This window comes from Passer domesticus, unplaced genomic scaffold, assembly GCF_036417665.1.
Source record: "Passer domesticus isolate bPasDom1 unplaced genomic scaffold, bPasDom1.hap1 HAP1_SCAFFOLD_98, whole genome shotgun sequence".
Taxonomy (NCBI): domain Eukaryota; kingdom Metazoa; phylum Chordata; class Aves; order Passeriformes; family Passeridae; genus Passer; species Passer domesticus.
This window is the reverse complement of record NW_026990192.1, coordinates 109,378-179,264: the sequence shown is the minus strand read 5'-3', so window position 1 is coordinate 179,264 and position 69,887 is coordinate 109,378. Positions and strand designations below refer to the sequence as shown.

The 69,887-nt window shown below is 51.4% G+C and overlaps 1 protein-coding gene and 5 long non-coding RNA genes across 7 annotated transcripts; 5 read left to right on the top strand and 1 right to left on the bottom strand.

The window, feature by feature from the left end:
* Window positions 1-1,738: 1,738 nt before the first annotated feature.
* On the top strand, window positions 1,739-7,660 carry LOC135293277 (uncharacterized). 2 transcript variants are annotated; one of them, XR_010355371.1, is made up of 4 exons: window positions 1,739-2,528; window positions 2,656-2,734; window positions 7,128-7,182; window positions 7,370-7,660. It is a non-coding gene; the product is annotated as an uncharacterized LOC135293277 (long non-coding RNA). The 2 variants fall into 2 exon arrangements; XR_010355370.1 differs by having other exon boundaries at window positions 1,739-2,734.
* Window positions 7,661-37,473: 29,813 nt separating this feature from the next.
* On the bottom strand, window positions 37,474-41,933 carry LOC135293283 (uncharacterized). The gene is made up of 2 exons (XR_010355377.1): window positions 40,260-41,933; window positions 37,474-40,145 (listed from the first exon to the last, which is right to left on the bottom strand). It is a non-coding gene; the product is annotated as an uncharacterized LOC135293283 (long non-coding RNA).
* Window positions 41,934-42,559: 626 nt separating this feature from the next.
* Window positions 42,560-45,184, top strand: LOC135293272 (maestro heat-like repeat family member 5). Its single transcript, XM_064407265.1, has 7 exons — window positions 42,560-43,008; window positions 43,323-43,387; window positions 43,490-43,822; window positions 44,008-44,156; window positions 44,414-44,561; window positions 44,773-44,956; window positions 45,051-45,184. The coding sequence occupies exons 1-7, from the start codon at window positions 42,891-42,893 to the stop codon at window positions 45,182-45,184; spliced, it is 1,131 nt and encodes a 376-aa protein (XP_064263335.1). The 5' UTR covers window positions 42,560-42,890.
* Window positions 45,185-54,758: 9,574 nt separating this feature from the next.
* On the top strand, window positions 54,759-55,738 carry LOC135293282 (uncharacterized). The gene is made up of 3 exons (XR_010355376.1): window positions 54,759-54,909; window positions 55,020-55,209; window positions 55,483-55,738. It is a non-coding gene; the product is annotated as an uncharacterized LOC135293282 (long non-coding RNA).
* A 3,466-nt stretch (window positions 55,739-59,204) lies between these two features.
* Window positions 59,205-60,146, top strand: LOC135293284 (uncharacterized). The gene is made up of 3 exons (XR_010355378.1): window positions 59,205-59,317; window positions 59,428-59,617; window positions 59,891-60,146. It is a non-coding gene; the product is annotated as an uncharacterized LOC135293284 (long non-coding RNA).
* A 7,830-nt stretch (window positions 60,147-67,976) lies between these two features.
* Window positions 67,977-68,960, top strand: LOC135293285 (uncharacterized). The gene is made up of 3 exons (XR_010355379.1): window positions 67,977-68,137; window positions 68,248-68,437; window positions 68,711-68,960. It is a non-coding gene; the product is annotated as an uncharacterized LOC135293285 (long non-coding RNA).
* Window positions 68,961-69,887: the final 927 nt, after the last annotated feature.

Below are 69,887 nucleotides of genomic sequence, written 5' to 3'. Positions count from 1 at the left end.
CCACAATGGGATGATGTCATTCTATCAGTCCTGCAGGGACACTCAATGGCCCATTCACAGAAGATAGCCCCTGGAGGGAGTTATCAGGGCTGAGTCATGGAAGAGATAAAGAACACTGCCCCTCCTGTTTATAACAGTTTATGAAGATGGTGATGGAAAACATGCATTTGGTTACATCTTACACTGTAACCTGAAACAGTGGGGTAATACCTGCTGGGGGGGTGAACACCACCCCCCTTACCCAAACTGGCTCAGGTGTAAAACCCGCACCCTGGGAAGGCCACACACACAGGGGACAATGTCACTCTTGCTGCACCCCAGTGAGGCTCTCTTTCCCTGTCTCTTGCTCTACCCCATTTTCTCTTTCTTTTCATCTCTCTCTCTTTACCTCACATTTACTGTTCAATAAAATCTATTTTAAATTTGGTCTCATTAGAACGTTAATTAGGGCAGAGGCATCTCTCTAACAATTTTATTAACCAGATTGTGACATGATTTTGGCACTGTTGTCTGACCCCAAGTGCCTTTGACAACAGCATGGTTCCCTCCTCTGAGGAGCTTGTGGCTCTTTCTTTCTGGAGGAACCCTTGGAAACATGGACACAGCTTCCTCTGAGCATCTTATGGGAAAACTGATGCAGAAAATGGCTGTTGTGGGTGGCCAGTGTAAAGAAAATATTTTGTTATTCCTTGGAAAGTTTGTTCAAATCACTGGAGAAAAGGGAACGAATGTTACCAGTGTGACTGACAAGGTTCATTCACCCCAAGGTGAGGAACACAAGGCTGCTAAAGTGCCACAGGAAGCCCAGCTCAAGGAGCTACATTCCTGAATAACTCCCAAATTCACAGGCTTAGGGGCTTTGCCAAATGTGAGAATCATTATTCTCTTCATCCCTGTCACCTTTGTGATAGTTACACAAAGCTTTCTCTTGCTTTTTATAATCTGTAATGGGCCGAATTTCTACTTTTCTTTCATGGGAACCTGCCAGCAGCTGAGCTGGAACTGTGCAGGAACCGATGGAACTTGGAATTTTCACAGAATTGCTTCTATTGTCAGTTTATTAATGCTTGGGATTGGTTTGCATTTTCATCACATGCGACTTGTGGGAAAATCAAATATTCATCAAAGTGGTTTATGCAGAGTTGAATTTGATTTCTGCCAAGTTTATTTTGTCCAGTGTCCAGGGGATGCTCAAGGGGTCTCTGTTCATGCCTCTCGCCCTGGGGGATGCTTGGGAAGGGCTTGTGGAGGCTGTCCCTGTCCCTCTCCCTGTACCTGTCGCTGTCACCCCAGGCCATTCCCCAGGGGGTCTCCCTGTCCCTGTCACCCCAGGGCATTCCCCAGGGGGTCTCCATCATTCTCACCCCAGGGAATGCCTGGGGGGTCTCCCTCACCCTGTGCCAGGGGGTGCTCGGGCAGTCTCTGTCCCTCTCACCCAGGGGATGCTCGGGGGTCTCTGTCCCCTCACCCCGGGGGATGCTTGGGGGGTCTCCATCCCTCTGGCCTCAGGGAATGCCTGTGCAGGGCTGGGGACCAGGGGCTCTGTGTCCCTCTCACCGCTGAGGGTGCTCGGGGCTGGGGGTGCTCTCCGACCTTCTCATCCCTGGGGAGGCCGGGGGGGTCTCTGTCCCTCTCAGCCCTGATGTGACCCCACCCAAACATCATCGGGCTCAGAGGGACAGAGACACCCCCAAACCTCCAGAAGGGCTGGACCTGGGATCATGCTCATACCCTCTTCATCGATTTAGCCCAGAAATGAGTTCTGCACCTTTAAGGCTGGTTCTGAGACAGAAGGGTGGCAGGAAGTGAGAAGTTTTTTTTAGAAACTGCACTCCTCCATATTCCGGCTGCTGGACAGACAGATTGCAGAACAGGGCTCTCCTTTGGTTTTATTTCGTTCTTAGCTCTCTAAGGCAGATAAGTGCCCTGGACTGTGGTTTTTCTTTTATTTTAGAGCTGTTTAAACCTGCTCTGAACATCCAGAAGAGCACTGGCAGCTCCACCTGTGGCCCATTGGCCCAAGCCTGGTCCACAGCATTTCGAGTGATGGAGAAACTGATAAGAGACTGAGTGAGCAGAGCTACAGCCCACAGAGGGACTTTCTGAGTTTGTCATATCATTTTTTGAGTGGCAAGAGGTGTTATTGTTTAATATTGTTCATTTGCTGTGCTCATGAATGCTTTACCTGTTAAATAAACAGGTTTTTTCCACTTTTCTCCAAAGAAATCTTTTCCCAAACTGATTGGGGGAGAGGCTGCTTGAATTTGCTTTCTAGAGGAAACCCCTTTTGGAGGTTTTCTCCCAAATTTGCCCTAAACCAGGACAGGGCGGTGGGGAGATGAGAGAACCCCAAGTGACTGGATTGGGGGGAGGCTGGAGATAGGGACCCTGGAACCAAAAACCCCCCAGCATCCCTAAGCAGGAGCCTGGAGAGGGGGGATCCCCAGCACCCATGGTATCCTCTGCAGCCATGAGAGAGGGGACCACCAGAATCCCAGAGGGATGAGACTGGAAATGGGACACTCCTGGTGGGTTTTTTTTAATTCACTTTTGCTTTTTGAAGGTTTTTATGGATACCAGGTGACTTCTAGGGATGGACTTGGGCAAAGGACCTTCATACACACTGTGCTCATCTCTTGTTTTTCCCCAAACCAGGATTTCCCATTCCCAAATCTTGGCCCAATGGAGGTGAAGACTGCAAGGAAGAGGAGGATGCCCAGAGACACTCAGGCAGGTGAGGAGGAAGTCAGTGCCCCTTTCCCCCTCTCTCCTGCTCCATCTCCCAGCCCAGCATGGCCCCTGGCTGCAGGACAACCCCACTGCCAACGCCGTCCTGCTGGGGATGCACTGGGGGATCTCCTGCCCCTTTCCTCGGGCACGGAGGCACATTCACAGGCTCTGGGGCAGGAGGGGGAACCGCGGGCGGTTTGGGGTGCGTGGCTCGGCTGCTCCCAGCGCGGTTCCCCCGAGCCCCCGGCGCGGCTCCACCAGGTCCCCCCACCACGGCACTTGTCAGATGTTCTTTAACAGAAATGCTGGTAAATTGACCCTCTGGAATTACACTAAATACAATTTCAAGAAGCTGCTGGTTTTCTGGGCGGTTTGCCGAATGCCACATTGTTGTTTCTTTCAGTAAAACTGCACTTAAAAAGGCATTAGTAAATTCATGCTTGCATAAAATTTGTGGCTACCATGGGCTTCTCTCAAAACTAAATTACATAAAATCACGACACACTTATTCCAACCTTTTAATCCCTCCAGTAAGTCCTTCATGCTGTTATTTCATTCACAGATTGTTCGACTTTTCAGTGCCTTACTTCCATTAATAGCAACAGAATAAGTTAAATTTTGTTGTACGTATAACTTTTAAGGATATTGATTTTTGATTCTGTGATGTTTAATGCAAATTCAGGGTTGATAAGATTAAGCAAATTTAAGCTTCATTATTGTTAGATTTGAGCAATGTTAAGTTACATTTCTATTAATTTGAATTCCTGTTGTTCTGGATAGAAAGATAGTATGTGCATTCTATTTGCCATCTGTCACAGATAGGGCAGTTATCTTCTGTTAATTGGGCAGTAAATTGGACCCCCAATGGCTCCCACCGATCCCCAAACACCCACAAGGACCTCCAAGCTTTCTAAACTCCTTCTTGTGAGAGGAGCTTTGGAGCAGATGATTCCAATCCCAGTCCCAGACTTTCAAGATTTTGTATGTATAAATTATAAAGGTGGAATTAAACTTTTATAGAATTTGTCCCACAGGATTAAGGATGGCAAACCAGAGATATATAACCTATATATTATCTATATTATCTATCTATCTATCTATCTATCTATCTATCATCTACCTATCCATATTTATTTATTTTTATATATTTTATATATTATACATATATTATATATATATTATGACCAATATATAGGATTAAGGATGGCAAACATATAGATTTCTGTAGATATATATTATCTATTATGGTAATGATTAGACAATATTATCTTAATCAGAAAAATTTACTCCAAGGTATAACAGCTGCAACATATTATATATCATATATAATATATCATATCATATTATATCATATACTAGGAAGTGATTTCAACGTAACTGCATTAAAGCAAAACCAGTTATTAAGCAGAGATTGATGTCACTCCATCTTGTTTTGGAAAGACAGGTATCTGCTAAGGAAGGCAGAAGCCTCTCCTAAAAGCAAAATGTGAACCCCCTCCCCCTGAATTGTTATAAATTTGAAATTAAGGGGCTCTCAGGAAAAAATATGGGAGCAGGAATAACAGCTCTTTATTAGGGAAACAATAAAAATATAAAATAAACAATGCAGTAAACCAAGACAACACTGACAGAGTCAGAACACAACCTGACACCCTGTTGGTCAGGGTGTTGGTAGCAATCCAATTGGAATGGTGGCTGCAGTCCTCCTGGAGTGTCAGGAGTGGTTCTGCTGGAGCAGGGATCCTGTAGAAAGGTGTAGTCTTCCTCCGAAGATCCAGTGGAAGAGGCAGCTGCTGTTCCTCTGGGAAATCCAGTGGAGAAAGCCATGCTGGTGTTCCAGAATTTCAAGATTATATCTGGGTAGGAATGCTTGGCTCTCCCCTCTGGGTGGAGCATCTCCCAATGGGATGCTGTAGTTCTTATCAGTCATGCAGTGCCATTCAATAGCCTTTATCAGCAGATGTCTGCCCAGAAGGAGGATTGGGTGTTGAAGAGATAAGGAAAACTGCCCACTTAACAGAAGACAACTGCCATACAGAAGGCAAAGAGAATACAATCTGTTTGGCAATCCAGGACAGTGGGTTAGTGGGCCACCCTCAGGGAATGCTCGCCTGGTATTGAAGGGCAGGGGGGGGAGCACCTGGATCTTGGAGCACCCAGCTGCCTCCCATGTTTGGAGGTGCCTGAGGAGGACTGGGACAATGCCAGGGACATCCTGCAGTGACATCCCCCCTGTCCCGCTCGGGGTGAGCTCAGTCCCAAACCTGGCCCTGATCCTCGTCTCAATCTCGCTCCATGTTTAGACACACTCACAGTTCTGTATTTAATCTCATCCCAGTGCCAGACTCGTCTAGCCTCAGACCCATTCCCAATCCCAGCCCTAAAGCCAATCCCATGTCTAGCCTTAACCCCAATGCCAGCTCTAATCCAAATCTCAGCTCTAACTCCAACCCCACCCCCAAATCCAGCCCTATCCTAAATCCTCAGCCCCAAACCAAATCCCAGGTCCAGCCCTTCTGGGGGTTTGGGGGTGTCTCTGTCCCTCTGAGCCCGATGATGTTTGGGTGGGGTCACATCAGGGCTGAGAGGGACAGAGACCCCCCCAGCCTCCCCAGGGATGAGAAGATCGGAGAGCCCCCCCAGCCCTGAGCACCCTCAGTGGTGAGAGGGACACAGAGCCCCTGGCCCCCAGCCCTGCACAAGCATTCCCTGAGGCCAGAGGGATGGAGACCCCTGAGCATCCCTCAGGGCAAGGGGACAGAGACTCCCAAGCATCCCCTGGGCTGAGAGGTACAGAGGCTGGGCTGAGCACCCCCTGGCACAGGGATGAGAGGGAGGGAGAGCCCCCAGGCATTCCCTGGGGTGAGAATGATGGAGACCCCCTGGGGAATGCCCTGGGGTGACAGGGACAGGGACAGCCCCCACAAGCCCCTCCCAAGCATCCCCCAGGGTGAGGCAGAGACCCCTTGAGCATCCCCTGGGCACTGGACAAAATAAACTTGGCAGAAATTAAATATAACTCTGCATTAATCATTTTGATGAATATTTGATTTTCCCAAAAGTAACATGTGATGAAAATGCAAATAAATCCCAAACATGAATAAACCGATAATAGAAGCAATGATGTGGCAATTCCAAGTTTCATTGGTTCCTGCACAGCTCCAGCTCAGCTGCTGGCAGGTTCCCATAAAAGTGGAAATTCGGCCCAATACATATTAAAAGGAAGAGAAAGCACTGTGGGGCTTTCACAAGGGTGACAGGGACGAAGAGAATAATGATTCTCATATGTGGCAAAGCCCCTAAGCCTGTGAATTTGGCATTTATGCAGAAATTTAGCTACTTGAGCTGGGCTTCTTGTGTGACTTTTAGCAGCCTTGTGTTCCTCACCTTGGGGTGAGTGAACTTTGTCAGTCTCACTGGTATCATTTGCTCCTTTTCCTCCAGTGTTTTTAATGAAGTTTTCAAGGAAGGAGAAGAAAACATTTTCTTTACACTGGCCACCTAGCCACCTACAGCCTTTTTCCTCATCAGTTCTCCTATAAGTTGCTCAGATGAAGCTGCATCCAAGTTTCCAAGAGTTCCTCCAGAGAGGACCACAACCTCTTCAGAGGAGGGAACCACGCTGTTATAAAAGGCACTTGGAGTCAGAGAACAGTGCCTAAACTCACTGTGCCAAAATAATGTTGCAATCTGGTTAAGAAAATTGTTAGAGAAATGCCTCTGCCCCAATTAAGGTGCTACCAAGACCAAATTCAAAGTGGATTGTATTGATCAGGAAATGTGAGGTAGAGAGAGACATGGAAAGAAAGAGAAAAGGGGGGACAACAAGGGAGTGACAGGGACAGAGACCTCCCCTGGGGCGGGGCAAGCGTTCTTTATGTCTTCCATGACTCAGCCCTGATAACACCCTCCAGGGGCTCTCTTCTGTGAATGGGCCATTGAGTGTCCCTGCAGGACTGATAGAATTACATCATCCCATTGTGGGATGCTCTGCCCAGGGGGAGGAGCCAAGCATTCCTACCTGCATATAAACTGAGGTTTGCAACACCAGGAGCACCTTGCGTACTGGGTTCCCAGAGGACAAGAGCTCCATAAGTACCACCGACCCTTCTACAGTATCACTGCTTCGACAGAATCACTTCATCACTGCAACAGGACTGCAGCCACCATTTAATGGGACTGCTACCAGCACCGTGAGCAACGGGTGCCAGGTTATATCCTGACTGTGTCAGTTTATGGCAGTGTTTCTGTATCATTGCCTTGATCTGAATTTTCTTATGAAATTGTAATTCTGGCTTAGACTCTCCCCCTGCTTTGCCTTCAAAGCAGTACAAAACTTAATGTTCTCATCCCTTGTTTTCGTCCCTAAACAGAATTTCTCATTCTCAAACTTTCAGGAGATGGAGGACGAGGCTGTGAGGAAGAGGAAGATGCCCCGGGACACCCAGGCTGGTGAGGAGGAAGTCAGTGCCCCCTTTCCCCCTCTCTCCTGCTCCATCTCCCAGCACAGCATGGCCCCCAGCTGCAGAACAAAACCGCTGCCAACGCCGTCCTGCTGGGGATGCACTGGGGGCAACTCCTTCCCCTTCCCTGTGTCACAGAGGCAAGTCCCATCTTCTCCTTGTCCTTCCTCCCCCAGACAAGAATCTGAGGATGGAGACCAGGGAGGACAAATCCCCGTGGCAGAACCTCGAGGAGGAGGCTGTGTTGCGCAGCTCCATGGAGAAGGAATCCAATGGGGAAGAAAAGACACAGAGATCCTACAGGAGGAGAGGCTCTAAATGCACCCCCGGGTGCTCTGAGGGGGAAAGACCCACCCTGAGCCAGGAAGGTGGACAGAGATACAGCCAGGGATCAGAGCTGGTGGTCCATGAGCAGCTTCATGATGGGGAGAAGCCCTACAAGTGCTTGGAGTGTGGGAAGAGCTTCAGGAGGAGCAACACCCTGATCAGCCACCAGATGATCCACACTGGGGAGTGGGCCTATGATTGTGGGAAGTGTGGGAAGGGCTTCAGCTGCAGCTCAGAACTTGTCAGACACCAACGCATCCACAGTAGTGAGAGGCCCTGTGAGTGTCCCCAGTATTGGAAGAGGTTTCAGAGCAGCTCCAATCTCCTCCTGCATGAGCGGACTCACACAGAGGAGAGGCCCTTCCGCTGCCCGGACTGTGGGAAGGGCTTCAACCGCAACTCCAATCTCATCACCCACCAGCGCATCCACACTGGGGAGAGGCCCTACCAGTGTCCCCAGTGTGGGAAGAGCTTCACCCAGAGCTCTCATTTGACCAAACACCAACAGAGTCACCAGTGAGGGAAGCTCTGCAATTGCCTCAACTGCAGGAAGACCTTCTTGCACTGCTCCAACTTTGTCCCCCATGGGAGAACCCATGTTGGGAAGAACCCTGGTGATCCATGTCCATGTGATCCATGCTGGGAAGACACCTGTCCCTTTTCCTGCTTCTGCCAATGACATGATGGGAGACGGAAGATCATGAGGGTCTGGCCAGGGCTGTGTCATTACAATTTCTCCCACCTCAGGTCATTCCATGGGCATGAAAGGGAATCTCCCTCTCCCCTGAGGAGGAGGGTGTTCTTTCCAGGCAGGAGGAAATACATGGCCAGGGAGAGCCAGTTGCTCTTCTTGTAATTTTCCCTATTAATTTTTTTCTTATCCCTTCTGTTACCAGTATTGTTTCTGCTCCTGTTTCTTCTTTATTTCATTGCTGTTCCCAATAAATTGTTCTTACACAATCCGAGGATCTTTACCTTTCATGTTTTCCTTGGGAGGTGGGAGGGCAGCGAGCGGCAGCGCGTTTTTAGTGGGAGCAGGAAATTGGGGAATCCCATTCCTGAACCCCAGCCTGTGGAAACCGAGCATCCCAGCTGGGCCCAGCCCTGGTGGCCATGGCAACAGCCTTGGGAGCGGGTCCCTGGCTGGGGCTGTGGGAACCTCTTCCCTCTGGTGCCCAGGGACAGGACTGGAGGGAACGGCTGCAGCTGAGTCGGGGCAGGCTGAGGTTGGATCTCAGGAAAAGGTTTTTCCCCAGAGGCTGCTGGGGCAGTGCCCAGGCTCCCCAGGGAAGGCTCCCAGCTCCAGGGCCCTCTGAGCTCCAGCAGCGTTTGGCCAGCGCTGCCAGGCCCAGGCTGGCATTGTTGGGGTGTCCTGTGCAGGGCCAGCAGTTGGACTCCAGGATCCTGATGGGTCCCTCCCAGCTCAGCCAATTCTGTGGATCTGGGATCCCATGACCCATAGCAACAGGGTCCTGGTGATGGTTGCCTGCTAAGGATCAGATCTGTCTCAGGCCCTGTGAGTGTCTGTCCGAAACTTCCCTCATTTTTTGCCTCTCAATCGTCATGAAAGCCAAGACCACTGGGGAAAGGGAAAGATCCTGTTCTGAAAATCCAGGTCTGCCTGGTCCACCAAGCCAGATTATTGCCCACGGGTGTGTTTGCTCAACTCATGGAACACTGCACCCAAGAAGGGACAGTGTGCTCTCCTTCGCCTGCATCATCTAGCAACGCTAGTGCTGGAATTTCTCCACCCCTCTGACTTGACTGGACTTTCTCTCTGGAATGACCTTCCCAGAGATCACCACTAAAAGACCCTCCATTCCCCGTACATCATCCACCATGACAGATGGACTGAGATGGGAGAGGGTTCTTCCCTCAAGGACTGAGACATGCGACCCCTACATGGAAAAGCTCCCCTCTTCTTCCCAGAAGGACTGAGACTGAAATCCCCACCGTAGGGTGAGGGAAGGTATGCGTGGGGACCAGAGCAAGTTTTGCCAGCAACCACTGGACCGAGAAGACAATGGTTCCTGCCTACGACTTCTGCTGCTGACGACACCTGCTCCTGATGGACTACTGATGGACTCCTTGTACCCTTTATCAACAGACTATTTTGAAATGGGTCCTCTCCCCCCATTTCAAAAGGACTATAAAAAAGGTTAGAGCTGACTGATACCTTGGAGATCTCCCCTGACGTGAAGACAACAGGCCTCTTCGTCGACCGGACTTCAAGGGACTTTGTCATCTGCACGTCTGGTAGCTATATACCTCCTTGCCCTCCCTCTCTTCTTTTTCTTTTCCTTATTCTTTCCCTTTCTTCATTCCCCTCTCTCTAACGCATCTTCTCTATGGCTATTTAATAAAAGAACATGTATTTTGATTTTACTGCAAATCCCCTTGTTGTGTCAGTTTTTGCACCCTGAGATCAGTGAAAAAGAATATTCACGAATCACGTCCTTAGGACGGATCGTGTCATAAATTGGTGTCACGGATCTTGGGTTCTGGGGACAGAGGAGTCTGCAGGTTACGTGTAGTTTGTAACAGGGGAAGGACGTTTCACGGCAGCTGCACCTAAACCGTCCATCTTCCCGAAAGGGGTTGAACGGATTTAGAAAGCAAGGGCTGTGATTCGAATTTCCCGCATACTGCATGAACCTAGGTGGAAAAAAGCATTCTCCAAACTCTTTTTGAAGGTTCTGTCTCCAGAATATCACAAAAGATCTCTTGGTGCAAAAAGGGGGAAAACTATTTCTGTTGTAAGAGTATTTAACTGTCTGGGAAGGAAGAGACACCTTGAAGAAACTAAACAGGGCCTCCCAGCTTGATTCTGTCTCTTCAGTTGTGTGTGTGTTTAACTATCTGGGAAGGAAGAGACACCTTGAAGAAACTAAGCAGGGCCTCCCAGACTGACTCTGTCTCTTCAACTGTGTGTGTGTGTTTAACTGTCTGGGAAGGAAGAGACACCTTGAAGAAACTAAGCAGGGCCTCCCAGATTGATTCTGTCTCTTTAGTTGTGTGCGTGTGTTTCGCTGTTCAGGAAGGAAGGAACACTTGAGGAAACTAAGCAAAAACTACTGGACAGATTAGTTCCTTCAAACTGTCTGGGAAGGAAGAGACACCTTGAGGAAACTAAGCAGGGCCTCCCAGATTGATTCTGTCTCTTCAGCCACCCAGGGAAAAAGTGAAGGGAAAACACAGTGTGTGATTGTGTGTTAAACACCTCCCTGTTGTGGTCCCTAGTCCCTTCACAAGGTGAATGAAGATTTTGGTGCCAAGGCAAAAACTGATTTTTACACACTACTTGCTAAACACAATGCAAAACCTTCACCAGGCGGAGAGGCCTGGGCAAAGAGCAATTGGTTTAATTTAGAAAATGTTGTCGGTAGAATATGTTCTCTGCAACATGAAACAAAATTTAAACTTGGTAAAGATAAAACCATCCTCTGCTCAGTTTTGGGAGCCTGCCTCACAGCAGCCATAGACACTCGCTCTAAGCGAAGAAGTGAGGAAAATGCTATAATAGACTCCCTTCAAAACTTAGTTGAAGTTTTGCAAAAACAATTAGATGAAGAAAGAAATGAAAATAATTTATTACGGGCTGCCTTGAGAGAGGTACATGTTAAAAATTCACAGAACTTTGATTCCTCAAAAGAAACAGAGGAGAAGGAAACTTCTCACCTTAATCAAAATTACCCCCAAAAAGAATTAGTTCTGATGAAAAATTTTGGGGAACACTGTTGTTGCAATAGCATGAAACCTCAAATTAAAACAGAATGCAACTATATTAATGATGAGGACTTTGACCCACATATAATCACTAAAGAAATCCCATACACTGTTACTGAATTAACAAAACTTGCAAAGCAGTATGGGCTTCTCTCCCACAAAACTGAAACAAAATCTCTCACTGGGAAAGTTCAAACACATTTGTCAGAACAAGAAGCCGGTGGGTACTGGGGACATGGAGTGTTCTTAACAACGGGAGACAGACGCATCCCATGGTCCCTAATTCAGCATATAGCTTATTGGACAGAGGTGCTTAACCCCTCGGAAAGGGGAAACCTTTTAACCATAGCTGGTACCCCTGACCAACTCCTGGAAAACATTCAAAAAGCCGCCTGCTCGCAAATAATGCATGAAAGAAAACCAACTACAAGCTATGAGTCCCCAGTGCAATCACCTGTAAAGTCTAAAATTATGACCTCTTTAATGCAAAGGTTTTCAGAAACACTTAAACCTATAGCAATTTCCCCTCAAAAAAACCATAGCAGCTATGTCTCCTATAGAAACACCAGATAAACTTCTTAGTAACCAGAATAACCCATTTGTTCCCTCTTATGACTTGCCGAGAAAAGGAATAAAATGGGATTGGAGTCTTTCTCAAGAGAAAGCACTGCAATTGCTGATTTTTGAAGCAACAGCTCACCAAGCACTGGACCCTGTCCATCCTACAGATCCCTTTCAGGTAGAGTGGGGATTTGCCTCCTCAGGGTTGTCAGTACACATTGGGCAGCGGGGTCCCGAGGGTCCAACAAGGCCCATTGGTTTTTATTCCCATGGTTTCAAAGATGCTGAGAGAAGATACTCTACCTGGGAAAGAGGTTTATCTGTGGTTGGCTTAACTCTCACAGGAGTAGATAAAAACTTAGCAATACAAGAAACTGAGAGCTTGAGTAGCAGCCAAAACAAACTTGCCTCTGTGATTAAAGCAACCCCTCCTTTCTTCCCTGCTTCTACTAACAGGGAGGGAGAAGTCACTGCTCAGGTAGAGGAACTGTTAACCATTTGTAGTATTTTCTAGTGTGAGGGACAGAATTATTTTCTTGTCTGTATTAACAGCAAGTCCTATGTTTCACTTGTATTTGTGTTGTTTCAGACCGATGCTTTTAAAAGAGCTACAGGAAATAATACTGTTAAAGCAATACAGGGATGGTTTGGAATTTTCCTAACCCCACAGGAAATTCAATCTGATAATGTTTCTCACTTTACTGTCAAAAGTGCGCAGGATTGGGCAAAAGGTGAAGGGATTGAATGGACTTCTCACACCCCTTACGATAGATGGGGGGCAAATGGGTGTCCTAAAATCACTACTTTTTGCCTGACAGCTCCAAGCATAATTCCTTCACTGCAGGAACCAGATGATTTCAAGAACCCAGCACATTACCCTGGACAACCTGTTTTTGGTGGACCACCCCCTATTGTAGGGGAAGTACCACTGGTGTTAAAAACCTCTCTGACAATCCCATTGTTCTAACTCTTTCTGCCTCTTCGTGGCAGATTCTGTTGTGCTTATTTTTTACAGAAGAACTCCGTGGGACATGAAGACCTGAGAAACCACGATAACACTAGCATTGTACAACAAATATAATGTTTTCCCTTCCCTTTATGGTAACACAAAGTGATAATATTACACTTAACATGTAAATTAAGTAAACTTGAACAAATTGGCCGCTATGAGTGAAAATCTGACCAAATTACAGCAACCACTGCAATCATCCTTAACACATCAGTGGCTGCTATCAAACATACTACCAAATTGGGAAAAGGTAAATGTAAACGACCACAAATTGGTGATTGATGCACTCAATGCCACACAAAATAATGTTTCTTTGGCTCTCAGCTCTATTCAGGCTCAATTGTGAATGCAGTCAGTTGCTGCCTCAATTATAAAAGAAGGTGAAGAAGGCACTTTTCCAACTGAAATTCTAAAAAATAATCTGGGACAGTGTCACTGACTTCAAAAGAGAATTCCAATTCTGGTGGAACTTGGTGAATTTCACTTATGACCCCATTTCAAACACAGCCACAGCTTTTGTGTTAACCATACGCAGTGCTTCAGTACATTTGGTTTTTCCTATCGTTGCATTAGGGTTAAATCATGACGGAGCTGTTCTCTGTCCTTCGGAACATAGGGAATGGTTCAGTCAGATTAACAACAAATGGCAAACTGTCAATTTGGAATCTTGTATTGTCCGTGAACAACAAGGGTTCATCTGTGAAAACAATGCAATCATAGCCCAGGACATTTGTCTGGACACAGAGCAGAATATCTGTCACTTTGAAATACATCCTAATGAGACTTCTGAAACAGTTCTCATATACATAGGCAATGGATGTGCATGCTTTAGAACTGCCTGTGATCTTGTATTTGTAGAAAATGTAGTAGTGGATACTAGGAATCATTCAAATTTCTGCGCTTGTAATTTTACCAGAATTGTAGGATGTGATTTTTCTTATGTAGCTCCAGTTACCTCTCACCAGCTTTTGCAATCTAATTACACCCTGATTCACAAATTGATACCTACTCCAATTGGGATGAACCTCACTTTGGTAAAGCAGTTGCTGCTCCACCAAGATTTGGCTGAGATTCTGGGAAAGATTAAGAAAGATGGGCAGAAGACCCTAGTAACTGTTCATCACAATGTAAAACAAATACATCGTGTCATGGAAAGAGTGAAGAGAGATGCCGAGCACAAGTGGTGGGATACTCTTTTTGGGTGGTCACCAACAGCCACAAGTGTCCTGAACACCATGTGTCGTCCTATTGTTGTCCTTTTGATCCTGGTTTCGATTGGTTTTGTTTTGTCAGCAATCTTGTTTGTCATGAATTGGAGAATGATGAAACAGTTAACAAGACTGACGTACATAATTAATGCACACAATTTGGCTGATGTCCTTTTTACTATGGACGTCCCCAAGACAATTGACACAAGACGATTATGAATCAGTAGATGTGTTTTGAAATAACTTTTTATCTTCCATTTGTGACTTTGTTAAATTTATATTTATTTTATTATTGCTTTTACTTTTGACCATTTGTGATTTTATTTTGATTATTTGATTTGATTATTACCATTTTTGATTTTTCAATTATTTAAGATAATAATTTGTGATTTTGTTCCAATTATTCAAGCTATAATATTATTTTGATCATTTTTCGATTATTATTTATTTGCTAAAAAAGGTTGTTTTGATTTTGTTTTGCTAATTGCTTCTCTTTTTCGCCCTTCTTTTATTTCTTCTTATCTTTTCTTCTCTTTTCCTCTCCCTCTGTCATACTGTCCCTATTTTCTGAGGTATGCTACCAGCGTGAAGGAGACTTCAGACCTGCTGATGAAGATCCTTTCAAGACAATCGTGAGTCACGGGGTCGTGTGAGAGTCTGTCCGAAACTTCCCTCATTTTTTGCCTCTCAATCGTCATGAAAGCCAAGACCACTGGGGAAAGGGAAAGATCCTGTTCTGAAAATCCAGGTCTGTCTGGTCCACCAAGCCAGATTATTGCCTATGGGTGTGTTTGCTCAACTCATGGAACACTGCACCCAAGAAGGGGCAGTGTGCTCTCCTTCGCCTGCATCACCTAGCAACACTAGTGCTGGAATTTCTCCACCCTTCTGACTTGGCTGGACTTTCTCTCTGGAATGACTTTCCCAGAGGTCACCACAAAAGGACCCTCCATTCACCGTACATCAACCACCGTGACAGATGGACTGAGATGGGAGAAGGTTCTCCCCTCAAGGACTGAGACATGCGACCCCTACATGGAAAAGCCCCCCCTTCTTCCCAAAAGGACTGAGACTGAAATCCCTACTGTAGGGTGAGGGAAGGCGTGCGTGGGGACCGGAGAAAGTTTTGCAAGCGACCACTGGATGGAGAAGACAATGGTTCCTGCCTACGACATCTGCTGCTGACGACACCTGCTCCTGATGGACTACTGATGGACTCCTTGTACCCTTTATCAACAGACTATTTTGAAATGGGTCCCCTTCCCCCATTTCAAAAGGACTATAAAAAAGGTTAGAGCTGACTGATACCTTGGAGATCTCCCCTGACGTGAAGACAACAGGCCTCTTCGTCGACCGGACTTCAAGGGACTTTGTCATCTGCACGTCTGGTAGCTATATACCTCCTTGCCCTCCCTCTCTTCTTTTTCTTTTCCTTATTCTTTTCCCTTTCTTCATTCCCCTCTCTCTAACGCATCTTCTCTATGGCTATTTAATAAAAGAACATGTATTTTGATTTTACTGCAAATCCCCTTGTTGTGTCAGTTTTTGCACCCTGAGATCAGTGAAAAAGAACCTTCACGAATCGCGTCCTTAGGACGGATCGTGTCACCTTGGCATGTCGAGGGCTGCTGCTCATCAGCCCCTGGAGCAGTGGGGCTCTGTGCTTTCCTTCCTGTGGGAAAGAGCTGTCCTTCTCCTCCAGGTGTCCATGGCCAAAACTGGGTTTCCTCCTCCAAATGTTTGTCTATCCAAGAATGATATCCCAGATGAAATCTGCCAGGACAGACAGATCTGGCTGGCTCTCATCTGCCTTTGAAACAGTGGGACCATGTGATTTTCTTTCCTACAGGAAAAAAGCACTTTCACATCCAGGCTTTCATAGCCAAAGTTGGGAATCCACGTCCAGAATTCTCTATATCCAAGGATTTCTCCTAGACAAAAACTGCCAGGAGAGACAAGTCTGGCTGGCCTTGGCTTCCTGAGGGCTGGCTCTCATTTCTGTGAAACACTGGGGCTCTGTGCTTTCCTGCCTAATGAAAAGAACTCTTCTTCCTGTCTAGGTGCCTGTGGCCAAAACTGAGATTCCACCTGCAAAATTCCATATCTCCAAGGATTTCCTCCTAATGAAAGGTGCCAGGAAAGACAGATCTGGCTTGCTTGGCCTATGGTGGTCACCTCTCATCTTCTTCCAAAGCACTTGGATTTTGCACTTTTATTTCTTATGGAAAAACTATCCATCTCTACCAGGAGCCCATGGCTGAAACTGGGATTCCACCTCCAAAACTCTGTTCATCCAGGGATTGCTCCCATGTGAAAGCTGCCAGGACAGACAGGTCTGGGTGCCCTTGGCCTCTTAGGGGCTGCCTCTCATCTGGTTTTGAAACACCAGGGCACAGTGCTTTCCTTCCAATGGAAAGGAACTGTCATGCTTGTCAACATGTCTGTGGTCAAAAGTGAGATTCCTCCTCTCAAAATCAGTATATCCAAGGATCCCTCTGTAAAAGCAGCTGCCAGGATAAACAAGTCTGTCTTGCTTGAGCTCCTGGGAGCCACCTTTCATCTGCCTTTGAAACACTTGGCCTCTGTGCTTTACTTCCTATGGAAAAAACCATTCTGCTTATCAATGCAGAAATGGCAGAAATTAGGATTCTATCTCTGATATTCCCTATATCCAAGGCTTGCTGTCAGACAAAAACTACCAGAATGGAGAGGTCTGGCTGACCTTGCCTTCTGATAGCTGCCTTTCAACTGCCCTTGGAACTCTTGCTTTCCTTCCTATGGAAAAGATCTGTGGTTCTCCTTCTGTCATCCATGTCCAAAATTGTTATTCCATCTCTAAAATTCTGTATATCCAAGATTGCTCCCAGACAAAATCTGCCAGTACCATCTAATCTGGCTGCCCTTTGCCTCTGGTGACTGCCCCTCATCGGTCCCTGCAACACTGGGGCTTGGTTGTTTCCTTCCTATGGAGACCACTGTGACACTGTGAGGACCACATGGAACCATGGAGACCATTGTGACACTTCTGGATCTTCAGGGAACCAAGGGGCCACTGTGACACTGCAGAGTGCCATGGATCCCAGGGACCACTGTGACACTGTCTGGCCTCGTGGCAGCAAGGACATCACTGTGGCACTGCTGGGCCACACGGTCCCAAGGGGCCAGTGTGAAGCAGCAGGGCTTTGTGGAACCAAGAGGCCATTGCTGCACTGCAGGGCCTCGTGGAGCCAAAGGGCCGTTGTGATCCTGTGGGGCACTGTGGATCCATGGAGACCATTGTGGAATTGCAAGGCCCCATGTAATCGTGGACACCACTGTGACACTGTGGGGCCCCACAGAAACAAAGGGCCACTGTGACCCTGCAGGGCCTCATGGAATGAGGGGAACACGGAGCAGGCCTGGCTGATTCCCCCACCTGAGAGGCACCTGACTGGTGCGGCTGATCTTGGCATGTTGAGGGCTGCCTGTCATCAGCATGGATGCCTCCCATGGAGCACTGGGGTTCCATGCTTTCCTTCCTATAGAAAAGAATCTTCCCTTCTCTTCTCCCTTCTCAGGTGTCCATCGCTAAAATTTCCCTATATGCAAGGGCTACGCCCAGACAAAAGCTGCCAGGACAGACAGCTCTGGCTGACCTTGGCCTCTGTGATGACATCCCATCTGTCCCTGAAACACTGGGGTCCTGTTGCTTCCTTCCTATGGAAAAGAACCGTCCTTCTTGTCCAGGGGCCATGGCCAAAATTGGAACTTGGCCTCCATAATTCCATTTATCTGGGGATTGCTCCCAGACAAAAGCAGCCATTACAGACAGGTCTGGCTGGCCTTGGCCTCTGGTGATTTTCTTAGAGTATGAGCAGAATGTTTGCAAACACCTTGGAGAGGGCCCAGAGATCTCCCAAAGTGGAGTTTGGAGGCCTCAAGCACATGAGCACAATACAGGGACAAAGGAGCTCTGTGCTCAGAGGGGTGGAGACTGAGGAGAGCAGAGAAGAGCCCTGGGAAGGACTGAAGAGTGGTTTCAGAGATGGTGGATCCTTTTGACATAGTAGAGAAAAGCCTGAAAAAGGAAAAATTAATTCCAGGTGCAGCTGAGGAGGCCCAGACTGGACACGATGTAAAAAGGAATTTCCCTCCCAGGGCAGGGCTGTGGTGCAACACTTCCCCAGAAGGAGCCTGGAGCAGCCCAAGGCTTTGTGTGGGCAGGCAGAGGCAGGCAGGAGGCAGAGCTGTCAGCAAAGGAAGGGGCCAGCCAGGTGGGGCAGCCGGGGGATGACGACAGCCTGCAGGGACAGAGACACAGGGCAGGGACACCGTAGGACAACCTGGGCTGCACAGGGCACAGGAATGGGCAGCAGCTGCAAGGCCCTGACAGAGCCAACTTGGGCAGCACTTTGGCCATGGCTGCTGGCCCTGGGCCTGGGGCCACGAGGGGACAAGTGACCCTTGCAGGCCTGGGGCCTCATTGCCTCCTTGTCCCTGCTCAGCAGCCTGGCAGGGGCCGCCCCATGGTGCTGCCCTTGGCATTGCACATCCCCACATCCCAGAGCCCATCCCAGGAAGAGCCCTGAGCAATGAGGGAGGGACAGGATCTGCCTGGCCAGGGGCTGGGGCTGAGGCCTTGGCCCTTTGCATTCCTGAAACACATCCAGGTTTGCTCAGCACCAGAGACACCTTTGCCTTGCTTGTCCCCACCTGTCATCACTGCCTCCAGTGTTCTGCTCTCCCTGGAACCTGGGGACACTTTCTTAGTTGTGTCCTTCAATGGGAACCATTAAAACTTCAAGAAAGTTCAGAGTTTCAGTTTGAGTTCCTGAAAAGTTGTTTGAAAACTCTCTCAGGGACCGAGTCTGATGTAAACAACACCAAAGCCCCAAGAGGGTCATTAAAGTTTTCCAAGTCCAATTATGGAGAAATATTTCAAAGAGCTTGTAAGACATACACATACCTATTTTAAAGGGTTTATTTTATTACATTTCTCTTTAGATCAGAGGTGATTGCAGCATTCTGTGACTGATATTGACCCAGGGTCTCCTCCTCAGGAGCTCTGGCCTGCTCAGAGAAGCTGTGCCTTGGGCCCTGACCCAGTGTGGACAACCTTGCTCCACATTCCCCAGCCCCATCCTGTCTGTCCTCACTCACGTGGGACCTGCTGGGCTTGCAGAGCTGGCTGCACTCAGCCTAAGAGGGGTTTTCCCTTTTTGTATTTTTTGAAGCAATCTAAAACTCCTGAGTGTCCCCACTGAACACAGACACACTCCTCAGGTGTGTGCCAGCCCAAGGTGCCACCAAAACCACTGCAGAGCTGCCCTGGGCCAGCTGTGAGGGTGGATCATCAGCCCAAGCTGCACTGGGCCACTGCAAGGGGCTGTGGCCATGGACACTGCCCTGACCCCACTGCTGGGTTTGGCTGCCACGGCAACCGTGAGACATTAAACTGTGCTTGGAAACACTGGGGAGGACTGGGACATACTGGGGAACACTGGAACGCTGTGGGAGACACTGAGACACACTGGGAGTGACATTGGGGGATACTGGGACAAACTGGGAACACTGGGGACACAGTGTAGAAGACTGGAAGGCCCTGGGCCATACTGTGGATGACAGTGGGAGGAACTGGAAGGGACTAGAAATTAACTCAGATGTATTGGAAGGGACTGGAGAGGCACTGGGGTCGTACTGGTCTGTACTGGGGATGAACTGGGCTGTGCTGGGAGGGACTGGAGGAGTTGAATGGGCTGTTCCCGCCTCCACTGTCTCCCATTTGCCAATGGTCCTGCCAATCACAGCCAGCAGCCAATCAGCGGAGGGATCAGGGTCTTGGGAGCAGTGCCTGGTGTCAGCGCCATCTTTTATTTTTGCCTACAACTCCCATCATGCCCCGCGGCCCGATAGAGCCCCATTGGAGCGGGGGCTACAGCGCCCGTCATGCCCCGCGCTCCACAGAACCCACCCCGGCATCCGCCCCCCATCTGTCCTTAAGTGTCCCCCAGACCCTCCAGGATCCCTCAGTGCCCCTCAGCGCCCATTCGGGACCCCGCAAAAGCGTCCCCGGATCCCCTGAGTGCTCCCAACCCTACGGATGCCCGGTATAGCCGCTTGTGGGAATTCATCTCCTCTCATCCCCTGCGGCCCCAGAGCCCCTCAGAGCACAGTCCCGCACCTAAAACTCGTGCCGTGCCCCGCGCCCTGAAGAGCCCAGTTGGAGCTCCCCAAGCTTCCCCCAGGTATTCCCGAACCATTTACGTTCCCCCCGAGGACCTCACGTCGCGGCTCGGGCCCTGAAGTGTTCCCCAAGTGCCTTCCTGAACTAAACACCGCGGTCCAGCCACTTCCGGGACTACAGCTCCCATCATGCCCAGCGGCGCAGGTACAGCGCTCTTCGAGCCGGGACTTCATCTCCCGTCATGCCCCGCCATCACCAAAAGCCATTGCAGCTTCGCCTACAACTCCCGTGATGCTCTGCGGCTCCGTTTAACCGTCTTAAACCCGCGCCTACAGCTCCCATCACCCCCCGCGCCCCAGAGAGCCCCATTCGAGCCCTCCAAGGGCCTGCCCGGACCCCGAAGGGCCCCAAATTCCCTTCCCTGACCTCCAAGGGCCGCCCTGGACCCCCAAGTGCTCCCTCGGACCCAGAAATGTCCCTCAGAATTCCTGAGTGCCCCTCCAAGTGCCCACCCAGCTCCCCCAGGTGTAGTCCATACCCTCAAGTTTTTTCTAAATTCCCTCCCGAGACCCACAAGTGCCTCAAATGTGCCCCAGAAATGTCTCCCTGGACACCAAAGGGCTCTCCCATGCCCCTGTCTGAGAAAAAAATGATAAAAACGATGTCAAAATGACTGGACATATTACTAATTACCATAAAGAGGAAGAAATAAATAGCCAATAGACCTTAATTAATTAAGGAAGGGGATTGTGCTACATAGAACCAAAGAACATTAATGTTCTTGGCTACTAAAAATGTATAGATTTTTTATGCAAATATAAAAACTAGGTAAGAAAAACCATTGTTAATATTATAAATGAAAATAAATATATACATAATTAAATAATCACACAAAATGATGTGTTACAGAATAAAATAAAAGAATAAATTACATTAACATTTTTTGATATTTTGGGATGTCAGTCCCAGGTGGGTTATTACAGACATGGTGAGGCTGGGGTGAGGAGCAGGTTGTCGAAACAGGGTCAGCCCAAAAGGGGCTTGTTCTTCTCCGTGCCCAGACCTCCTAAGGAGACATTCAGCATCAAGATCACTTGAGGAATGCTTCTATCACCTCTTCTCTGCAATGAAAAAAAAAACAAACCAAACCCACACATGTGATTAAAAAACCAAAAATCATGAGGTGCACTTTGACATCTTCCTCCTTAACAGAACTCCAAACTGACTCCAATCACTGCACAAGCCCTGGAGACTTGAAGACAATTGAAGGGAGACAAAGAGCTCCTGAGGGCTTTCTGTGTTTTAATCAGCCCCACGGTGGATTTGGAGCTGGGTCCAGGAGCCTCAGGCACTGAGAGAAGGATGAAGAAGCTGCTCAAGGAGTCAGCAGCAAAACTCCAAGTGCATGGAGCATGGCTGGGCCCCACTGAGGGCAGGGAGTGCCAAAGGCTCCCAGGGACTGCTGAGAGCAGATCCTTGAGGCCAGGAGTGCAGGGAGCCCAAGGCTCTGGGCAGGGAACTGCAATGCTGAGCAAGGCCTGGGCTGGCTGGGGGAAGCAGAAAGGCCAAGCCCTGAGCCCAGCCTGGGCCAGCAGGGCCTGTCCCTCACGGGTGGCTCGGGGCTCTCTCTGGGGCAGGGGGATGTGAGGGGCAGCAAGGACAAATGCCATAAACCTGCAGCCCCTGCCAGCCTGGCCAGGGAGGCCGAGGGAGAGCCAAAGTGCAGCCCCTGCCAGGAAAGTTCCTGCTGTGGGGCCTCCAGAGGCGCTGCCCGAGCCCAGGGCACAAAGGCCTGGGTGCCTGTGGCCCTGCCAGCCCTGCCCAGCCCTCGGCCATCTGTCCTGCAGGCTGTGCCCCCTGTGCGTGCTGCTCCTGTGCCCTGGCCGGCTGCACTCGCCCCTCTCGCTGTGCCCCAGCATTTCTCAGCCAGCGTTTCTGTGCCCTCCCTGGGCTCCCTGCACCCAGCGCTGCCGGCTCCTGGCACACAGAGCCGGCCATGGCCCAGCCTCACGCTGCCACACCTCGAGCACCACAATTCTACCGTGGCAGGGACTTTGCTTTCTCCTCAGCTCCAGGCTGAACCTTCCAAGCTGCGCTTTGGGGATGTTTCCTGCAATCCCCACTCCCAAGGAAAGCTCTGTCTGCTGCTGTTCATGAACAGAGAAGGGCTGGTGGGAGATGTGCTGGTCAGAGGCTGTTTGGGGTACAGTGACCATGAAGACCATGAAATTATTGAGTTTTAAAATATTCCATGAAAGAAGGAGGGGCATCAATAAATCTTCTACACTGGACTTTTAAGGGCAGACTTTGGCCTATTAAGGATGCAGATTTGGGGAGTACCAAGTCAGGAACTGATTCTTTTAAGGGAAACAGCCCTTAAAAACACAGGGTTCCAGGAAGGATGGACACACTTCAGCAAAGAAACCTTGATGGAGCAAGAGTAGGCTGTCCCTTTGTGCAGAAAGATGACCCAGAGGGGGAAATGACTGGCCTGGCTGGGCATGGAGCTTTTGCAGGAATTTAGGGGTTAAAAAGAGGGTGCAGCACCTTTGGACATAGAGGCAGGTAAATCAAGAAATGTTTAAGGATGTTGTTAGGTTGTGCAGATAGAAAAAATTAGAGAGGTGAAAGATCAATTAGGACTTAACTTGGATACTTCTGTGAAGGATAATTATTATGTATTTATAAGCACATTAATGGCAAAAGGAGGTGTAAGGACAACCCGCGTTTCTTATTGTGAGGGATATGGTTACCAAAGATGAAGAATGGGCACCCCTTCTTTGCCTCAGTTTTCAACAATAAGACAGGCCATCCTCAGGACAAGTGTTCTCCTGAGCTGGTAGATGGGCACAGGGAGCAGCCCCTGGAATCCAGGAGGAAGCAGCTGGGGACCTGCTGAGCCACTCAGGTGCTCACAGGTGTCTCTGGGAATAGATGGGATCCATCCCAGGGGGATGAGGGAGCTGGTGGATGAGCTCCCCAAGCTGCTCTCCATCATTTACTATCAGACTTGGCTCAGCAGGGAGGTGCAAGAGGAGTGGAGGTGCCAGTGTGAGCCCATCCCCAAGAAGGGCTGGAAGGAGGATCTGGGGAACTCCAGGCCTGTCAGCCTGACCTTGGTGCCTGGCAAGGTTATGGAACAGATCACCTTGAGAGCCATCACAGGGCACCCACAGGATGGCCAAGGGATCAGAGCCAGCCAGGGTGGATTTCAATATCTGCACTGATGATCTGGGTGAGGGAATTGAGTCTAGCATCAGCAAATTTGCAGATGACACCATCTGGGTGTGACTGTGGATCTGCTGGAGGGGAGGAGGGCTCTGCACAGGGCCCTGGACAGGCTGGATCCAGGGCCCAAATCCAACAAGGTGAGGTTTAACAAGTCCCAGTGCCGGGTCCTGCACTTTGGCCACAACAACCCCTGCAGCACTACAGGCTGGGGACAGAATGGCTAGAGAGCAGCCAGGCAGAAAGGGACCTGCAGGGACTGATGGGCAGCAGGCTGCACATGGGCCAGCAGTGTGCCCAGGTGACCAAGAAGGCCAGTGGCTCCTGGCCTGGATCAGGAATGGTGTGGCCAGCAGGAGCAGGGCAGTGATTCTACCCATGGTGCCAAGTCAGGAACTGAAATGGGGAGTGGGGCCAGAGAGGAAAGGGCAAACAGGGATGGGCTGTTTGCAGAGGAGGGGACAGGGATGGGTAATAGGAAGAAATTTGTACTGCTAGGAGTAAAGAAGAAAAAGTGAAGCAAAGGAAATCCTGAGGGCAGTTTGGGGGTGGCTGCCAGGCTGCCCTGCTCTGAGCAACAGCGCCTGCAGTGGCACAGGAAACTCCCAGCTGATGGGAACAAACTTTCTGGCTGACTGCAGAGGCCAGGACAAAGCTGAGTGGTTTCCCTGGTGTTCCCCAGCCCTTGCTGGCCCCAGGGGCTGATGGCATTTGTGCTCCCTCAGGTTCATGTCCCCACAGCAGCAGCATGGGGGTGCTCCTGCCTGCTCTGTGCAATGCAAACAGGGGCTCCTGAGCCAGTGCTGCCGTGGCTGTGCCTGCAAGGATGTGGCACCTGTGTGAGCTGGGGGAGAGGCCAGGGCTGCAGAGGGGGGACGTTGTTGGCAGCTCCATGAGGATGCCCTGGGACACTGCCCTGGGCTGTGCAGCGCACTGGGGATGGATCAGCCCCTGCTCTGCTGCTCCTTCCCGTCTCCCCCAGGGCCCTTGCAGAGCCCCAGCCATGCTGTTTGCCCCCAGCCTGCCCAAGGCCAGCCTGGGGCTGCTCACCCTGGGGCTTTTCTGTGCTGAGCATTGGCCTGGCCGTGTTCTTGAGAGAGCCTGGGCAAGGAGCCTGCAGCCCCCAGGCCCTGGCCTGAGGCGTCAGTGCTGCCCCAGCAGTGCCCATGGCCTGTCCCTGCTGCAGCCCCGGCACTGCCACCCCCAGGACTGTGCCCAGCCCCGAGAGCACTCAGGCCCTGCAGCAACACCAGGGCCACCAGGGCAGCGGGGCAGGGCCACGGCAGCAGCACTGGCAACACCAAGTGCTGCTGCTGCTGCTGCTGGGCACAGCTGCTGTGCCAGCACTGATCTGCCCCAGCTCTGCACACAGACATTGCTGCTGCAGCTCCAGAGAAGGCAACAAAAGGGCATCTCTGCAGAAAACTCTGCTGGGAGATCTTTTATTTCCTTTATAGCCACCAGGAATGCAGCCTGTCATTGACACAGTCTGTGTCAATGCCACAGGGGACATGGAGAGAAACAAAATGCGAAATGGCACAGACAATGACATTTATTTGTAGTCAATGTGAAAAATATAAAACAAAGGAAAAAATCCCAACAACTATACCAATAAGAAGTATCAAAGATGACTTTTATTACAAGTGATTTGCAGACACTGGCCAGCAGTTTAATGTTTGTGAAAGCATCCAGTCATCAGTCTCCACACTGCAGCCTTGAGCTCCTGGTTCCTCAGGCTGTAGATGAGGGGGTTCAGGGCTGGAGGCACCACCGAGTACAGAACTGACAGGGCCAGATCCAGGGATGGGGAGGACATGGAGGGGGACTTCAGGTGAGCAAACATGACAGTGCTGAAGAACAGAGAGACCACAGCCAGGTGAGGGAGGCAGGTGGAAAAGGCTTTGTGCCATCCCTGCTCAGAGGGGATCCTCAGCACAGCCCTGAAGATCTGCACATAGGAAAAAACAATGAACACAAAACAGCCAAGTGCTAAACAGGCACTAATAGCAATGAGCCCAAGTTCCTTGAGGTTTGAGTGTGAACAGGAGAGTTTGAGGATCTGGGGGATTTCACAGAAGAACTGGCCCAGAATATTGCCATGGCACAGGGGCAGGGAAAATGTATTGGCTGTTGTCTTGGGTTGAAAAGAGAGGAGCCTGTGAAGGAAGGCAAAAGCCTCCTGTGAAATGGAGAAGGTAAACCCCCTCCCTCCGAATTATCACAACTTCAGAATTTAAAAAAAAGGCTCTCAGGCAAAGATATGGGAAACGGGAATAACAGTTCTTTACTGGAAGAAAAAAAAAACTAAATAACAATGTAATTTAACACAAGCAAAACAACCACTGGCAGAGTGAGAAAAAACCTGGCACCCTGAGAAGTCAGGGTGCTGATAGCAGTCCAGCCAAATGGTGGCTGCTCCTCCTGGAGCGGCGATCTGCAGAAGGGTGTGTTATAAATGAGCACAATGGGCCAGTCGGGTCAATTATATAGCCAATTTAATAATACAGAAAAGAGAAAGCAAACTCGCAGCGCTGGGCGGTGGGGGAGTCCTTGCTCCGCCAACTACCGCGCCGAAAACAGTTCCGTTCTCCTTTTTGTACTCTCCCGCGCTCCCGGCCCCGTCGCCTTTCCGGTGCTCCTCCGCGCATGTCCACCAGGTTGTTAGAGGGTCTCCTTCTGCCTCCTGGTGGTCGTTGAATAGGGCTTCTGGTACTTTTCCTCGGCGCCCCCCCCTCTGGGAACCTGAGCTGGGAATAACTTGTATCCTGATTAGCTCAGCAATGTTTTGTCTCATACATTATCGCATGGCAGTTGGCGGTTACTTATTTACATTATATTTCCTCCTGCTTTTAGTGAACAACAAGGTCACATTTCCATCACAACCTTATGTTTTCTCCTGTTTTCAGTGAACAAAAAGGTCATATTCCCATCACAAACCCCCCTTTTTTTCTATGTCACTATTTTTGTTCACTGAATCTGGCAAGCTCCTTCCTGCTGAGCTCTAAGTAGTCCTCTGTGTTCCCATCGCTTAGAGGTTCATACCTTGCCTTAATGAGCATGAGGTGGGCGGCTTCCAATCTCCCCTTTACCACATTAATCAATCTATTAAATATGCAAGGCCCGAAAGTGATTGTTAGGATAAACAATATGAGAGGTCCCGCTATAGTGGACAGGAGTGTGGTAAGCCAAGGGGAGCGGTTGAACCATGATTCGTACCAGTTTTGTTGTGCTTCCCTTTCCCTTTTTCGCTTCTCCAATTGTTTTCTGAGCTCGGCCATGGTATCTATCACTATTCCAGTGTGGTCTGCATATGTGCAACATTCCTCTCGTAATGCTACGCACAACCCTCCTTGTTGTAGAAACAGTATATCCAATCCCCGTCTGTTCTGGAGTACTACCTCCGATAAAGATCTTACTGATTTGACTAGTCCATCTATTGCCTTTTCGATTCTACTTAGATCTTCATCTACTGAGGCTCTCAAGTCTTTCATACCCCGTTGCTGGTTTATTAGGGCAGTTGCCCCTGTTCCTACTCCTGCTCCTCCTAAGCCCAATAGGACGGCTACTGTAAGAGCTGTGGCCGTAAAGGGTTCTCGTTTCACTAAATGATGTTCAGGAGTGATCTGGTGTTCATATATGTATTCCTTTGGATGGTATATAATTCGGGGAACTATCACAACCTGTATGCAATATTCGGATGACTCATTGAAATGAGGTATAGATATACATGGAGTGACTCCCAGTGTATTGCATACCCATTTGGCATTTACTGCAGGGAGAAGCCACTTAGCCGGTTTTTCAGACTTAACGGTTGTCACATCTATTTCACACAGATGTTTTTTGTCTGATGGAATTTTTCCTACGCACCTCCCTTTCCCTGTTACCTGAACTATTGATATCCCTGGGGTTCTGTCCTGGCCTCTCTTCCAAAGGCACTCCCGTGGATTGGTTCCGTTAATCCTCCTAGGTTTTGCTGTAGTTCCTAAAGCTTCATAAAAAGGCGGGTTAACAGTATAGCACAACCAGCACTCATTGGTTAAATTTGGGTTCGTAGTATTGAGAACTCTGAATGTAGCTTGCATCACTTTCCACAGCATACTATACTCCCGAGCAGGTGGAGCTGTTAGTGGCCATTCTCCCGACTGAGTCGGCTTCCTTGTGTGATTTTCTACTAATGAATAATTGCCCCTTTCTCCCTTTCTCCCCTCTTCAGTAAGTACGGGGTTCGGTCCCACAGGTTCCGGATCATGAGGGACTGGCTCTTTTCTTATTAGAAAATGCCCTCCCCGATCCTTTCCTGGTTCCCATAATCTTGCCCCCCAGGTTTTTCCTGTGACCCAGACTGGATCGTTAATTTTGTCATAGGTCACGTTTATCTGAATGGACTGGCAGTTCCCCCCCGTTGTCACTCCACCGGCAAAATCAAATCGGGGAGGGGTACAGCCCCATGGGTACCATCCGACTCTTATATATGAGTCCCTCCCTCCTCCTGGGGTAAAGCCATGAGCTATCGTTTCACATCCCCAATATCCACAATAAAAGTGTCCAGGATAGTTGCAGTATGGTTTCCCTGGATTCGACGCTGGGCACATATAAAACCCTATCCTATTTAAACAGGGTTTAGCCTGGATAATATCGCATAGCTGACATCTAAAGGAGGGGACCCCTGAAGTTGTGGTTGTTGTTATGACTCGTTGATCTTCCCACCTAATGAGTGACCATTTGAAGGGTTCATGGCTTACGCTGTCCCCTAATGTTTCCCTAATCAATAACCATATCATCAATATTCGCATTAAAGTTGAGTAACATCCACTGCCAGTATGGGTGTGAATAATCAGCCTGTCCAGTTTCACCCTTTCTTCAACTTGAGTCCCTTGGTCCTTTTGATCCCTGCCTGTAAGCTTTATTGGTGTTCCCATTTTGTGAAATTCCATCCTTCCGCTGAGTATCCCTCCGCCTCGCTCGTCAACTAGTTTGCGACTAGTTACGAGGGTTGTTATCTTCTCGGCGGCAAGGATCTTCTGAGGGATGGGGTTTGCACCTCCTTCGCCTCTTAAGAGGGTTAATGGGGAGTCGCACCTATAGCTGTTATTCTGCTTGCGAGTCTTACCCTTGTAAGGACCAAGAGACTGGTTAGGACACTCTAGAGTTCTTTCCCTAGTAATCCCTCCCAACGAGGTTGGTACGTATTTTTCTGGGAGCCCTCCCTCTCTGGCAGTGGACTCACCACAACCTTTTACAAAGTTTATGACAGGGATGGATTGGCCCGGCTTTTCTTGATATGTAGACGTTCAAATTTAGCAATCAAATTATTTAAAGCTGTGTCTGGGTCTGTGTCTTTTCCTAGGGGTCCAACTATCGAGGTCTTTAAGTATGGTACTGTATGTCGGCACCTTGCAGTTAGAATACGGGAATTGGCGATCTGTCGGCACTTTTTCGACCAACATTTAATTTGCCACCTTGCCCATGCTAACAAGAGCTGTTCTGGGGTCTCATACACACTCCGAAATTGAGTATAAGGTATTCCGTTCTCTTTCTCTAATACTAGAGCCCAATCTCCCCTCCTAATGTCTTCGCCTGCACACCTCTCACACCACAAGTGATATATTAACCTTTGTTCTTTCCAATAAACCTTATTACAACCACCGCATTTAAAGGCTACCCATGCCTCACAAAGTTCTTTTCCACAGCAACAGCAGGGACTGCGTTTAAGGGGTCGGAACGAGGGTTCCTCTTGGGGTCCAAAAGTCTCAATCCACCAGATCCAATTGTCTGGAGGATTTGTTAAGGCTTCTCGAGCTGCTGAGTTGAAGCGTGCTAAACTTAGTAGATACGGCTGTAAAGTTAATGACAGCTTTTGTTGGACCCTCCTTTGGTCCGCTGGTCCTAGCCTTTCCCACTGCTCAGTCATCGGGATGACGGCCCATTTCTGGTGCTTTGGTGAATGTCAGTCTTAGGCCGTCTGGGGGTCCTTTTATTCTCCACTGACAGTTCTGTGAATGCTCAGGAAAGTTGGAGGGGTTCACTGGTCCTTTTATTCGACTGGCGTGAGTCCACCCTTTTTCGGCAGTTCTCACAGCAGTGTCTGTGGTGAGCAGGGTAAGATATGGGCCTTCCCACCTTGGGGTTAAAGGATTTTCCTTCCAACTCTTGATTAACACCCAGTCTCCTGGCTGAACCTGGTGTAACACAAGATTCAAAGGAGGTCGTTGGACCCACATTCCCTTTTCCCACAGTTTCTTTCTGTATTTTTCCAAGGTAACCAAATAACTGTTCAGACTCTTATTACTGATATTGGGGTTTATCTGTACTTTTTCTAAGTGGTAGGGCATTCCATATAGCATCTCAAAAGGGGATAACCCTGTGTCCGCCCGGGGTTGTGTCCTAATGTTTAGTAATGCCAGGGGTATACACTTTACCCAGGACAACTTAGTTTCTAATACTAACTTGGTTAGCTGTTTTTTTATTTCCCCGTTCATTCTTTCCACCCTTCCCGAACTCTGGGGATGATAAGGGGTATGTTGCTCCCACCTTATTCCTAGGGAGTCGGCTAGATCCTGGGTTACCTTTGAAGTAAAATGCGGCCCTTTGTCTGAATCTATGGTTTCAGGTACTCCATATCTTGGCACTATTTCCTCTAATAGGATTCTTACTACAGTATGGGCGGTTTCCCTGGTAGTTGGGAATGCTTCTACATAATGGGTAAGGTGGTCCACCATTACCAAGAGATATCGTGTCCGCCCTACCTTTGGAAGTTCAGTAAAGTCAATTTGTATATGTGAAAATGGTCTTTTTGCCAACGGCCGACCCCCTGGGGGCAACTTCCTCAGGTTATTTCGATTAACCCGTAAGCATGTCGGGCAACTCTTGGTAATGTATTTGGCGATATCATGTAGCCCTATAGTCATATATTGGGTTGCAAAGTGATCTGCTAACCCTTGTGCTCCCCAATGTGTACCTTGGTGTAGTTTATATAGGACTCTTTGGGCCACGGCTTTTGGCAATATTTTCCGCTTATCCCGAGTTACCCATTCCCCATTAAGTTTAGACAATCCCATTTTCTTCAATTTGTCCTCCTCTTCGGGAGTGAAGACCAAAGCTGGATCTTCCTGACTATCCTGCTCCCTTGGTTTTTCTCTCAAGAGCATTTCTCTAGCCGCTGCTCGTTTAGCCTCTTGATCTGCTGCATTATTACCCCTCGTCTTGAGGTCTGTTCCTACTTGGTGGCCTTTCAAATGTACCACTGCTATTCTTTTTGGTCCCCTCAAGGCTTGCAGTACTTCAGTTATCAATTGTTGATGAACTAATCCCTTCCCTTGTGAGTTTACTAATCCCCTTTCTTCCCATAATTTTCCAAAGGTATGTACTACCCCGAACCCATATCTAGAATCGGTATATATCGTTCCCTCTTTCCCTTTTAGGAGCTTCAAAGCTCTCAGAATAGCGTATAGTTCACAGGCTTGTGCTGACCAAGATTTATCTAAAGCCCCTGATTCCACTACTTGTAGGTCTGTGCCCCCAATAATAGCGTATCCTGATTGACGTTTCCCATCTACCACCCGGGAGGACCCATCTATAAACAACTTTTCTCCCTCGTCTAGCTCTTCTTCTTCCAGGTCAGGCCTAATCTTGGTTTGTTCTTCAATAGTTATTAAGCAATCATGTATTAAAGGTGCTTCTTCTACATTCCCGAACAAAAAGGTAGCCGGATTTTGAATAGCAGTTGTTTCTAGGGTAAAATTTGGTGCTTCTAGTAAAATCCCCTCATATTTCAGGAGCCTAGCATCTGATATCCATTTATCTGCTTTTTGCTGCATTACGCTCCTGATATTATGGGGGGAGAAAACCTTAAGACTACTGTTAAAGGTAATTTTCCTAGCTTCCTCAACTAATAAGGCACACCCGGCTAACATTTGTAAACACGTAGGCCATCCCCTGCTCACGGGGTCCAAAAGTTTCGATAAGTATGCTACCGGTTTTCTTTTGTCTGCCCATTCTTGGGTTAGTACTCCAAAGGCAATTCCCCCTTCAATATTGACGAATAAATAAAAGGGTCTTTTTAAGTCAGGGAGACTTAGAACTGGAGCATGCACCAAGCTCTCCTTTAATTCTCTCAAGTTTTCTGTATCCTCCTGAGTCCATTTCATCCACCCATCCTGAGTCAATTTTTGGTATAAAAACCTGGCCTTACTGCTGTAATTCTCTATCCACTGTCTACAGTATCCTGTTAAACCTAAGATTTGTCTGATTTGTCTCTTGTTCCTGGGGTTTGGCAATGATAGAATAGCCTGCACCCTTTCCGGATCTATTCTCTTCTCACCTCGTCTGAGATAGTGTCCTAAGTACTTTACCTCTTCCTCTACAAACTGCAGCTTAGCCTTCGAAACCTTTAGTCCTTTAAGCCCCAGGAAATTCAAAAGTTTTATACTTTCTCTTCGTACTCCCTCCTCATCTTTCCCTGCTAACAATAGATCGTCTACATATTGTATCAGGGTTATCCCTGGTTCGGTTTGATAATCCTCCAAGATTTGTTCCAAAGCTTGTCCAAATAAATTAGGGGATTCTGTAAAGCCCTGGGGTAACACCGTCCATCTAAGCTGTTGTTTTCTCCCTGTCTCTGGGTCCTCCCATTCGAAGGCGAAATAATCCCTGCTTGCTTCATCTAGGGGGCAAGCCCAAAAGGCATCCTTCAGGTCGATTACACTGTACCAGTGGTTATCCGGGCTTAGTTTGCTCAATAATGTGTAAGGGTTAGCCACCACGGGGAACCTAGCTATTGTCCTCTTGTTTATTTCTCTCAGGTCATGTACTAAACGATAAGACCCGTTTGATTTCTTTACTGGTAAAATTGGGGTATTATAAGGGGACATACAGGGTTCCAATAATCCTTGTTTGATTAGTCTATCAATTTCCGGTTTCAACCCTTTGCTCCCTTCCAAAGACATCGGGTATTGTTTTATTCTTACCGGAATCTCCGGATTTCTAATGGTTACCTTGAAGGGGGTAATTTCTAATCTGCCGGCACTATCCGGATTATACCATACTTCAGGGTTGATTTTTCTCTCATCTTCTAATCTTAGGGGACACAACTTAATCTGAATCTCCTGTTCTACCACCTTGATTTGAATACCTAATTCTACAATCATATCTCTACCCAATAAGTTATAATCTGATTCTGGTACTAATAAAAAATTCCCAATACCCATCTTGGAGTCCGATTCTACTACTACCTCTTTTATAACTTTAACTTCGAACGGTTCCCCTTTTGCTCCCACTACTGTAACGGTTTCCCTAGATAACTTGCACCCTTTAGGTAATGACTGGAGTGTGGACCTCTCAGCTCCAGTATCAACCAGGAAGGTAACATCCTGGCCCTGGGGACCTACCTTCAATTTTACCAAGGGCTCCCTTTGATGTTTCTGGGTCCCCAAGAGATAGAGCCCCTGACCCCCCTAGTCCTCCTTAAACTCCTTCTCGTCCCGAATCCGCATCCGACATTCCCTCTTAAAGTGTCCTCTCCGTCCGCAGTAAAAGCACACCTTCAGTTCCTGTTTATCCCGTGGGCTTCTCTGCCCACTTCGCCTCAATTCCCTTCTGTCCTGTTCGGGTCTCCTATCCGTTCCCTGGCTTTCACGTACTGCCGCCATCATTAGTCGGGCTTGTTTCTTATCTCGCTCTTCCTCTCTCCTCACATACACTCTCTGAGCTTCTCTTAGCAACTCGTCTAACCCTCTATCTTGCCAATCCTCTAATTTCTGTATTTTCCTCCTGATGTCCTCCCAGGATTTGGAAACGAAGTGTACCTTTAGCACTGCCTGTCCCATCTGTCCATCTGGATCCATTCCTGAATACAACTGAAAGTTCTTCCTTAATCTTTCTAGCCATTCAGTGGGGGTCTCATCCTTTTTTTGTCTTTCGTTAAAGGCTTTATTAATATTCTGTCCCCTTGGGACAGACTCCCTGATTCCCTGCACAATTATTGTTCTGAGGTCTTGCATGTGCACTCTATGGGCCGGGTCCTGATGATCCCAATTAGGATTTTGTAACGGCCATTTTATATCTGCTGCCGGCCCCTGCGCGTGCTGCGCATCCCAGATGCGCATTCCCTCTCTTCTAATCATATTTTTTTCCTCTGCCGTGAACAGGATATTCAGTATGGATTGTAACTCCTCCCAGGTGTACATATTAGGTCCTAAAAATTGATCTACCCGCTCGGCCACTCCAAGCGGGTCCTCCAAGAGGTGTCCCATTTCTTTCTTAAATTCCCTAACATCTCCTGAGCTTAGGGGCACCGACACAAACCCTATACCGGCCTGGGGTCCCCCCATGGGCATTTCCCTTAAGGGGTATAAGCCTTTCTTGGTTCGGCTTCGAGTCATTGGCCCTGTATATTCGGGCCCGTCCGAATCCAAGTCTGTCCCTGCTGGTGCATTCGGAGGAGCCTCCGCTTCCTGTGCTTGGGGTGGGAGTACATAAGGAGGGGGTGGCACCAAAGTGTCTTCTGGTTTATTCCCCTTTTTCTTGCTCTTATTCCCTTTCGGTGTTTCAGAGAGTTTGAAGAGAAATACCTCGGGTCTCTCTACCCAAACTTTAGCATAATCACTCTCCTCCTGAGCACAGGGGGGTTCTCTACTATTTACCCAGATATTTAAGGTTTGCCTTACCCAATCTTCTGAAGAGCCAAATACAGGCCAGAACACCCTCTTGGAGATTTCTTTTCCTCCCCATACTTCCATGCAATAGTGAATCATTTTAGCCTTATCCTTGTCCCGTGTGCCTGGAAAATGTCGCCAGTTTTCTATCATAAATCCTAAAGGGCTTTCCCTAGGTATTGGAGGGAGTTTCACCTCGACAGGGGGCTTACTCTTCCCCTGTCCCATTCTTCCGGAGTGCCTTCTTTCACACAGTCAACTTTCGCTTCCCCGGGTTCGTGGCCCAAGCCCTCGCGGGTCTGTGGGAAACGCACTACTACGGGTCCGCACTCACTTGGAAAGTCCGACTGTCAGCTTTCCTCTCACACACCACACACTCGCTGCACTCCGGGATCCCAACCCCGCCCGGACGGATCCCGTAATACTTACGCGTCCTGCGTCTTCGTCCGGACTTTGTGCACAAATCTTTTAAGGGGTCTCCTTGGGCCCGCAACCTCCCTTTGCTTTCTCCTTTCCTCTTTTCGGGGTTCGTCGGTCGGGGCCGGGAGCGGGTCCCTCAGGTCCCGGGGCCTCCGAATCGGAGGGGCGCCCCCTCCGGTATTGAGAGACCCCTCCGACGGCCACCGATCCGAGTCACGGCACCAAGTTGTTATAAATGAGCACAATGGGCCAGTCGGGTCAATTATATAGCCAATTTAATAATACAGAAAAGAGAAAGCAAACTCGCAGCGCTGGGCGGTGGGGGAGTCCTTGCTCCGCCAACTACCGCGCCGAAAACAGTTCCGTTCTCCTTTTTGTACTCTCCCGCGCTCCCGGCCCCGTCGCCTTTCCGGTGCTCCTCCGCGCATGTCCACCAGGTTGTTAGAGGGTCTCCTTCTGCCTCCTGGTGGTCGTTGAATAGGGCTTCTGGTACTTTTCCTCGGCGCCCCCCCCTCTGGGAACCTGAGCTGGGAATAACTTGTATCCTGATTAGCTCAGCAATGTTTTGTCTCATACATTATCGCATGGCAGTTGGCGGTTACTTATTTACATTATATTTCCTCCTGCTTTTAGTGAACAACAAGGTCACATTTCCATCACAACCTTATGTTTTCTCCTGTTTTCAGTGAACAAAAAGGTCATATTCCCATCACAGGGTGTAGGTCCCTTCCGAAAATGCGGCGAAGGAGCAGCTGGGCCTCAGTTCCTGATTCCTCTCGGAAATCCAGCGAAGAAGGCTGTCTGTGGTCTCAGAAGTGCTTGTTTTATGGTGGCAGGGATGCTTGGCTCCTCCCTGTGGGTGGAGCATCTCCCAATGGGATGATGTAACTAATCTTACCAGCCACAGTGAGTGATTCAATAGCCCATTAGCAGGAGATTATCCTCCTGGCAGTGTCATTGTTCTTGAAAGAGATAAGAAAAACTGCCGAACCCCCAACAGATGGCAAAAAAGAATACATGCTTATTTTACAAGCCAGGACATTATATAGCCCATTAGCAGGACATTGTCTTCCGGGCAGTGTCATTGTTCCTGAAAGAGATAAGAAAAAACTGCCTAACCCCCAACAGATGGCAAAATAGAATACATGCTTATTTTACAAGCCAGGACAGCTGTGTGCAGCAGAGCAGTGAGAAAGGCACTGGCCCAGGCAGCTGCTGCCATGTGGGCACAAGCTCTGCTGCCCAGGAGGGTTCTGTAGTGCAGGGGTTTGCAGATGGACACATAGCGGTCGTAGCACATGATGGTCAGGAGGAAATACTCTGCTGACATGAAGAACAGAAATGAAAAGAGCTGTGCAGCACATCCTGTGTAGGAGATGGTGGTGGTGTCCCAGAGGGAATTGTGCATGGCTTTGGGGACAGTGGTGCAGATGGAGCCCAGGTCGCTGAGGGCCAGGTTGAGCAGGAAGAAGAACATGGGCGTGTGCAGGTGGTGGCCGCAGGCTACGGCGCTGATGATGAGGCTGTTGCCCAGGAGGGCAGCCAGGGAGATGCCCAGCAAGAGGCAGAAGTGCAGGAGCTGCAGCTGCCGCGTGTCTGCCAATGCCCGCAGGAGGAAGTGGCTGATGGAGCTGCTGTTGGACATTTGTGGTGCCTTGGCATGCGGATCTCTATAAAAATTAATCATAGAATAGTTGCATTAGGAGAGGATTTTAAATATCCCAGCACGGGCTGGGGACACTTTCCCCCCACTGCCTGCCCAGGGCTCTGCTGCCTGGAGCTGTCCCTGCCTGAGATGGTCCCTGTGCCCAGGGCTGGGCCCTGCCAGTGCTGCCAGAGCCCAGCCCAGCCCTGGGGGCTCAGCTCTGCCCTGCAGACCCCTCCCAGCTCTGGCACTGCCCAGGGACAGCTCTGGCTCTGCAGGCTCTGATGGCAACATCAGAGCAACCCTGAGCAGGCTGGAAAAGTGACACTGATGCTGCCTTTAAAGTGAACTGTGGTGATTGCTGTCACTGCCTGGTTTGTTCAGATTTGAGAAAATTGTTTTTATTTTTCTTCACCTGAACTGAGATTAACATCTATATGGAATTTCCGATCCAGGCAACCAACAGCAGTAGATTTAAAAAGCAGGATTGTCCCTTTTATCCAGCCCCTGACTAGCTGTGTTAGCTGTATAATCTACTTGTAGATGTTCGGCAGTTAAATGTTATGCTGGGAGCAATCCTTACCAATGCAGCATCCTCACCACACAAGGAGAACACTTCCAAGCCTTACCAGCTGTCTCCTTCCCCCCAGATCTTGTCCCCCAGTGCTGGGAGCAGCTCCCAGGGCCGGCTGAGAGCTGTCCCTGGCAGGCAGCAGAGTCCCTGCACCAGCACAGCGCCCTGGGCTGCAGGAGCCTGCTCTGCAGGACAGCCCTGGGCACCCCTGGCTGCTCTGCACAAGAGACAATCAGAGAATGTACTCATAGAGTCTGCAGGCATTGGGATGTTCCAGCTTTAGGAGATGGCTCCAGGAGCTGCAGCTGCATTGTCCTGCAGCCAGAGGTTCCTGTGCCAAGGGCTGGCAGTGATTCTGCCCCAGGCACTTCTCAGCTCCTTCCCAGCTCTGACTGATTGAAGCTCTCTGGGCCTCTGGGCTGTGCCCGGGCTGGCTGCAGGCAGTGCCCCAGCCCTGCTGGGCTGGCAGAAGAGCTGCTCATCAAGAGAAATGTGCTTTTGAAGCTCTTCTTGCTTACCAGGAGCTGCCTCTGTGCCAGGAGCCCAGCCCAGCTCAGCAGCACAGACATAGCACAAGGACTTTAATGACCTTAATTGCTTTGTGAGCCACTCAGGAGCAGGAGGTGGAGCTTCCTTGTTCCGGAGTGACCCATTGTAAGAGACCTCTGGGGAGCGCGGTGACCCGGAGTGCGGTGAACAGGAGCAGGCAAACAGGGTCACAGCAGTTCGCGCAGGCAGGGCAAGCAGGCAGGGCTGCAGGTTCCAGCTAGTTTGGTGAAGTATTGTTTTATTGGTTGATTGATCTTGGGCTTTCTCCTAAGCAATGGTTTTAACCCGGTCAAAATCCGTGGTTGGTACAAGTGTATATGACCAAGTAGAGCCCTCCAAAAAGGATGTGTCCGTACAGACCCATTCCTGCCCGGAGTGTTTGAGCTTATCAGTGGCTTCAGGGGATGTTATGGAGAAGGCCTGCCTGAGGTGTGAACAAGTGAATGACCTCCTTTCGCTAGTGGCTGAGCTTAGGGAAGAAGTTGAAAGGTTAAGGAGTATCAGGGATAGTGAAAAGGAAATAGACTGGTGGAGTTCAGCCCTTACATCTTTAAGGGAGGCCCACCAGGAGTCAGAGGGCTCATGTGTCTTTCACTCTCAGGCAATAGAGGGGCACCTGGTAGATGAAGGGGAGTGGAAATGGGTCCCTGCTCGGGGTGGTAATAACAAAAAACCCCTCCTGCCCCCCATCCCCTAGCCAGGTGCCACTTCAGAATAGGTATGAGGCACTGGATCTAGACAGCCAGAGAGATGATTTAGAGGAAAATCATCTACCCAGTGAGCCTCCCAGTTATGACTTGCCTAAAAAGAGGATTACCACCTCTAATGTCAAGAAAAAAAGAAGGGTAATCGTGATGGGTGATTCCCTTCTGAGGGGGACAGAGGGCCCCGTATGTCGACCTGACCCATCCCACAGGGAGGTCTGCTGCCTCCCTGGGGCCCAGGTACGAAACATCACTGAGAAACTTCCTAGGCTGATTCAGTCCTCTGATTATTACCCACTGCTGATACTCCAAGCTGGCAGTGATGAGATTGAAAAGAGGAGTGTCAAGGTGATTAAAAGGGAGTTTAGGCCACTGGGTCAAGTGGTTGATAGGACAGGTGCACAGGTAGTGTTCTGTCCCTTTGGTGGCAGAGAAAAATAATGAAAGGAATAGGAAAACTCATATCATTAACAAATGGCTCAAGGGTTGGTGTTATCGGCAAAATTTTGGATTCTTTGATCATGGAGCAACCTTTATGGCACCTGCTCTATTGGAATCAGATGGGGTACATCTCTCTGTTAAGGGTAGGAGGTTTTTAGCTCATGAACTGGCAGACCTTATTGAGAGGGCTTTAAACTAGGTTTGAAGGGGGAAGGGGATGCAGCTGGGCTGTTTGGAAGCAGGCCCAGGGGTGGTAAGACTGTGTTAGGGGAGAAATCAGCAGCCCAGCTGAGATGCATGTATACCAATGCACGCAGCATGGGTAACAAACAAGAAGAGCTGGAGGCCATGGTGCATCAGCAGGACTATGATGTAGTTGCCATCACAGAAACGTGGTGGGATGACTCACATAGTTGGAGCAGTGCACTGGATGGCTACAAGCTCTTCAGAAAAGACAGAAAAGGGAGAAGAGGTGGAGGGGTGGCCCTTTATATTAGGGAGGTTTTGGATGTCACAGGTATTGAGACTAATGATGATGAAGTTGAGTCCCTATGGGTAAAAATTAAGAGGAAGGCCAACAAGGCTGACATCCTACTGGGAGTCTGCTATCGTCCACCCAACCAGGATGAAGAGGTGGACAACTTATTCTATAAACAACTGAACAAAGTCTCAGGATCATCAGCCCTTGTTCTTGTAGGTGACTTCAACCTACCAGACATCTGCTGGGAACTCAATACAGCAAAAAAACAGCAATCTAGAAGGTTTTTAGAATGTGTGGAGGATAACTTTTTGTCACAACTGGTGGGCAAACCCACCAGGGGAGGGGCTATGTTAGACCTATTGTTTACAAATAGAGATGGACTGGTAGGTGATGTGGAGGTTGTAGGCCGCTTGGGGCATAGTGATCATGAAACTATAGAATTCTCAATAATTGGTGAAATAAGGAGGAATATCAATAAGATCTCTACACTGGACTTCCGGAGGGCAGATTTTGGCCTATTTAAAAGACTTGTCCAGAGAATTCCTTGGGAAACAGCCTTTAAAAACAAAGGAGTCCAGGAGAGATGGGTGTGCTTCAAAGCAGAGATCTTGAGGGCACAAGAACAGACTGTCCCTGTGTGCCAAAAGATGAGTAGAGGAGGCAAACGTCCAGTCTGGATGAGTAATGAGGTTTTGAAGGAACTTAGAAATAAGAAAAAGATGTATCATCTTTTTAAGGAGGGAGTGATTTCTGAGGAATTATTTAAGGGTGCTGCCAGGGCATGTAGAAAAAAAATTAGGGAGGCCAAAGCTCAGTTTGAACTCAACTTGGCAACTTCTGTTAAAAATAATAAAAAAAGTTTTTACAAATATATTAATGGTAAAAGGAAGGGTATAACCAACCTCGGTTCCTTATTGGATGGAGCAGGCAAACTAGTTACTAAAGATGCGGAAAAGGCGGAAGTGCTTAATGTTTTCTTCACCTCAGTCTTTAGTGGTAAGACAGCTTATCCTCATGACAACTGTCCTCAAGGGTTGGTAGGTGGTGCCAGGGATCAGAATGGTCCTCTTATTATCCAAGAGGAGGCAGTCAGAGAACTGCTGGGACACTTGGATATTTAAAAATCAATGGGACCAGATGGGATTCACCCTAGGGTGATGGAGGGAGCTGGCAGATGAGGTTGCCAAGCCGCTCTCCATCATTTACCAGGAGTCGTGGCTCACTGGTGAGGTTCCAGATGATTGGAAACTGGCCAATGTGACACCTGTTTACAAAAAAGGTGGTAAGGCGGATCCTGGCAATTACAGGCCAGTTAGCCTGACCTCAGTACCAGGTAAGATGGAACAGTTCACACTGAGTGCTATCACACAACACTTACAGCATGGCCAGGGTATCAGAGCCAGTCATCAGGGGTTACGAAGGGTAGGCCATGTGTGACCAGCCTGGTCTCCTTCTGTGACCAGCTGACCCGCCTGGTGGACGCAGGAAAGGCTGTGCATGTGGTCTATTTAGACTTCAGCAAGGCCTTTGATACTGTCTCCCACAGCACACTCCTGGAGAAGCTGGCAGCCCACGGCTTGGACAGGAGCACTCTTGGCTGGGTTAGGAACTGGCTGGATGGCCGGACCAGAGAGTGATGGTGAACGGTGCTGCATCCAGCTGGCGGCCAGTCACCAGTGCTGTCCCTCAGGGCTCTGTGCTGGGACCAGTCCTATTTCATATTTTTATAGACGACATGGATGAGGGCATCGAGTCCTTCATTAGTAAATTTGCAGCTGACACTAAGCTGGGAGCTTGTGTTGATCTCCTGGAAGGAAGGAGGGCTCTGCAGAGAGACTTGGATCAGTTGGATGGATGGGCAGAGTCCAGCAGCATGAAGTTTAATAAGTCTAAGTGCCAGAGTTCTACGTTTTGGCCACAAAAATCCCCTACAATGTAACAAGCTGGGGACAGTGTGGCTGGACAGTGTTCAGGTGGAAAGGGACCTGGGGGTGCTGGTTGACAGCCGGTTGAATATGAGCCAGCAATGTGCCTTGGTGGCCAAGAAGGCCAATGGTATCCCGGCCTGCAGTAGGAATTGTGTGGCCAGCAGGAGCAGGGAGGTCATTGTTGCCCTGTACTCGGCGCTGGTGAGACCACACCTTGAGTACTGTGTCCAGTTCTGGGCCCCTCAGTTTAGGAAGGATGTTGAGATGCTTGAGCACGTTCAGAGGAGGGCAACAAGGCTGGTGAGGGGCTTGGAACACAAGCCCTATGAGGAATGTTTGAAGGAACTGGGGTTGTTTAGCCTGGAGAAACGGAGGCTTAGAGGTGACCCTATTGCTCTCTACAACTTCCTGAAGGGAGGTTGTAGACAGGTGGGGGGTTCAGTCTCTTCCACCAGGCAGCGACTGACAGAACAAGAGGACACAGTCTCAAGATACGTCAGGGAAGGTACAGGTTGGATATTAGGAAAAAAAAGTTAACCAAAAGAATAATAAAGTACTGGAATGTTCTTCCCAGGGAGGTGGTGGAATCAGTATCTTTGGATGTGTTTTAAAAATGGTGGAATATGGCATTTGGTGCTATAGTCTAATTGAGGTGTTGGGGCATAGGTTGGACTTGATGATCCTAGACATGTCTTCCAACCTCATTATTCTGTGGTTCTCTGAAAACCTTGAAAATTATCAGCGGGCTCTGGAAAACTTTTTAAAAAAATCAGAAATGGATGTAGCTCTGTGAATTTTCAGGCACAGCTCTTTGGATCTGGAGGAAATATTTGCTTTGCATCAGCTAAGACATAGACAGACACACAGCAAATGGAGCACTGAACATCACAGACTGGGCTAGTGTTTTTCCCAGAAGAGCTGACAGAAGATCACAATGAAACACTACAGTGCCCCTGAAAAATCCAATTGTCCAGGGAAACTCAGCAGCTGATGGTGTTGTGGTGCTACTGCCAATCCCTTCCATGAGCAAATCATTTCAGGACTGACTAACAGCCTCTGCCTTCTCACAGACACCAAGTGGTGCAGCAGTGCTCCAGGTGCTGCTGCCAACAGCCCCTGCAGGGAGAAGCACAGCCCCCAGTGCACGTGGGCTTTGGCTCCCTGTGGCACACAAGCCCCCCGGGGCACAGGTCTCTGGGGCAGGAGAGGGGCAGCAGTGCTGCCAGGGCTCGGGGGGTGGCAGCTCTGCTTGGGTGGGCACTCTGCCACACCTGCTGATGGCAACGCTGCCCGGGCCCCAGGGCTCAGAGCAGCATTGGTGCCCTGGCCCACACGTTCCCTGTGCCTGTCACAGCCGCGGGTTTAGGATGGCCAGCAGCCGGGACGTGTCCCAAGGAGGCCGTGCCAGCTTCCGTGGAAGGCCCCGTGCCCTTGCCAGCGCGGCTGCCTCGGCAGCCCTGGGGGCTCCTTCTGCTGCCCTGAGCCTGCAGAGCAGGGCAGCGTTTGCTGATGGGCTGAGCCCTTCCTAAAGATCCTGTCGGGCTGCCTTAGACACTTGGGGCCAGGGATTCCTTCCAACCAGGGCCACTTTGGGTGGGCTGGGGGCGGCCCCAGGGCAGGTGGCAGTGTGTGCAAGGGCCCTTTGTGACACGCTGCAGCACGGTCACCGTGGCATGGAATGGAGGAGTGTGTCCTTTGTGACACGTGGTGACATAGGAGCTGGTGGTGACAAGAACACTCCACAGCGCTCAGAGCAGGCGACGGGACAGGACGGGACAGAGCGGTGCTGTGAGGAGCCCCCGCACAGCGCACTCATTCATACCTGACCCGGAGCTTTTCTGAGGTGTTGTTCCTGCAGCTGACCTCGAGGCCAGACTGTGGGACTTGCTGACCTGAGTAATTTACCAGGAATCTCCTGTCATTGTGGCAGGAGCGCCCAAGACTAGAGTGCAGGACTTGCTGTCCTGCAGCTACCCTGAGACCTCTCTGTCTCAGAAATCTTCAAGGCACAACTGAAATTGCTGACTTGGCAATATCCTGAGGCATCTCTCTAGAAGGTGCCTTCAAGGCTGGAAGGTGGAATGGCAGGCAGATTTTTCAGCCTGTTCAAATGCTTCCGGGGGAAAAATAAGAAAGGCCCTGGAGCTGCTTCAGGAGAGCAACTTGAAGAGCCAGCGCAGATCCAGACACTGCAGGACGGTGAGTGGCAGAGCTGGGCCGTAGGACTGGAGCCTGCAGCCAGCCTGGCCCCATTCCGTCCCATCCCATCCCATCCCATCCCATCCCATCCCATCCCATCCCATCCCATCCCATCCCATCCCAAGGCATCCCATCCCCTGGGGACATGCCCATGGACAGGACGGAAGAGGGCCCAGGCAGACACCCCGCAGTGGCCGTGCCCCATCCCCCTGGGGCATCCCGGGGCTGTCCCTGCCTGGGGAGCGCAGGGCTGGGCTGTGTTCTCCGGCCTCTCCCACAGCCCCTCAGCTCTGGCTGTGCTCGCTCTTTGCCAGATGCAGCCATGGAGCGCACACAAGAGCAGCAATCCAGCCGTGGCCACTTCCGCAGAACAGCGCAGGTACCTGCAGCCATGCCCACCTGGGCTGGGCCTGCTGTCCCTGCTCAGCCAAGCACTACACTTGGAGCATTCCTGGCTTCCCTGTCCTTTATTCTTTGGCAGGTGTTCCGAAAATTCCCGCACATTCGGCGTAGAAAGACCAACACCACAGCAGCTGAGGGCCCAGCTGAGCCTGACTCGGGGCTGACCCAGCTCCAAGCAGAGCCTGATGTCAGCCCAGATTCAGCTGGGCTCTCGCAAGACTTGGACACCTCAGGGACTGAAACCTGGCCACAGGCTCTTCCCACATCAGTGACTGAGGATGGAGTCATAAAAAACACTGACAATGAAGAGATTGAGGCCTTGAAAAATACTGGAGCCATGCCCACTTCTCCTGAGATTTGTGCTTCCACTGTGGATTTTTTCCAGGACAGTGCTGTTCCTTATCAGCAGCAGGTAAGCAGCCTGGGGCCAGGACTGGAGGCCTCCCAGGGCCGTGTGTCCCCTCAAGCCTCGGTCACTGGGCCCCCTCAGCCTTTGAGGCCAGTAGATTGTGACGGGAAGGGAGGCACTTCTTGGGGGGAACCTGGGGAAGTTGCTCCCATAGACAGCGCTCCAGGTCTTCCCCATGCCTCCTCCAGGTGCCAGCCATGGTGAAGAACATCCACCAGAATCTCATGTCCCACGTCACTGTGGATGCCAGGCTGCACAGTGACATTGTGAGGCTGGCTGAGGAACACCCTGCAGACGTGGCGCTGACCCTCCTGCACTGTGCCCCAACGTGTGACAGGTACGGGGCCCACGAGCCTTGAGAACTCAGGGCTCACCAGCCTTTAGTGCCCGTGGCCCATCACAGCCTGTCCAATGGGCTCTGCCAGACAGGTAGAGAGCTCCAGGACCCTCGGGCCCCTCTCTTTGCCCAGCCTGCTGCCAATGCTCCCTCCCTGCCCCTCAGGGCACCGGGGCTCAGTCACCTGTGCCCCCACAGCTGCACAGGGCATGGTACTGTGACTGAGATTCCCCTGACACAGAGCCCTGATCCCACAGAGCTTCTGCAATGATGTGGAGAGCCATAGGCTCATCACAACCAACAATGGAGAAGGTGCTGGCAACACTGCTCTGTGTGATGGAGGATTGGCCTGTGCACAGCACATGCACCTCCGATGGGGACAACAAGGACGTTTTTGCCCTGGCTGTGAGTTTCTGGAACTGGCCTTTGCTTGCCACCTGGTTGCCTCTCCAGCAGCTCTCCATCCTCTCCCTGCCTCAGTCGCTGGGATGAAACTTGGTCTAGGGGCAGACTCAGGGGGCACTAGGCCCACTGCTCCCCCTGCATCTGCCCTTGGGCCCTGCCCCATGGACACCAGGGCACTGAGCGCTGTCTTCTTGGGCTGCTTCTTCTGCAGGCAACTCTGGTGATCTGGGTCATTGTGCCTAAATGCCATGAGGCCATGATCCTTCATTCCTCCCGCCTGTTTGTGGCTCTGCTCTTCCATGTTGTCATCACCACACAGCAGCAGATGCCACCAGAGGAAGTTGAAAACTTCTGGAGAGCGTGCCAGGAGGAACACCGCCTTCCCAGCAAGCCCAGCAGGTCCCAGTCCTCCTGTCCTTCCCCTGCCCTTGTGGCCAGTGCCAGTGCTCCCAGTGTGACCTGGGCTTTGCTCTGCACACAGGTTTGCAGTGCAGGCCATGAAGGCTCTGCTCTGCCGACTGGAGTGTGACCAGGAGGTGATGGCTATGGAGCGTAAGTGTGGCTGGGACACGCTGCTGTGTGCTCACACCCAGCACTATGCCGTGGGTCTGCTGGCCAGGTGAGACCCCCTTCTCCTCCACACTGCCCCCAGCATTTGTGCCCTGTGCCCGGGTGCCCCACACAGTCCCTGTGGTCATGGGCCAGAGGGCCTTGTCACCAAGGGACGGCCAAGGAGACTGGAAAAGGCTGGGAGAGGAGGGTGCCCAGAAGGGGCCACCTCCCACAGCGCTCACATCCTCTCTAGGGATGCTGGGCAAAGACCAGACCTCTGTGAGTCAGTCCTGGGCAAGGTTTGGTCCCCCCACCTCAGGCTCTTGGTGTCTTTTTTCCCCTTCCAGAGAGATGCGCCGTGTCTCCCTCTCCTTGTGTTCTGGGATTGCTCTGCGCCTGCTTGGGCTGCTCAGCAGGGAGGAGCCACACTGGGATCTGCCCGGCCTGGCGTTCCTTGTGGAGGTGAGCCTGAAGGCCAGCGCTGCCTGGCTGAGCTGCCTCCCAGCTCTCTGCCCTCTCGTAGCCGCAGCTGCCTGGGACGGTGCCCGTGCCCTGTGCTGCTGCCTGGGCCCAGCCCTGTGCGGTTCCAGGCTCCTGCTGGCCGGGTGCCCTGTCACTGCCCTGTGCCTTTCAGGTCCTCGAGTGCCTGCACATGAGGGAATGTGCTGACAGCATCCTGGAGATCATGTCAAGGCACCTGAGGAACGAGTGCAGGGAGAGGCGTCGCCTGGCGCTCAGAGGCCTTGTGGTGCTCAGCAAGGATCCCTTGATGGTGAGAAGGGGCAGCGGCTGAAGCTGCGTTGGGGAAAGCAGCCCCATGGGCTGGCAGGGCTTCAGCAGCTGAGGCAGCTGCTCCCAGCTCTCCTGCCTCACCTGCCCCACTGCTTTGGGGCAGGCCTTTGGCCTGTGGGCCCTGCAGCAGCAGGGTGGGGTTGCAGTGCCAGGCTGGTGCTTCCCAGCACAGCATTGTGTTCCACACAGGCCAGGAGAATGGGCACTCTGTCTCCAAGCCTTCTGGAGCTGCTGGGTGATGCAGACGGAGAGCTGGTCGGCATGACGCTCTCTGTGTTCACTAATTTGCTCAAGAGCAAAGACATGCTGGTATCCAGCACCACTGCCCCGAAGCTGGCTGAGGCTCTCCTGCTGCTCTTCGACCACGTAAGGCTTTGTATCCCCAGCCTCGGGCACTGGGTGCTGCCCTGAAACTTTGTGCACTGTGGATTTTTGTACTCTTCAGGTGGGCCTGGAGTAGATGGCGCTGAGTTTCTTTCTTTCATTCAGGACAACAGCCATGTGCAGCTGCTCTCCCTTGACCTCTTCTTCAAGGTGATGGATTTGGTAGCAGAGGAGGGAAAAAAGCCTCTTAAGTCAGTGGTGTGCCAGAACCTTCCTGCACTCTTCTTCCACTGCCACGATGAGAATCAGCATGTGGCCGAGGTGAGGACTCGTGGGCTGCTGGTGTCCCCCTGGCAGGGGGCTGGGCTGCCGGCTGCCCTGCTCACATCCCGAGCTGCAGCCTCCTCCAGGCTGTGGCACAGGGATGTGAGTCCTGTGCCCTGGGCTGTGGGGCTATCTCTGGGTTTCTGCTGCTCTCCAGGCTTCTCGGGAAACGCTGCATTGTGCGGCCGGGTTCCTGAAGAGGAGGGATCTCAAAGAGCTGGTGGAGGCAGAGGAGCTGTTGGCGTTTGCCGAGGTGTTGGTAAGAACAGCCTTAAGAACCGGCGGGGCTGCGGGGCGGCCCCGCGGCTCCCCGGGCAGCAGCCGGCCCTCTGCCCCCTGCGGAGCCCGGCGCCAGCGGCTGCTGGCCGCGCCTCAGGGCTGTGCAGGCAGGGGAGGCCGGGGCTGGGCGCAGGGAGCGCCCGCCACAGGGGCTGAGCCCGCGCCAAGCCTTCCCTGCTGCCGCTCTCTGCAGCTGGCAGAGGACACGAGCCGAGCGGCCGAGCAGCTGCGCCGGGCCCTGCGCTACCTGGAGAGCCCCCAGGAGCCCCTGCGAGAGGCGGCCATCAGGTTCATGGGTGAGCTCCTAGGCCGGGCTTCCTCCCCGGCCCGCCGCAGCTCGGCCCCAGCCCCGCCCGCTGCCCCGGCAGCGCCATCCGGGCCCGGCGCCGTGGAGCCCCGCCTGGCCCGGGCGCTGCTGCCGCCCTCTGGCAGCCGTGCCCTTGGGCGGCAGCGTGCGGCAAGGGCCCGGGCTGAGCCCTGCCGGGCCAGCAGGGCATGTGGCCGCAGCGCTGGCAGCGCCGCTGGCAGGGAGCTGTGCCGCTGCCGCCGTGACAGGCTCTGTGTTCACAGGGATGGCCGGGCGGCACCTCAGGGGGCAGCCAGGAGAGCTCCTGATGATCTGCAGTGGTGAGTGAGGGCAGCGGGCTGACAGCAGGGACTGGCATGGAGACCTGCAAGCCCTGCCCCGGCTGTGGAGGGCTCTGCTCCCGTGGGCTGAACGCACAGAGGTTTCAGGGCCATGTGGGGCATTCCTGGCCAGCAGCTTTGGGCTGATGCCCTTGGTCCCTGCTCCCTCCTGGCCATGGCAAGAGCCGGCTGGGATGGCCCTGGCAGGGGGCTCTCCTCGTCTCTGTGCAGATCCGGGATCTGACTGTGGCTCTGTTCCTCTCTCATGCGGCCCTTGAACTCCTGACGGAGGATATGAGCAGTGCCGTGTCAGAGCTGGCACTTCAAACACTGCATGTCCTCCGGGCAATTCAGCGTGGGCACTATTCCATCTTCCAGAGGCTGCAAGATCAGCTGCGCAGGGCATGGAAGAGTCGGCCTCGTCTGTCAGGGCTCGGCTGGCTGCATTGTCAGAGCTCTGAGGAGAACTGATGGGCAAGGCACACTTGGTGGGGGCAACCCTAGCCAGTGGGAATTTTCCTTTATCTTTTAAGATTTTTCTTTTTTTTTTTTTTTCTCTTTTGAATTTCTGTAAATATAGAATGTGTTATAATTCACAGACTCCCAGGAGCTTTTCTTTGCTGCCCAGGATCTGCATGGCAAGAGAGAGGAAACGGTGAAAAAGATGCTTGTGCTCAGCAGAAGAGCAAGCTGAGGGGTCCCTGAAGGGGGAAAATGGTGCTTGCACTCAGCCAGCTGCCCAGGCGTGCAGTGCTGCAGGGACAATGGCCAGAAGCCCCTTGGCCTGTGGTGGTTCTGCTGAAGCCTTTGTGCTGCCGCCAGAGCGGGTGGGCAGGGCCGGAGCTGCGGGGATCCCTGCTGGAGCGGTGCCTGGAGATGGCCACAAGGCCTGTGGCAGGCAGGAAACGCCATCCGTGTCCTCCTGGCCGTGTGCTGCTGGCTGCATTGCTGAGGGCTCCCAGGTGCCTCTGGCTGGGGCTCCTCTGGAGCTCCTGTGGGGCTGCGGCGCTGCTGCCGGGCAGCTTGGCCGGGCTGGGGGAGAGCCTGAGGGGCTGGGGCACTGGGAAGCCCTGAGCAATTGGGTGTCAGAGGCCATGAGCAGCCCCCTGGCAGCCGCCTTGTTCCTGACGGAGTTGACTTACAAGACAGGTCCTGGGCACTCTGTAACTCACTGCATCAGTGCTGTTGGAACCCGAAATGTAGGGAATTCTCAGACCTTTGGTCTTGTAAGCAAAGCTTAGAATTTAACAGAGGATTTGATCTGAGACCTTGGAAAAGGCTTCCAAATTTAGGTGCTGGAAGCAAGAATGTAGATTTAGAGTTCATAGCAGTGACACATGAAGCTCAGTGGAGGAAAGTTTAAAGTTATAGACTTTAAGATGTAGAAAAAATAAAAGTATTTACAAAGGTAAACAAGAAGTGGAGAATGCAGTGCTGTAGGTTTGTGTGCCATAACATGATTGGCTAAGGAAGCTTACAATGTAGCATGAATCCGTAAGACGAAATGTTGAAGGATTGGGTCCAAAACATACATATCCTTGTTGGCAGTGTTTTATTGATCAAGTAAAGCTTAAAAGGTCTTGTAACAAGAAGTCTTGTGACCTTGTGGGCCATACAGTGGAGATGTGATCCAAACTCACCCTTCCTGTCTGTGTCAAAGATAAGAAAAAGAAATGGCATCATCTAAAAAACTCAGAGGTCCAGTCTCTAACTCATTCCAAACTCCTTCAAATCCCCCTAAGTGTGATGTAGCTACAAATAGATGACAAGGACTCTTAATTCTGGCTGTTTGACTCCAAACCAGCTGCTTTAGAAACTGTCACATAACCCTGTGTAATTATGTGGCAGAAATGCATCGTTTTAAGAAATTTTCGCAACAGACATGAATGGAGGTTTGTTTGAAGGGCAGTTTAGGGGAAACCCTCACAGCAGAGGTCTGGCCTTTGGCCGAGCTGTGTCCCCTGCTGGTTGTGAAGTGTGCCATCAGCTCCAGGTGTTTCTGGGCTAAAAATATAATCAAGTCACTTGGACTTGCTCTTTTTGGCCTATAAAAGCTTGACCCACTTTCAGAGCAAATTTGGAGACCTCATTTATGGGTGGATGGACCACCTAGGATTTTCCCAATTGCTGGGAATGGTTCTCCAGGTCCTTGGTGCAAAACAGGGCACCCCAGCAACTGAGGATCTACAAGATGATAAACAATTTAGGCAATTGATGATGCATCTTTCTAAATCACTCTTCTTTCTCTCTTACAGTACTGATTGAGGTGCACTGCCTTGCTTGTTTTTGCTTCTCACTAAAACCAAGCACACATTTTTATTGAATGTATCATCTTTCACTGTGGTTCCTTAATATTCACAGTAAAATAAGAACATGATTTCCCATGAGGTGTCCTTTAAATCGCCTCTGTCAATTGGCAGAACAACAGAAGGCTCCTGAGGGGCTGGAGCACTGGGAAGTTCTGAGGAATTGGGTGTCAGAGGCCACAAGCAGCCCCCAGGCAGCCACCTTGTTCCTGGCACCTGGCTGCTCTGGCGCTTCCCCACAGCATCTGCCAGGCCTGCGGCAGAAGCCCTCGAGGCCGGGCCTCAGCAGGAGGCTGGGGACAGCCCTGAGGTGCCCAGGCTGGGCTGGCTGGGGACAGGGAGGGCAAAGCTCCCCTGCTGGGGCAAGGGACAAGGTGGTGGGAAGGCAGATAACCTGAGATTTTACCCCCCCAAGTGTTCTTTCTTTCTTTCCCCTAACATTTATCTCAGGTTTGGTCCCATAATTATCTCTATCTGCCCTTTAGAAATTACTCAGAACACAGCAGGCTTTTGGGCTGTGTGGATCCCTAGCACACCAGAGCCATAGAAATAAGAGGCTTTTGTCAGCACTGGTGCACGGTGTACTCTAATCCCATCAGGCCATGTGGGGGCAGAACCCGTTTCCACTGCTGGGGTGACGGGGGGGATCACAGCAGGTGATCCTGTTGGAAGATGAGGTGAGCCTGACTGGGAAGGAGTGGCAGAAACATCCTATTGTGACCGGCCCAGAGGCCCCGTGTATTCTGGGCATAGACTTCCTCCGGAAGGGCTATCACAAAGACCCAAAGGGACGCAGGTGGGCTTTTGGAATAGCTGCTGTAGAGGCTGAGAACATTAAGCAGTTGAACACCTTGCCTGGATATCAGAAAACCCATCTGCAGAAGGACTCCTGAAGGTGGAAGAGCAACAAGTACCAATTGCCACCTCGATGGTGCACTGCCGGGAGTATTGAACCAATCGAGATGCTGTGATCCCCATGCACAAAATGATCCGTGAACCGGAGAGCCAAGGGGTGGTCAGCAAAACCAACTCACCCTTCAACAGTCCCATCTGGCCTGTACAAAAGTCTGACAGAGAATGGAGATTGACTGTGGACTATCGTGCCTTGAATGAAGTGAATCCACCACTGAGCTCTGCTGTGGCACACGTGCTGGAACTCCAGTACGAGCTGGCAGCTTTCTCAGAAATGGCCCCTCCTGCTGGAGGGGTGAGGTGCCCTGAGCCCCGGTGGGCACCCCACAGATCAGGGAACCCCCCGACCAAGCAAGTACTGGTCAGAGAAAAATGCTGTTCCCAGAAAAACACTGAGTGCCAGAGTTGTCAGTCTGGAGGCACGGACAAACAGCTGCGGAGTGGCACCTCCGCTTGAACGCGGTGGGGGTCAGAGAGCAGCCGCTGAAGGGGCAGATCATGGAGTGCAGGTTGCAGCGTCCACCGGTTGCAGGGGTTTTTCCCCTGCAGCGTGGTATTCGGAGAGAGCGGCAGCCGCCACCAGTGCGGCGGACACAGGCGCGAGGAATCGCCGCTGCAGATTTTCCCGGTTCAGGGAGGGCGGCGCTGGCAGAGCCTTCGCCACTGCCGGAGCGTTGCTGGCAACCCGAGGGCAACAGTGGGGAGCGGTGCCGGGAGTGGCGGAGGCGGCGGAATCGGCAGGGCCTGCAGCGGGTGTTCCTGCCGGCACTGCAGGCTCCCATGTCGTGAAATCAATTGCTGGCCGCGATGCAGGGGGACTGGATGTGCTCCCCAGCACGGGGCTGCCGGCTGCCGTTGCGGAGCCGTCCGCTCTCTTGTCGGGGGCGGGGGCAGCTTTGCACCCTCCTGGGGCACAGAGGCGGGGGAATCCAGCGGCGGGGCAGATCCACACGCCACACTGAGGGAAAAAGGAGGGGATGGAGATGGCAAAAGTCCCTCCAGCTCTGGTGAAAGTGATGAAGAAGGGATGACGGCTGCTCCACTCAAAATAATTGTTGACCCATAAAGCGCAGCTGCTGAAGGCTTTGGTCCTTCCTGTGCATGCTCCAGGGAGACAGAAAAAAACTGTTTCTGAGCCATGCGCAAAGCTGCTCCCCCCGCCCCATGCAGGTGGGGAAAACCAGTGGAGACTGTCCCTGGACAATTTGGTCCAGCTGTGGCGAGGGGCCTGATGGCCACCAGCCTGGGGTAAGGCGCTTCTCCAACGAGGTTCTCTTCCTCACAATGGAGGAAAGTGATGCACTGAGTGGGAACTCCCGAGAAATTTCCTCAGCCCGCATGTGTTCCTCCAAAAGTCAAGATCCAGGGGTTGCCAAGCCCTGGAATCCAGCGAGAACTGCAAATCCATGAAAACCCATGAGCTTTTGCCCATCTGAAAAACTCATAGACATCTTCCTCCAACACAGGAATTCTGTAGTGCAGAGGCAGAAACCTCCACACTCCAATAGTGTCCTCCTCTAATGGAGAAAATTGAACTTCCATTTCTGAAGGCACCTCTTCCCAACCGTCACTCCATTTCTCGTGGAGGGCAATGCTATTGTCGGGAGGAGAAGGGTTAACAGTACCTTCTCCAGGAAGCCAAAGTGACTGGCCACAACGGGCTGTGCAGGGTCCCGCAGGGTCCAAGAGAAGGTCTAAGTGGCATCTCCCATCTCATGACTCACCAAAGGAACACCGGACACTCTCCGTCAGTGTTCAGCAAACCTTTTCGTGTTCAGCCTCACCTGCAAACCCAATTGGATCCATCCAGCTCCTGGTTCTTCAGCCAACGTCAGAAGTCACCACTTATCGAATGCAGGGAGTCCCCAGCGCGGCAAATGATTGGTATTTGACTCCATTGTTTCAGAAGACTGAACAATTGCTTTATTAAAACTAAACTACATTACATTATACTAGACAATATTAAAGAGATACTAAAAGAGACTAAAGAAAAACCCGTGACTGTCTCCAGACAGTCAGGACACAGCTTTTTCCCAACTGCCAAGGAAAAAAAAAACCTCATCAGGATCCAACTGAAAAATCACTTCAGGTAAAAAAAATCTTCCTAAACTATTCCATATGTCCAAAAACAACTGAAGCAGCAAGTAGAGACAAAAATTCTTTTCTCTTTTTCTGTGCTTCTCCAAAAAAAATCCTGTGAGAGAAAATTATGTCCCTCTCTGTTCAGAGATCGTGAATGCCACATTGAACAAAAACAAAAAAAAAAAAAGAAAAAGAAAAAAAAAAATCTTGAAGAAAAAGAAAATCCTTCTCAAATGGCCCCAGCAGACAGAGCCTTCCAAATCAGCCCTCCACAGAGCTCCAGCAGCACAGCAAGGCTCTGTGGCAGAGACAAGGCCATTTCTTCCATGCAAGGAAGAATTGATCTGGTACTTTACGCCATGTGGAGGAGGGAGCTCTCTGTATGGCCTGGAGAACGAACCCAGTTTCTATTGCAAGGTTTCTGATGGCAGGATTGCTGTCAAATGCCATTTCTTCAAGGGCTGCAAGAGAGAGCAACAGAACCAAGGTCACATCCTGCATCTGTGGGGAGCGGAAGAGAGCCCCCTGCGAAGGTCATCCCGGGCGGCAATTTCCATGTCCAGGAGGGATCAGGCCAAAGCTGCTGGCCATGAAACCCCATGTGCCCTTGAAATCTCAGTGTGCTCTGCCCACACCACCCCTCATCTGCACAGGCACCAGAGACCTCTGCAGATGGGGCAGACCCTGCAGATCCCCCATGGCCAACTCAAGTTGTCAGCCCACTGCCCTCACTCACCATCACAGATGACCTGGAGCTCTTCCGTCTTCCCCCTGAGGTGCCGCCCGGCCATCCCTGTGAACACAGAGCCTGTCACGGCGGCAGCGGCACAGCTCCCTGCCAGTGGCGCTGCCAGCGCTGCGGCCACACGCCCTGCTGGCCCGGCAGGGCTCAGCCCGGGCCCTTGCCGCACGCTGCCGCCCAAGGGCACGGCTGCCAGAGGGCGGCAGCAGCGCCCGGGCCAGGCGGGGCTCCACGGCGCCGGGCCCGGATGGCGCTGCCGGGGCAGCGGGCGGGGCTGGGGCCGAGCTGCGGCGGGCCGGGGAGGAAGCCTGGCCTCGGGGCTCACCCATGAACCTGATGGCCGCCTCTCGCAGGGGCTCCTGGGGGCTCTCCAGGTAGCGCAGGGCCCGGCGCAGCTGCTCGGCCGCTCGGCTTGTGTCCTCTGCCAGCTGCAGAGAGCGGCAGCAGGGAAGGCTTGGCGCGGGCTCAGCCCCTGTGGCGGGCGCTCCCTGCGCCCAGCCCCGGCCTCCCCTACCCGCACAGCCCTGAGGCGCGGCCAGCAGCCGCTGGCGCCGGGCTCCGCAGGGGGCAGAGGGCCGGCTGCTGCCCGGGGAGCCGCGGGGCCGCCCCGCAGCCCCGCCGCGCCGGGGCTCCATGGGCACCCGGCTCGGGACCACAGCAGCCTGGAGAAGAGCCCGCGCCGCCTCTGGGTGCAGCAGCGGGCAGGGGCACAGCTGCCAGCCCCGCGCACTGAGCACCGCGCTCAGGGGCCTTCTCCAGGCTGAGGCTGGGGATTATCGGTCGTCCTTACCAGGGCCTCGCCAAACCTCCATGTCTGATCCACCTGTAGCATTTGTTCGATATCCCTCCTCTTCAGGAATCTGGCTGAAGAATGCAGTGTTTCCCGGGAAGCCTGGAGAGCAGCAGAGATGTGGAGATGGCCCCACAGCCCAGGGCACCGGAGCATCCCAGTGCCTCAGCCTGGGGGAAGCTGCAGCCTGCACCTGGCACAGGGACCAGCGCAGAGAGCCTGTGCATGCCCCATGCCAGGGAACATCCAAGGCCAGCTTGGACAGGGGCCGCAGCAACCTGCTGTGCTGGGAGGCTGCTCAGCTTGGAACCAGATGATCTTTAGGGTCCTTTCCAAGCCAAACCATTCAAGGATTTCATCATTCTACCATGCCCACCTCCCAGTGTGGAGCGGCCCTGAAACTTCTGTGACATCACAGCTCCCACAGTGTTCCAGGTGGAACGTCCAGCACCTGGAAACCACCACAGCAGACACTCTGCCTGCTGCCAGCGCTCAGTTGGCGCTCGCTCTGCGCTCTGCCCGTCAGCACTCAGCTGTTGCTGCTGCTGCCTGGCCTTTTCCTGCTGCCTGCTCTGGAGCACCAATCCCAGCAGGATGAGCACTGCTGCTCCAGTGGAGGTACAGTGCCATTCCAGGGAGGAGGCAGCGTGCTTGAGCAGGCTGCAGCCACGTGGCAATGGATGGTGTGGGACAGGAACCCCACTGTGAGATTGTGCTGTCTCTTGCAGACTGCCAGAGACATTGTGGAGGAAATGGAAGTGGACATGGTGCAGGCTGAGGAAGAGATGATGGAGGTGGACGTGGAAGAGCAGGTTGAGGACATGGAAGTAGATGTGGAGGATGACATCGAGGAGATGGAAGTGGATGAGGAAGATGAGGAGGAGCCCATGGTCCTTGGATGAAGTTGGAGCCCCACAAGTAAGAAAGGCAGATGCTCTCCATGCCCTGCCCACAGACACAGTGGCTGCCCTGACGCCAGGCTGGGGCTGGGCTGGATGGCCCCGCTCAGGGACACGCTGCCCGCAGGGGGCCTGGATTGTGCTGCCACAAGCACCAGCCCTGGCCTGCCCTGCACTTGCCTGGGGCCACACCAGCCCTGCCAGCCCTCTCCCAGCCCCTGAGGCCCTGCTGTTAGCACAGCTGGGTTTAGTGCCAGCAGCAGAGTCCAGCTTGCTGCTTCCTTTCTTCCAGGACTGATGCCGATGATGGTCACCGATGTGATGCCTCTGTAAATATGTTTGAAACAGTAGAAGAATTCTGTAAATATGTTCTGCGGTTAGAAGTTCTCTGTAATTATGTTTCAAAGATTGTTAGTCCATAGGATCCCATGTAAATATGTTCTGTAGATTGTTATTGTTGTTGTTATAAGGATTGTTGTAATGAAAGATGTTCTGTAAATACTCGTGTTTGCCGATCTTTGGCAAATAAATACTGCTTCTTTTTAAAACCTCACTTCTCTTTGTCATTCCTTTGGGTACAGGCAGCATTTGCATAGTTGGGATTTCCACTTGCTCCGGGATCCCGGGGCTGGAGCTCCCTGGGGCTGCTGCCACGGCCACCCCGCGGCTGGGGGTCCCTGTGCACAGGGGGTCCCACTGACACCACTGCTGCCGCTGGCCACTGCTGCTGCTCCTGGGCTGGGGCACAGCCGCGTCCCCAAGAGCTGAGCTGTCACCAGCACAGAGGGGGCTCTCACTGCACTGGCCCCTGCAGCCATGCCACCAAAGCAAGGCAGGAAACTTTCAGCCACCCTTCCTGCTGCAGCCACAGCCACTCCTGGCTCCAGAGCCGCCATCAGCCCACAGGGATGCAAAATCCACCTGCCCGCTCTCAAGGCCTTGACAGCCTTGGCAACTGTGGCACCTGCATCTGGGCTGCTGCAGGGGCTGATGTTTAAGGCTTGCAGCCTCCAAAGGCTCCGCTTCCCGGCCTGCTCTGCACTGCCCTGGCTCCGCATTGCTCAAGAGACAAAAGCCAAGCCAGGGCATCCTCACCCTGCCCAAATTGCTGAATTGACTGCAGTCCTTAGGACCTTCTCCACTTTCAAAGAACCTCTTCATTTGATCACTGATTCGGCAGATGTCTATGGCCTAGTGCAGCGGGCCGAAAATTCCATTTTCAAAGACATTTCTAACCCCAACTAGAGCATTTGCTTTCCCCTTTCATTTCTCTTTTGTCCCACAGACAACACCCACGCTATATCACGCACACAAGGTCTCATACCACCCTTCCTGCATTTATAGTAGGCAATGCTAGAGCAGATGCCTCAGCAATGCTTCTCCAAACCTCCCTACAGAATGTTTCTGACCAGGCTAGGATCCGCCACCACTTCTACCATCAAAACATTCCTGCACCGCTCAGCATCTTTAAAATTACCCAAGATCAGGCAAGATCCATGGCAAACACCTGCCCAAATTGTCAGCAACATGCCTTTGCTTCTGTCAGAGCTGCACTCAATCCAAGAGGACTAAAGACTCTCCAGATCGGGCAATCACACATCACACACCAAGCCCCTTTTGGGAGACTAAAATACATCCCCGTCTCAATCCACACCGACAACGCTGCGGTTTCTGCCCCTGCCCATGCTGGTGAAAAATCAAAAGATGCTATAAAACCTTCCTTTTTAGCCTTTTCCACCTTCCCTGTTCCACAGGAAATTGAAACTGATCACGGTCCTGCTTATACCTCCCACTGATTCCAACCCTTTTCTGACCAGTGGGCTACAAAACATGTCACAGCCATACCGCACTCTGCCACAGGACAGTCCATAGTCCAGAGGGCCCACTCTTCCATCCAAAGGATCCTTGATCAACAGAGACAGGGAGTCCACATATTATCTCCCATTGGAGGCCAAGGCCCTTGATGTGCTCAACTTTTTGAACAGCTCCCCCAGTCATCAGGCATTTTATATTTAATTGGCAGCCCAATAAAAAGAAAAGCCACCTGTCTTGATCAAAGACCCTGAATCCAAACAAATTATGGGCCCTTTCCCATTCATTACTTGGGAGGGAGGATATGCTTGTGTCTCTACAGCAGCAGGCCCAAAATGGATCCCAGCAAAAAACATCAAACCCTTCTGCCAATGGCGAGGCAAACACCAGAGCCACCATCAGAAAAACAGAACAAAAGCCTAAGAGAGACAGCAGCAGCCTGGAAAAGAAGAAGGACAGAAGAAGATCTCCTAAGCAGCGTGGACCACACAGACCAACACCAAGATAGTTCAGACACCACTAAGCGGAATATATCGCTTAGCATTTATAAAAACTGTATTCCAGCCTTGATATTTGATTCTTCTCATAAGCTGACTTCAAACCCTTGCCTTACAGAAGAGAAAGTTTAGTGGGACCAGAATTTAAGTTTCACATTGCAATCTCCCTATCTCTTTACTTTCAGGCCACCCAAGCCTCCACCCACTACTAAATTAGCTAAAGTCAAAGGATGCTGTCCTTTGTTGCCACTGCAGCAGGAAGCTGGATGCTCCTCACTATGCCGCATGCCTTCGGATGGGTGGTTCCACAGCCAAGCCACAATTTCTTGCCCATGGCCACGCATGTCAACCTCTTCTCACATAGGGACTCAGTATACCAGAGCGGCCAGCTGCTCACAGATCAAATCAACAAGATCCAGACGAAAGGCAACAACGACTGGCTCACTGGACTTTTGAAAGACTGGGGCATGAAAGGCTGGCTTTCATCTTTAGTCAAGGCTGTTTTGTGGGCTTTGTTTCTTGTATTCATTGTCTTGGTTATTCTATCCAGTTTTGCTCAACGCTTGCAAAAGTCCATGGCAGAAGCCTTCATTCTTGAAAACAAAAAGGGGGCAGTTGTGGAGGCCCAGGGGCCTCTCATTGCAACTGTAATACCTTAGGGCAAAGGGGACCAAGGTGAAACAGAGAAACCCCTCTGAATGCAAGGCTCTCACCCATGGCCGCTTGCAGCCTCTTGCAATCCGCAGGTTTTGTTGCTATCACCCACTTCAACTGCCATTTTTTCCTTAGATCTACTCTCCAGAGAATGTTCTCCTCTCTCTTCTCCCCTGCTGGTCCTGGCTTCACCCCTTCTCCCACCTGAATGAAACCCTCAGACCCCAGCCTCATTTTCTCTCTGGCCCTGGACCCTCTTCATGGCAATGCACAGCGTTTGGAGTTCCACACAAAGACCCGTCTCTGGCCTCATTCATCAGCACTTGAAGCAAGTGTGCTCCGGCCTCTGGGAGTGCAGCTCGCTCACACGGGCTCACTGTGGACACGCCGCAATCACACAAGTCATTGAGTGCACCAGAGAACCTGGCCTCTAATAAAAGGCATGAATGCCACAGCCCACCCAACCCAATGCCTTGCATGTCTCTACTTTTTCCTTCTTCTCTCATCTCTCATGTCACTTTCCCCATTGCCTCTCTCTGCCAGCTTGGCTTCTCTCTCTCCTGCCTGCAGCTTCAGCCACATGTGTGCCACTGCAGGAACAGCCTGACCCACAGGGAAATGGGAGAGGACTCTTTGTCAGCAACTGAAGTGACAGAACAAGGGGGAATGGGATGAAACTGCAAGAGCTGGAATCCATTCCATGATGGGAAGAAGTTCTTTCCTGTCAGGGTGCTTGTCCCTGGCACAGGGACCAGCGCAGAGAGCCTGTGCATGCCCCATGCCAGGGAACATCCAAGGCCAGCTTGGACAGGGGCCGCAGCAACCTGCTGTGCTGGGAGGCTGCTCAGCTTGGAACCAGATGATCTTTAGGGTCCCTTCCAAGCCAAACCATTCAAGGATTTCATCATTCCACCATGCCCACCTCCCAGTGTAGAGCGGCCCTGAAACTTCTGTGACATCACAGCTCCCACAGTGTTCCAGGTGGAACGTCCAGCACCTGGAAACCACCACAGCAGACACTCTGCCTGCTGCCAGCGCTCAGTTGGCGCTCGCTCTGCGCTCTGCCCGTCAGCACTCAGCTGTTGCTGCTGCTGCCTGGCCTTTTCCTGCTGCCTGCTCTGGAGCACCAATCCCAGCAGGATGAGCACTGCTGCGCCAGTGGAGGTACAGTGCCATTCCAGGGAGGAGGCAGCGTGCTTGAGCAGGCTGCAGCCACGTGGCAATGGATGGTGTGGGACAGGAACCCCACTGTGAGATTGTGCTGTCTCTTGCAGACTGCCAGAGACATTGTGGAGGAAATGGAAGTGGACATGGTGCAGGCTGAGGAAGAGTTGATGGAGGTGGACGTGGAAGAGCAGGTTGAGGACATGGAAGTAGATGTGGAGGATGACATCGAGGAGATGGAAGTGGATGAGGAAGATGAGGAGGAGCCCATGGTCCTTGGATGAAGTTGGAGCCCCACAAGTAAGAAAGGCAGATGCTCTCCATGCCCTGCCCACAGACACAGTGGCTGCCCTGACGCCAGGCTGGGGCTGGGCTGGATGGCCCCGCTCAGGGACACGCTGCCCGCAGGGGGCCTGGATTGTGCTGCCACAAGCACCAGCCCTGGCCTGCCCTGCACTTGCCTGGGGCCACACCAGCCCTGCCAGCCCTCTCCCAGCCCCTGAGGCCCTGCTGTTAGCACAGCTGGGTTTAGTGCCAGCAGCAGAGTCCAGCTTGCTGCTTCCTTTCTTCCAGGACTGATGCCGATGATGGTCACCGATGTGATGCCTCTGTAAATATGTTTGAAACAGTAGAAGAATTCTGTAAATATGTTCTGCGGTTAGAAGTTCTCTGTAATTATGTTTCAAAGATTGTTAGTCCATAGGATCCCATGTAAATATGTTCTGTAGATTGTTATTGTTGTTGTTATAAGGATTGTTGTAATGAAAGATGTTCTGTAAATACTCGTGTTTGCCGATCTTTGGCAAATAAATACTGCTTCTTTTTAAAACCTCACTTCTCTTTGTCATTCCTTTGGGTACAGGCAGCATTTGCATAGTTGGGATTTCCACTTGCTCCGGGATCCCGGGGCTGGAGCTCCCTGGGGCTGCTGCCACGGCCACCCCGCGGCTGGGGGTCCCTGTGCACAGGGGGTCCCACTGACACCACTGCTGCCGCTGGCCACTGCTGCTGCTCCTGGGCTGGGGCACAGCCGCGTCCCCAAGAGCTGAGCTGTCACCAGCACAGAGGGGGCTCTCACTGCACTGGCCCCTGCAGCCATGCCACCAAAGCAAGGCAGGAAACTTTCAGCCACCCTTCCTGCTGCAGCCACAGCCACTCCTGGCTCCAGAGCCGCCATCAGCCCACAGGGATGCAAAATCCACCTGCCCGCTCTCAAGGCCTTGACAGCCTTGGCAACTGTGGCACCTGCATCTGGGCTGCTGCAGGGGCTGATGTTTAAGGCTTGCAGCCTCCAAAGGCTCCGCTTCCCGGCCTGCTCTGCACTGCCCTGGCTCCGCATTGCTCAAGAGACAAAAGCCAAGCCAGGGCATCCTCACCCTGCCCAAATTGCTGAATTGACTGCAGTCCTTAGGACCTTCTCCACTTTCAAAGAACCTCTTCATTTGATCACTGATTCGGCAGATGTCTATGGCCTAGTGCAGCGGGCCGAAAATTCCATTTTCAAAGACATTTCTAACCCCAACTAGAGCATTTGCTTTCCCCTTTCATTTCTCTTTTGTCCCACAGACAACACCCACGCTATATCACGCACACAAGGTCTCATACCACCCTTCCTGCATTTATAGTAGGCAATGCTAGAGCAGATGCCTCAGCAATGCTTCTCCAAACCTCCCTACAGAATGTTTCTGACCAGGCTAGGATCCGCCACCACTTCTACCATCAAAACATTCCTGCACCGCTCAGCATCTTTAAAATTACCCAAGATCAGGCAAGATCCATGGCAAACACCTGCCCAAATTGTCAGCAACATGCCTTTGCTTCTGTCAGAGCTGCACTCAATCCAAGAGGACTAAAGACTCTCCAGATCGGGCAATCACACATCACACACCAAGCCCCTTTTGGGAGACTAAAATACATCCCCGTCTCAATCCACACCGACAACGCTGCGGTTTTCGCCTTTGCCCATGCTGGTGAAAAATCAAAAGATGCTATAAAACCTTCCTTTTTAGCCTTTTCCATCTTCCCTGTTCCACAGGAAATTGAAACTGATCACGGTCCTGCTAATACCTCCCACTGATTCCAACCCTTTTCTGACCAGTGGGCTACAAAACATGTCACAGCCATAGCACACACTGCCACAGGACAGTCCATAGTCCAGAGGGCCCACTCTTCCATCCATAGGATCCTTGATCAACAGAGACAGGGAGTCCACATATTATCTCCCATTGGAGGCCAAGGCCCTTGATGTGCTCAACTTTTTGAACAGCTCCCCCAGTCATCAGGCATTTTATATTTAATTGGCAGCCCAATAAAAAGAAAAGCCACCTGTCTTGATCAAAGACCCTGAATCCAAACAAATTATGGGCCCTTTCCCATTCATTACTTGGGAGGGAGGATATGCTTGTGTCTCTACAGCAGCAGGCCCAAGATGGATCCCAGCAAAAAACATCAAACCCTTCTGCCAATGGCGAGGCAAACACCAGAGCCACCATCAGAAAAACAGAACAAAAGCCTAAGAGAGACAGCAGCAGCCTGGAAAAGAAGAAGAAGAAGGACAGAAGAAGATCTCCTAAGCAGCGTGGACCACACAGACCAACACCAAGATAGTTCAGGCACCACTAAGCGGAATATATCGCTTAACATTTATAAAAACTGTATTCCAGCCTTGATATTTGATTCTTCTCATAAGCTGACTTCAAACCCTTGCCTTACAGAAGAGAAAGTTTAGTGGGACCAGAATTTAAGTTTCACATTGCAATCTCCCTATCTCTTTACTTTCAGGCCACCCAAGCCTCCACCCACTACTAAATTAGCTAAAGTCAAAGGATGCTGTCCTTTGTTGCCACTGCAGCAGGAAGCTGGATGCTCCTCACTATGCCGCATGCCTTCGGATGGGTGGTTCCACAGCCAAGCCACAATTTCTTGCCCATGGCCACGCATGTCAACCTCTTCTCACATAGGGACTCAGTATACCAGAGCGGCCAGCTGCTCACAGATCAAATCAACAAGATCCAGACGAAAGGCAACAACGACTGGCTCACTGGACTTTTGAAAGACTGGGGCATGAAAGGCTGGCTTTCATCTTTAGTCAAGACTGTTTTGTGGGCTTTGTTTCTTGTATTCATTGTCTTGGTTATTCTATCCAGTTTTGCTCAACGCTTGCAAAAGTCCATGGCAGAAGCCTTCATTCTTGAAAACAAAAAGGGGGCAGTTGTGGAGGCCCAGGGGCCTCTCATTGCAACTGTAATACCTTAGGGCAAAGGGGACCAAGGTGAAACAGAGAAACCCCTCTGAATGCAAGGCTCTCACCCATGGCCGCTTGCAGCCTCTTGCAATCCGCAGGTTTTGTTGCTATCACCCACTTCAACTGCCATTTTTTCCTTAGATCTACTCTCCAGAGAATGTTCTCCTCTCTCTTCTCCCCTGCTGGTCCTGGCTTCACCCCTTCTCCCGCCTGAATGAAACCCTCAGACCCCAGCCTCATTTTCTCTCCGGCCCTGGACCCTCTTCATGGCAATGCACAGCGTTTGGAGTTCCACACAAAGACCCGTCTCTGGCCTCATTCGTCAGCACTTGAAGCAAGTGTGCTCCGGCCTCTGGGAGTGCAGCTCGCTCACACGGGCTCACTGTGGACACGCCGCAATCACACAGTCATTGAGTGCACCAGAGAACCTGGCCTCTAATAAAAGGCATGAATGCCACAGCCCACCCAACCCAATGCCTTGCATGTCTCTACTTTTTCCTTCTTCTCTCATCTCTCATGTCACTTTCACCATTTCCTCTCTCTGGCAGCTTGGCTTCTCTCTCTCCTGCCTGCAGCTTCAGCCACATGTGTGCCACTGCAGGAACAGCCTGACCCACAGGGAAATGGGAGAGGACTCTTTGTCAGCAACTGAAGTGACAGAACAAGGGGGAATGGGATGAAACTGCAAGAGCTGGAATCCATTCCATGATGGGAAGAAGTTCTTTCCTGTCAGGGTGCTTGTCCCTGGCACAGGGACCAGCGCAGAGAGCCTGTGCATGCCCCATGCCAGGGAACATCCAAGGCCAGCTTGGACAGGGGCCGCAGCAACCTGCTGTGCTGGGAGGCTGCTCAGCTTGGAACCAGATGATCTTTAGGGTCCCTTCCAAGCCAAACCATTCAAGGATTTCATCATTCTACCATGCCCATCTCCCAGTGTGGAGCGGCCCTGAAACTTCTGTGACATCACAGCTCCCACAATGTTCCAGGTGGAACGTCCAGCACCTGGAAACCACCACAGCAGACACTCTGCCTGCTGCCAGCGCTCAGTTGGCGCTCGCTCTGCGCTCTGCCCGTCAGCACTCAGCTGTTGCTGCTGCTGCCTGGCCTTTTCCTGCTGCCTGCTCTGGAGCACCAATCCCAGCAGGATGAGCACTGCTGCTCCAGTGGAGGTACAGTGCCATTCCAGGGAGGAGGCAGCGTGCTTGAGCAGGCTGCAGCCACGTGGCAATGGATGGTGTGGGACAGGAACCCCACTGTGAGATTGTGCTGTCTCTTGCAGACTGCCAGAGACATTGTGGAGGAAATGGAAGTGGACATGGTGCAGGCTGAGGAAGAGTTGATGGAGGTGGACGTGGAAGAGCAGGTTGAGGACATGGAAGTAGATGTGGAGGATGACATCGAGGAGATGGAAGTGGATGAGGAAGATGAGGAGGAGCCCATGGTCCTTGGATGAAGTTGGAGCCCCACAAGTAAGAAAGGCAGATGCTCTCCATGCCCTGCCCACAGACACAGTGGCTGCCCTGACACCAGGCTGGGGCTGGGCTGGATGGCCCCGCTCAGGGACACGCTGCCCGCAGGGGGCCTGGATTGTGCTGCCACAAGCACCAGCCCTGGCCTGCCCTGCACTTGCCTGGGGCCACACCAGCCCTGCCAGCCCTCTCCCAGCCCCTGAGGCCCTGCTGTTAGCACAGCTGGGTTTAGTGCCAGCAGCAGAGTCCAGCTTGCTGCTTCCTTTCTTCCAGGACTGATACCGATGATGGTCACCGATGTGACACCTCTGTAAATATGTTTGAAACAGTAGAAGAATTCTGTAAATATGTTCTGCGGTTAGAAGTTCTCTGTAATTATGTTTCAAAGATTGTTAGTCCATAGGATCCCATGTAAATATGTTCTGTAGATTGTTATTGTTGTTGTTATAAGGATTGTTGTAATGAAAGATGTTCTGTAAATACTCGTGTTTGCCGATCTTTGGCAAATAAATACTGCTTCTTTTTAAAACCTCACTTCTCTTTGTCATTCCTTTGGGTACAGGCAGCATTTGCATAGTTGGGATTTCCACTTGCTCCGGGATCCCGGGGCTGGAGCTCCCTGGGGCTGCTGCCACGGCCACCCCGCGGCTGGGGGTCCCTGTGCACAGGGGGTCCCACTGACACCACTGCTGCCGCTGGCCACTGCTGCTGCTCCTGGGCTGGGGCACAGCCGCGTCCCCAAGAGCTGAGCTGTCACCAGCACAGAGGGGGCTCTCACTGCACTGGCCCCTGCAGCCATGCCACCAAAGCAAGGCAGGAAACTTTCAGCCACCCTTCCTGCTGCAGCCACAGCCACTCCTGGCTCCAGAGCCGCCATCAGCCCACAGGGATGCAAAATCCACCTGCCCGCTCTCAAGGCCTTGACAGCCTTGGCAACTGTGGCACCTGCATCTGGGCTGCTGCAGGGGCTGATGTTTAAGGCTTGCAGCCTCCAAAGGCTCCGCTTCCCGGCCTGCTCTGCACTGCCCTGGCTCCGCATTGCTCAAGAGACAAAAGCCAAGCCAGGGCATCCTCACCCTGCCCAAATTGCTGAATTGACTGCAGTCCTTAGGACCTTCTCCACTTTCAAAGAACCTCTTCATTTGGTCACTGATTCGGCAGATGTCTATGACCTAGTGCAGCGGGCCGAAAATTCCATTTTCAAAGACATTTCTAACCCCAACTAGAGCATTTGCTTTCCCCTTTCATTTCTCTTTTGTCCCACAGACAACACCCACGCTATATCACGCACACAAGGTCTCATACCACCCTTCCTGCATTTATAGTAGGCAATGCTAGAGCAGATGCCTCAGCAATGCTTCTCCAAACCTCCCTACAGAATGTTTCTGACCAGGCTAGGATCCGCCACCACTTCTACCATCAAAACATTCCTGCACCGCTCAGCATCTTTAAAATTACCCAAGATCAGGCAAGATCCATGGCAAACACCTGCCCAAATTGTCAGCAACATGCCTTTGCTTCTGTCAGAGCTGCACTCAATCCAAGAGGACTAAAGACTCTCCAGATCGGGCAATCACACATCACACACCAAGCCCCTTTTGGGAGACTAAAATACATCCCCGTCTCAATCCACACCGACAACGCTGCGGTTTCTGCCCCTGCCCATGCTGGTGAAAAATCAAAAGATGCTATAAAACCTTCCTTTTTAGCCTTTTCCATCTTCCCTGTTCCACAGGAAATTGAAACTGATCACGGTCCTGCTAATACCTCCCACTGATTCCAACCCTTTTCTGACCAGTGGGCTACAAAACATGTCACAGCCATACCACACTCTGCCACAGGACAGTCCATAGTCCAGAGGGCCCACTCTTCCATCCAAAGGATCCTTGATCAACAGAGACAGGGAGTCCACATATTATCTCCCATTGGAGGCCAAGGCCCTTGATGTGCTCAACTTTTTGAACAGCTCCCCCAGTCATCAGGCATTTTATATTTAATTGGCAGCCCAATAAAAAGAAAAGCCACCTGTCTTGATCAAAGACCCTGAATCCAAACAAATTATGGGCCCTTTCCCATTCATTACTTGGGAGGGAGGATATGCTTGTGACTCTACAGCAGCAGGCCCAAAATGGATCCCAGCAAAAAACATCAAACCCTTCTGCCAATGGCGAGGAAAACACCAGAGCCACCATCAGAAAAACAGAACAAAAGCCTAAGAGAGACAGCAGCAGCCTGGAAAAGAAGAAGGACAGAAGAAGATCTCCTAAGCAGCGTGGACCACACAGACCAACACCAAGATAGTTCAGACATCACTAAGCGGAATATATCGCTTAGCATTTATAAAAACTGTATTCCAGCCTTGATATTTGATTCTTCTCATAAGCTGACTTCAAACCCTTGCCTTACAGAAGAGAAAGTTTAGTGGGACCAGAATTTAAGTTTCACATTGCAATCTCCCTATCTCTTTACTTTCAGGCCACCCAAGCCTCCACCCACTACTAAATTAGCTAAAGTCAAAGGATGCTGTCTTTTGTTGCCACTGCAGCAGGAAGCTGGATGCTCCTCACTATGCCGCATGCCTTCGGATGGGTGGTTCCACAGCCAAGCCACAATTTCTTGCCCATGGCCACGCATGTCAACCTCTTCTCACATAGGGACTCAGTATACCAGAGCGGCCAGCTGCTCACAGATCAAATCAACAAGATCCAGACGAAAGGCAACAACGACTGGCTCACTGGACTTTTGAAAGACTGGGGCATGAAAGGCTGGCTTTCATCTTTAGTCAAGACTGTTTTGTGGGCTTTGTTTCTTGTATTCATTGTCTTGGTTATTCTATCCAGTTTTGCTCAACGCTTGCAAAAGTCCATGGCAGAAGCCTTCATTCCTGAAAACAAAAAGGGGGCAGTTGTGGAGGCCCAGGGGCCTCTCATTGCAACTGTAATACCTTAGGGCAAAGGGGACCAAGGTGAAACAGAGAAACCCCTCTGAATGCAAGGCTCTCACCCATGGCCGCTTGCAGCCTCTTGCAATCCGCAGGTTTTGTTGGTATCACCCACTTCAACTGCCATTTTTTCCTTAGATCTACTCTCCAGAGAATGTTCTCCTCTCTCTTCTCCCCTGCTGGTCCTGGCTTCACCCCTTCTCCCGCCTGAATGAAACCCTCAGACCCCAGCCTCATTTTCTCTCTGGCCCTGGACCCTCTTCATGGCAATGCACAGCGTTTGGAGTTCCACACAAAGACCCGTCTCTGGCCTCATTCATCAGCACTTGAAGCAAGTGTGCTCCGGCCTCTGGGAGTGCAGCTCGCTCACACGGGCTCACTGTGGACACGCCGCAATCACACAGTCATTGAGTGCACCAGAGAACCTGGCCTCTAATAAAAGGCATGAATGCCACAGCCCACCCAACCCAATGCCTTGCATGTCTCTACTTTTTCCTTCTTGTCTCATCTCTCATGTCACTTTCCCCATTGCCTCTCTCTGCCAGCTTGGCTTCTCTCTCTCCTGGCTGCAGCTTCAGCCACATGTGTGCCACTGCAGGAACAGCCTGACCCACAGGGAAATGGGAGAGGACTCTTTGTCAGCAACTGAAGTCACAGAACAAGGGGGAATGGGATGAAACTGCAAGAGCTGGAATCCATTCCATGATGGGAAGAAGTTCTTTCCTGTCAGGGTGCTTGTCCCTGGCACAGGGACCAGCGCAGAGAGCCTGTGCATGCCCCATGCCAGGGAACATCCAAGGCCAGCTTGGACAGGGGCCGCAGCAACCTGCTGTGCTGGGAGGCTGCTCAGCTTGGAACCAGATGATCTTTAGGGTCCTTTCCAAGCCAAACCATTCAAGGATTTCATCATTCTACCATGCCCACCTCCCAGTGTGGAGCGGCCCTGAAACTTCTGTGACATCACAGCTCCCACAGTGTTCCAGGTGGAACGTCCAGCACCTGGAAACCACCACAGCAGACACTCTGCCTGCTGCCAGCGCTCAGTTGGCGCTCGCTCTGCGCTCTGCCCGTCAGCACTCAGCTGTTGCTGCTGCTGCCTGGCCTTTTCCTGCTGCCTGCTCTGGAGCACCAATCCCAGCAGGATGAGCACTGCTGCTCCAGTGGAGGTACAGTGCCATTCCAGGGAGGAGGCAGCGTGCTTGAGCAGGCTGCAGCCACGTGGCAATGGATGGTGTGGGACAGGAACCCCACTGTGAGATTGTGCTGTCTCTTGCAGACTGCCAGAGACATTGTGGAGGAAATGGAAGTGGACATGGTGCAGGCTGAGGAAGAGTTGATGGAGGTGGACGTGGAAGAGCAGGTTGAGGACATGGAAGTAGATGTGGAGGATGACATCGAGGAGATGGAAGTGGATGAGGAAGATGAGGAGGAGCCCATGGTCCTTGGATGAAGTTGGAGCCCCACAAGTAAGAAAGGCAGATGCTCTCCATGCCCTGCCCACAGACACAGTGGCTGCCCTGACGCCAGGCTGGGGCTGGGCTGGATGGCCCCGCTCAGGGACACGCTGCCCGCAGGGGGCCTGGATTGTGCTGCCACAAGCACCAGCCCTGGCCTGCCCTGCACTTGCCTGGGGCCACACCAGCCCTGCCAGCCCTCTCCCAGCCCCTGAGGCCCTGCTGTTAGCACAGCTGGGTTTAGTGCCAGCAGCAGAGTCCAGCTTGCTGCTTCCTTTCTTCCAGGACTGATGCCGATGATGGTCACCGATGTGATGCCTCTGTAAATATGTTTGAAACAGTAGAAGAATTCTGTAAATATGTTCTGCGGTTAGAAGTTCTCTGTAATTATGTTTCAAAGATTGTTAGTCCATAGGATCCCATGTAAATATGTTCTGTAGATTGTTATTGTTGTTGTTATAAGGATTGTTGTAATGAAAGATGTTCTGTAAATACTCGTGTTTGCTGATCTTTGGCAAATAAATACTGCTTCTTTTTAAAACCTCACTTCTCTTTGTCATTCCTTTGGGTACAGGCAGCATTTGCATAGTTGGGATTTCCACTTGCTCCGGGATCCCGGGGCTGGGGCTCCCTGGGGCTGCTGCCACGGCCACCCCGCGGCTGGGGGTCCCTGTGCACAGGGGGTCCCACTGACACCACTGCTGCCGCTGGCCACTGCTGCTGCTCCTGGGCTGGGGCACAGCCGCGTCCCCAAGAGCTGAGCTGTCACCAGCACAGAGGGGGCTCTCACTGCACTGGCCCCTGCAGCCATGCCACCAAAGCAAGGCAGGAAACTTTCAGCCACCCTTCCTGCTGCAGCCACAGCCACTCCTGGCTCCAGAGCCGCCATCAGCCCACAGGGATGCAAAATCCACCTGCCCGCTCTCAAGGCCTTGACAGCCTTGGCAACTGTGGCACCTGCATCTGGGCTGCTGCAGGGGCTGATGTTTAAGGCTTGCAGCCTCCAAAGGCTCCGCTTCCCGGCCTGCTCTGCACTGCCCTGGCTCCGCATTGCTCAAGAGACAAAAGCCAAGCCAGGGCATCCTCACCCTGCCCAAATTGCTGAATTGACTGCAGTCCTTAGGACCTTCTCCACTTTCAAAGAACCTCTTCATTTGGTCACTGATTCGGCAGATGTCTATGACCTAGTGCAGCGGGCCGAAAATTCCATTTTCAAAGACATTTCTAACCCCAACTAGAGCATTTGCTTTCCCCTTTCATTTCTCTTTTGTCCCACAGACAACACCCACGCTATATCACGCACACAAGGTCTCATACCACCCTTCCTGCATTTATAGTAGGCAATGCTAGAGCAGATGCCTCAGCAATGCTTCTCCAAACCTCCCTACAGAATGTTTCTGACCAGGCTAGGATCCGCCACCACTTCTACCATCAAAACATTCCTGCACCGCTCAGCATCTTT

Coding starts and splice junctions, on each gene's coding strand:
- LOC135293272 (XM_064407265.1), top strand. CDS start 42,891: ATGGCAGGCAGATTTTTCAGCCTGTTCAAATGCTTCCGGGGGAAAAAT. Junction 43,388..43,489: donor ACTTCCGCAGAACAGCGCAG/GTACCTGCAGCC, acceptor ATTCTTTGGCAG/GTGTTCCGAAAATTCCCGCA. Junction 44,562..44,772: donor AGGACGTTTTTGCCCTGGCT/GTGAGTTTCTGG, acceptor CTTCTTCTGCAG/GCAACTCTGGTGATCTGGGT.